General features: G+C 35.5%; 4 protein-coding genes across 4 annotated transcripts; 3 read left to right on the top strand and 1 right to left on the bottom strand.

Moving 5' to 3' along the window:
• Window positions 1-10,550: 10,550 nt before the first annotated feature.
• LOC130462884 (protein FAR1-RELATED SEQUENCE 5-like) lies at window positions 10,551-12,587 on the bottom strand. The gene is made up of 2 exons (XM_056831855.1): window positions 12,584-12,587; window positions 10,551-11,428 (listed from the first exon to the last, which is right to left on the bottom strand). Exons 1-2 carry the CDS (start codon window positions 12,585-12,587, stop codon window positions 10,551-10,553), a joined length of 882 nt encoding a protein of 293 aa, XP_056687833.1.
• A 391-nt stretch (window positions 12,588-12,978) lies between these two features.
• On the top strand, window positions 12,979-14,027 carry LOC110780168 (uncharacterized). Its single transcript, XM_056831854.1, has 2 exons — window positions 12,979-13,552; window positions 13,678-14,027. The coding sequence occupies exons 1-2, from the start codon at window positions 12,979-12,981 to the stop codon at window positions 14,025-14,027; spliced, it is 924 nt and encodes a 307-aa protein (XP_056687832.1).
• Window positions 14,024-15,383, top strand: LOC110780167 (uncharacterized). Its single transcript, XM_056831853.1, has 2 exons — window positions 14,024-14,854; window positions 14,943-15,383. Exons 1-2 carry the CDS (start codon window positions 14,024-14,026, stop codon window positions 15,381-15,383), a joined length of 1,272 nt encoding a protein of 423 aa, XP_056687831.1.
• Window positions 15,384-48,360: 32,977 nt separating this feature from the next.
• LOC110779658 (uncharacterized) lies at window positions 48,361-49,156 on the top strand. Its single transcript, XM_021984144.2, has one exon. It carries the CDS (start codon window positions 48,513-48,515, stop codon window positions 48,927-48,929), a length of 417 nt encoding a protein of 138 aa, XP_021839836.2. The 5' UTR covers window positions 48,361-48,512; the 3' UTR covers window positions 48,930-49,156.
• Window positions 49,157-66,757: the final 17,601 nt, after the last annotated feature.

Here is a 66,757-nt window from a genome sequence, read left to right as displayed (position 1 = left end):
TAAAGAACTTTCAGGAACGGACTAAAACGGAAAGCGTAAAGAACTTTTAGGAACGGAGGTAGTATATGATTCTAATGGTTTCTATATTCTATTATGGTTGCTATATGATTTTATTGGTTACTACTAGTATATGATTGTAATGGTTACTATATAGTAATATTTTGTCTTATAATTGTTTTGTTTCAGTTGCTAAAGACTCTGTGGCTATAAAAAAGAACAAAAAGGCTGACAATCCGAAAACAAAAGATATTGAGCTTGAACCTGAAACAGAACCAATTGAAGAAGAAGAAGAACCTAATCAACAACTAGTTTTACAAAATTCTTCTTTGGTTGACGTTCCACAGCCTGAAACTCATCAACTTCAGTCACAAGTTTTGAAAGAAGTTGGCGCTGATGGCCTGCCAATTGTGTAAGTGTTAATTTAATTTATATATAGTTACTATATGTTTTAAGTAGTTACTATATCTTTGTAATAGGTACAATAGTATCTTTATTTTTAAATAGTTACTATATGTTTTAAATAGTTACTATACTTGTTAAGTAATTACTATATGTGTACAACAGTTATTATATCATGTTTAAACATTTACTATATGTTTTAAATAGTAACTATATTTTCTAAAGGAAAAATTGATATTATCGGTCCCAACTATGGCCGATTTACTTTAAAAGGTCCCAACTTTTGATTATGTCAGGGTGGTCCCAACTATAGAGAGTGTTTTCCAAAAATGGTCCCTTAGTTAAAATTAAGTGCTAAATAACTTAATTAACACTAATATCTCTCGTGCAATAATCATATTTTTTAATTAAATGAAGTAAATGGAACAGTATGATATGCTTAAATCAACTTAATTAATAGTTTAATAAACCAAAGGACCATTCTTGGAAAACACACCTTAAAGTTGAGACCACTCTAGAATAATAAAAAGTTGGGACCTTTAAAAGTTAAACGGCCATAGTTGGAACTGTCAATATCAATTTTTCCTTTTCTAAATAGTTACTATATGTGTACAATAGTTACCATATCATGTTTTTACAGTTACTATATGTTATAAATAGTTACTATATGTGTCCAATAGTTATTATATCTTGTTTAAACAGTTACTATATGTTTTAAATAGTTACTCTATATTAAAATAGTTACTATATGTTTTAAATAGTAACTATATGTTCTAAATATTTACTATAGTTGTACAATGGTTATTATATTATGTTTTAACAGTTACTATATTTTTTAAATAGTTACTATATGTTTTTAGTAGTTACTATATTTGTACAATAGTTATTATATCATTATATTAGTTATTTTTTCATATGTATATGTTAAACACCTGACTTACTTTCATTATTCATTATTTTCAGGTTTAATTTTGATACACAATGTTCAGGAGGATCATTGTGTAAATTAATTAAAGACTTCTCTCCTGAACAAAAGGCAGCTGTGCAAGAGATAGGCTTTGGAGGATTGTTAGGCTTGCAATTAAGTCGAAAAAAAATACTCAAATGATGTACTGGTGCATCAAATGTTTTGATGGTGTGAGTTCTTTGTTCACTATCAGTGATTCCAAGCAGTTTGAAATCACTGATTATGATGTGTACGATATGTTTATGCTCCCCCTTTCTCAGCTGGAGGTTGAAGGGGTTAAACGTGGGCGGAATTCTACTAATCCTGATTTGGATTTGAAGGTCAAGTGGCGAATGGAGTTTGGTTTTGAAGATGTAAATGCTCAAATTCCTGTGAGGTTGCTTGAGGAAAGGATCAAATTGTTGGCAGAGGGTGGTGATCAGTTTAAACAATTGTTTGTTTTTGTTGCCTTTTCTACATTTCTGACTCCTACGGCCAATAGGACTGTAGATTTACGATTGGCTAAGGCTTTGGAAGATCCTAAAATGATTCCCAAATTCAATTGGTGTAAATACGTTCTTGAAGTATTATGTGAGGAAACTGTTAAATTTAAAAAGTGTCTATTGAAAGGCAGAGATCAAAAGACTTTTGGAGGATTAAGTTTAGGGATTCCAGTAGTATTCCTGATCAATTACCTCTTATTCAGCATTGGACATCGAAGATGGTAACCGATCGGATTCATGCTGAAAATGCAAATATGAGTGCATTATATGGTTCTGGAATTTTGGAGAAGGAGAAGTATCCAATTTCCAAAAAGTTAGTTTTTGTTGATGGTCAAATAGATTTGACACAAATAAAATCTATTTCCAAAGAAAATGAAGCTGGCAGCAGTGGGAGAAGAGCTGAAAAGCCCTCTGTTGGCCGTCGATTTCAAAGTCGGCGTCCTAGGATTCTTCAGTTTGAAATCCCTCAATCTCATCCTACTGATGAAGTAATTCTCTGCAAAGCCACTGCTGTAAGTTTACTTTATACTTGATTTATTTGTCAATATATACTATAGTTATTTTTTATATGCTATAGTTATCTTTTATACACTACAGTTATCATTATCTTTGGTTTAGTAAATGTAGGTATATATAGTTATCTTTTATATACTATAGTTATCTTTCATACACTAAGTTACCATTACTTTGTTTTAGTAATTGTATTATACACAATAAATACTATAGTTATTTTTTATGTACTATAGTTATCTTTTGTATACTATAGATATCTTTTATATACTATAGTTACCTTTTATTTACTATAGTTATCTTTTATTTTCTATAGTTATCTTTTATATTCTATAGTTACCTTTCATATAATGTAGTTACCTTTTATATAGTTATCTTTATATACTGTAGATACCTTTTCTTATAATATTTGTTGTACTTTTAATTAAATTTTCATAATATGTTCCATATTTTAATTTATGTATTTTGTTTTTTAGGATTTTCATGGTCAGTGGTTGTTGATGAAGAGAGATTTGGATGTCGTTTCAGCTATCCATGCCGTAGAGCTGTTCAAATTAAAGGCTTCAATGGCTTCGCAGAACCATGGCGATGATATTTTGGAAAATTCCACTTATCAAAAGATGGTTGATGAGTTGGTGGAGATTCATCAATTGGTGAAGAACCTACCAAATGGTTGAGATGATATTTTCGGTACAAGTAACAATCCAGTTGTTACCATTGCCACTCAACCTTCTGTTGTTGTTCCAACTAAGCCTGCAGGTTTGTGTACTGCTGCTACTGTTGATCCAACAACATCTACCCAAGCATATGTTAATCCAGTTGATCCTACCTCTCAAATATATGAAGTTCTTGATTCTTTGAAAACCAAACCTAAAGAAACTACGGAGGATGATGATGATGAAATGCAAGAATATGAGCGCGTGTGGGCTGCATTCCAAAAATGCATCATTAACAACCATGTTGTATCAAAAGTGAATGTCAGTGTCTATGGCATAGAGGAAAACGTGATGTTTATGTCTCCATTTATGATTGCATTTGAAGAGTTAATGAGGCATCTTCCAGCATTTGTTCAAGAAGTTGTGGACTTTGCTGCTTTGACTGATGGAGAGGGTATCTTGAATGAGTAAGTAGAAGTTTTCATTTCATAATTTATTGTTTTTCTGTATATGTGTTATAGTAACTTTGTATTTTATATAGTATCTTTATATTTCTTATAGTAACTTAATATATGTTATAACTTTATATTTGATATAGTTACCTATTATATACTATTGTTTCTTTGTATACTCTATAGTTTTCTTTTTTATATTTTGTAGTTTTTTTGACATTGGGTGAAAATTCGGAACGAAAAGCAGGGAAAAAGAGAAAAAAAAAAACATAACCTAAATAATAAAGTGATATAACGTCTGATCAGGCTCGAGCGGGTGAAGAGTGGGAATAACACCGTTGTCCACTGCAGATTTTGCACGCATATGCGCCTGGTGAACTTGAGATCTGTCGACCTTGTAGATTATGCACCTGCTAAATGATTTACCTTGACGAAGAATTCTGGAAAGAATCCAAGTGTGAGTAATATCCGAGAGACCTCTTTTCTGCAAGTTAGTAACTAGGTTTGTAAAGTCCGTGAAAATAGTAATTGAAGTTATCGATATGGAGAGAGTCCATTCCATCCCGTGGTCCCGTGGAGACATGCAAGAGCCTCAGCATGAGACGCTGACATAGCCATGCCAACTGCAGCATCACCAGATGTACAAACCCCTTGACCCGAAGCAGAAGAGAGAACCCAACCCATACCAGCTCTTTGGCATTTTTTCTTCCAAGCACCATCAATTTGGAAACAGAAATCAGTTTGACCTTCTCCCGTCCTACCGATGTTAACTCTCAGGAAAACAGGTGGGTAACTTGGATTTAGCCCTAGACCATGGGAATCTGTGGAATCCTTATCCAATAAAATAATTTGAAATTCTTGAACTGCAATTTGGATATGAGAAAAGACTGTACTCAAATTACCACTTTGATTACGAAAAACAACATGATTTCTCGTAATCCAAATACTCCATAAGGTGGCTATAAAGTATGGTAAACGCTGACCCTTCTTTCCATCCTGGCTAATAAACAACCGGATATAGTAGAGAATCCACTCTTGGAAAGAGAGATTCTCATTAAAATTTGAGTGGATGCCAAGCAAACCACTCCTCCAAACTTGTTGCGTTAACAGACATAACCGAAATAGATGTTGGCTATCCTCTTCTAACCCACCGCACATAAGCAAGTGTTATCAATAAGAATCCCCCGAGAGCTTAAGTTAGACTTAACAGCAATAGCTCCGACCAAGAGTTTCCAGAGGAAAAGTTTCCACTTAGAGGGAATAACGTTGGCCCATAATGTTTTGTAAATGTCATGCATGTCATGGATCCGACAAGTCATTTGGTCATCCTGATCCATATGTTGAAGGTAAGCATAGCCCGACTTAACAGTGAAGTTACCTGTTTGTTGGTGAGGCCAATAAAGAAAATCTAGTTTTTGTGAGTCAGGAAGATCAGTTGAAAGAATATTCCTAGCGTATTTAGCTTCAAAGCTATTCCAAACCTTTAAAACATCCCAACCAAGCTGACCAGGGCGCATAAAATCACGAGCTTTCCAGGTCATAGCTTCTGAAAGCCTGACATTTGAGGAGAAAATTGGTGTCTCTCCATTTACCCATTAATCTTTACCAGCAACTATATGTGTGTCTGAACCCACTTTCCAAACACAACCATCTACAAGCAAATTTTCAGCTTTCTTAATGCCTCGAAATCCCCAAGAATAATTACCGCGCAACAAAATACGTGTACCTGTTTCCATTGGAGAAGTGTCATTTGCATTGTACACTTTGGCCAGAAGAAGCTGAGGATTGTTGTGAAGCTTCCATGCTTGCCTTAACACCTTGCTTTGCCCAGAAGAAACCCGCGATCATGGAATCAATCTTGTTCGCTATGCTCTGTAGAATCTCCAAACAGTTGAGAATATGAGAAACCATTGAGATAACCACTGAATTAATAAGTATCGATTTCTGTTGTTGGGGAAAAGAGACTGCATTCCAAGAGGTGAGTAACAAAGCTACTTTATCGATAAGAAAATAAAAATGGGTATACTTTATAGTTATCTTTTATGTATAGTATTTATCTTTTATACTATATAGTTACCATTTGAATACTATAGTTACCTCTTTACTTTATAGTAACCTTTCATATAATATAGTTACCTTTTGTATACTATAGTTACTCGATACTTTATAGTTACCTATTATATACTGTAGTATACTTTTATTTACTATAGTTACCTTTTATATTCTATTGTTACTTTTTATTTATTATAGTAACCTTTATAATTCTTCTGACATATTTATTGTTTCTTTTTTATGTTTTTAAGTGATAAAGTTGTAGAATACAATTATTTTATTGCGGTAGCAAGAGATGACATGTGGACACTTCCTTCTACATTTGATATTCTTTTGATTCATATTGAATCATGGGCTTTCTTATTGAATGAAAATGAAAGGAATCCTGATGGTTCTCCTTAGAAGCTGTTTTTAGGTGGCACATATTGTGTAAGTTATATTTTTAATAATATAGAATGTTAATTATTTTAAATTTTTTTGGCCTTTGTTTGATTTTTCTTTTAATATTCATTTGCAGAAATATGTTGCTGAATTGATTGAGAAACCAGACAATGCAAAAGTCTTGTCTGAATTGTGTGTTTGTCTTAGTTATGGTGTGAAAGATGTTAATGGAGTTAAATCGTTGAAAGATTGTAATATGGTATGATTTATATTTTCTTTATATAACCGTATTATTTTCTTTTTTTGTCTCATTTCTTGTAGTTGTAATCTGTTGTTTTTCTTTTTTATATAGATTTTTGCTCCTGTTCTGATTGAATACCCGAAGCATTATTACCTGTTTGTGCTTAGTATGAAAGACAAAAGTGTCTATTTCCTTGATAATATGCTTCTTGATCCAAAAGAGATGGAACAAAGGAAGAAATCTTTTTCTGTCTTGGTAAGTTTTTTTTATAGTTACCTTTTTTTTTGTAGTTACTTTATAAATGTTATAGTTACCCTTATATTTGTCTTTGTTTTTTAGAGGAACTATTTTTTTGACAAGGTTACTATTTGTTTAAAACAGTAACTATGTTTTTAAAATATTACTATCTTTTCTAGAAAGTAATTTAACTTTAAAACAGTAATTATGTCTTATAAATAGTTACTGTGTGATTTAATAGGATAGTACTATAGTTACTATATTATCTGAAAGGTTACTATATGTTGTGCAATAGTTACTGTACTATTTTAGAAATAATTATGTGTACAATAGTTACTATATGATTCCAAAGGTTACTATATGTTGGTAATAGTTACTATATGATTTTAATGGTTACTATATGATTCTAATCGTTAACCTTATATTCCAGTCCTTATTGAACACAAATACTTTGTTTTGTACATTGTTCTTCATTGGAAAAACTATTGAAAGATATGGATAACATTCATCATGAAGATATTAGAAGCTTCACATTTATCCCGGTCGGTGGTAATTGGAAGCGAGGTGCTTATGACAAAGACTGTTGTGTCTATTTGATGATGTTTATGATGGTCTTTCATGGTGTTGAAACGGTACAAGATGGTGTTGGGATTTTTGACTTTGATCCCTTGGCAGATGTAAGTTTTTGTGTTAAAAATAATTAATGTTATTCATATTTTCTTTTCAATCTTTATAGTTATTGTTTTGTTATCATAGTTACTGTTTTTTATTCTAATAGTTACTGTTCAAATATTTGCAGGAAGATTTCAGGAAGTTTCTTAGGGCTTGTATGTGTGGCACCATTGTGTTGTTAGATTTGAATTGTTACAGAGATGATTTTCTGAAACTAATGGTTGCATTCAGGAAAAACAGGAAACAAGATGTTTTGGATGCCCTAATTAAACAAAGGGAAGAGTTGACGCGGAAATACCTGAATGATTCTTCAAAAATTGAAATTGTTGCAAGAAATAGTTCAGCAAGGAAATCCAAAGATGTTGAAACAGAAGATGAAGCTGAGACAAATGTCAATGTTGAAGAGAAAGGACGTGGCAAAGGCGGGAGACGCAACAGAGGAGGCAGACGCGGTAAGGCAGGTGGACGAGGTGCTTCACGTGGTTAATAATTATTATTGGTGAAAAAACAATTTAATTTTTTGTGTTAGTGTGTAGTCAAATTACTGTTTAGAAAGTACAATTAATTCTAGTTTTGATATAGTTACTCTCAGTGATTTTTAATTGTTTGATATATGAGAGTAATTATAACTTTTGCAGTATTTGTGTCATATTGTTCAATTTATTCAGTATAAATATAGTTTCTATTTGAATAAAATAGTTACCTTTCTAAAAATATAGTTTCTCTTATAAATTTGTAAGTCATATGATTGCATAACGAAAGTTACTATATATTCAAAATAGTAACTATATTTTATAAAGAGTTACTATATGTAAAGAAGGGTGACCACTAAATGTGAAGAGTTAGTATATATATATAGTGAATAATTTTGTGTATAAATCCAAATAGTTACTATCTTACAAATACAGTTATCTTTAATAAGATATAGTTACTCTCTTTTTTATGGAATTTTATTATTTGATAAACAGATAGTAACTATAAGTTATTTTGATTGCATAAAAAACGTTACTATATTTTCAGAATAGTAACTATATTGTATTAAGAGTTACTATATTGTCAAAATAGTAACATATTTTATAAAGAGTTACTATATTTTCAGAATAGTAACTATATTTAAGAGTTACTATATTTTCTAAATAGTAACTATATTTTATAAAGAGTTACTATATTGTCAAAATAGTAACTATATTGTATTAAGAGTTACTATATTGTCAAAATAGTAACTATATTTTATAAAGAGTTACTATATTGTCAAAACTATAATATAAACACTCAATAATTTTTTTTTTAAAATTATAAATTACGTATTTACTCAATTACATATATAGTTATATTTTGCAAGATATAGTTAATTTTGTTTTTGTAAATTTTATTTGATAAATAAAAATTGTGTGTTTTACAAAGAGTTACTATACGTTCACTATAGTAACGATGTATTGTAAAGGAGAACTATAGTATAAACACTCAATAAATTTGTTTAAAAATGTTGAAGTAACTGTATATGATAATAAAACAAGAACATCACTAAAATAGTTGTTCTTTAGGTGTAAATAATTGAATATTTGGTGTCTTGGATCCAAATTCTTTGTGTTTCTTTTTTCCTTTCTTTGATGGCTGCTTGTAATTGTCATATTGACCCTTTATTCTCTTCTTACTCTTTCCTTTAGTATTAGCACGATCAGGATCAAGCACAATTGTTATTTCAGAATTAGTTGATTCCCCGTCTTGTGTTTCTCGTTGTGCTTCAGCTTTTGCCTTTTCTTGTTCTGCTATCTTTGCAGCTTCTTCTTTTGCCTTCCTTTCTTCTTCCTTTTTTATGATTTCATCAACTGCTTTATTATCCGTTTTAAACTTCTCCTCGAATAATTTTCTGGCCTTTGCTATCTTATTCCCTTTCAAAATTAAGTTATAGTATATGTGGTATAAAGTTTAAGTGTTAAGTAAAATATCAACTGTAATTGTAACTATATGAAAATGAACTAATGTATATTGAAAAAATTACCTTTTGATCATATGTAATCTCCAACCAGTAAAATTTTTGATTTCACCTTTCTCCCTTTTTATTGTATCAACCCTTTCCTATATCTGTTTCTTTGCATATCTAGTCCATCTTGTTGTTATGTAACGATCTGGAATTGTATTGATTGAATGTAAATGCAATATTCTCAAACAATGGAAGCACAACCATCCAGATTCTTCAAAGTTTTTCCACGTGCAAGTGACGGTTGAATCTTCCATTTTGAACTGAACTTCTTGCCTTGATCCTGTTAGATTATTTACATATAATATAATATTATTCAAAAGAACATCTACTCCAAATATTAAATAAAGATTTATAGTTTTTTTTACCTGTTATTCCTTCTATCCACACCTCAAAAAACACTGTTCTTCCAACATTTCCCTTGAACTTTGCACTACTTGCCACAAAAAGCTTGAACTCTTCTTCAAAATCACGGAAAAGTGTTATCGTGTATACATTTGCTGCCTGTTTTAATATAGCACTCATACTTAGCTCTGAAGTAGGTATTCCCCTTGTACAGTTAAAGTCGTCTTTTTCTTCGGTTTTTCTCCATCAATTTATTGTAGCTTGAAAAATACTATAGAACTCTGTTAATGTTGTACTTTTATTTGCTTTAAATCCAACAGCATGGTTTGTACTTTCACTTCTTTGTGAAGAAAGTATACCGGCAGAAAAAAAAATCTTTACTTAAAGATGTATACCATTTTTCTTTAAGACCATACAATCTGTTGAACCAGTCATCCTTTTCCAGCTTAAAAGTGTTGATCATAGATTTTCAAGTTTCTTCAAAATCATTTGGTGTTATACACCCACTTAAACACTTGTAGAATGCGTTTTTGAAGTTTTTATTAGACTTCAATAAACCAAATCTACTGTTTGCATTTTTACTCAAGTGTCACAAGCATAACCTGTGTCTTGAAGAAGGAAAAACCTGAAAAACAATAATGAATATATATAGTTCCTTTCTTACAGGAAAAAATTACTGTTTCAAAGATATAGTTGCTCTCAAATTAAAATATAGTATTTTCTGAAAGAGTAACTATATTACATTAAGAGTTACTATATGTAAAGAAGGGTAACTATAAACAATAAATAGTAATTTTATGTAAAGTTATAGTTATAGTTATTCTCAATATATATATATATTAATGTTTTACTTATACTCAGTAACTATATTATATAAAGAGTTACTATTTTTAAAAAAGGGAAACTATAAATTATAAAGAGTAATTATATGTAAAAGTTATAGTTATTTCAATATATATTGATACAAACAGTTACTATATGTAATAGACAGTAACTATAATATATGAAGAGGTACCTGTTCTATTCCAGCAGCAATAGCTGCATCTTGATCAGTGAAAATTGATATATGGTGCTTTCCTCCCATAGCCTTCAGCAAAGTTTCAAACACCCAAACGAAAGATTCTGTGGTTTCATCCCCAATGAAAGCACAAGCAAACATTGTGTTTTTCCAATGGTTATTGATACCAACAAATGGAGCACATATGAGATTGTACTTTATTGGTTCTGAATGTAGTATCGAAAACTAGAACATCTCCATATATTTTGTAATCTTCTCTCATCATAGAATCCCTACAAAATAGACACTCAACTTTTCCTTCATCATTGATTCTTACTCTGAAAAAGAACTCAGGATCTATTGATTGTAAGTCATACAGTTTGTTCACTAGTGTTTGTGAATCCTTGCCATCAATTTGCTTCATTTTTAACTTGTAGCAGTAGTTTAGATGATCAATCATCGTATGACCTACACAGTCGTCTCCACCAGTTTCTGTTGACATATATCTATAAGACTCCATTGGTCTTAGACCACATTCTGACATTGCCTCAATAGCTTCTTTTTTAGGATCTGTCATTTGTCGTTCCGATCGGTGGAGATAATTACTTATTTCTCTTGTCAATGGGTGATTATGTACCATTACATGCTTTTCTATTTCGAAATCTCCATTTTCATTCTTCTTTGCAAATATTTGAGCTTCACATTTTGTTCTTGTTATCATAACTCTCTTACTCCTTTCTTTGTTCTTTGCATCTGATTGGTCATCTTCATTTTTGAGTTCTTTGTTTTTAGGAGGGTTTCTTATTCCAGCAGCAGAGCAGTAGAAGTATTTTCCATTAACAATTGTGGTTCCTTCTTTATATCTATTCTTCTCTTTTTGTACACTAAACCCAATAATAGCAGCATGTTTGCAATATAGATCATAAATCTCATCGGTTGTTTTTCTTGCTTCTCCAATTAAACTGCCATCTAATTCTTTATCAATGTTTTGTTCCTGCTCATTATTTGGATTTTCAAAGATGTTGTGGTTTGTATCAATTGGATGTATTATTGAACCTGTACAAATACCAATATTAGCTTAGTAATTCTTTATAAGTTATACTTACTGTACTATAAATATAGTTTCTCGTTTTAAGATGAAATTACTCTACCGTTTAAAAAATTTCTGTTTATATATAATAGTTTTTTATAATTTAATATATTTACTTGTTATATATTATACTTACTTTACTATATATATATATATATATATATATATATATAGTCCTCTTTACATGTTATATATAGTTAATATTGTTTGTGCCTAATGTAATAGTTACTCCTCGTTTTATATAGTTACTCTTTATATGTTATAGTTTCTTTCAAAAATAGTTGTTTCCTTTATGTGATAGTTACTTTTTATATTTTATAGTTACTCTATAGTTAATATAGTTACTCTTTATATGTTACAGTTACTCTACAATTAATAAAGTTCCTCAAGATCTATTGATTGTAAATAAAGTTACTCTACCATTAATAAATTTACTCTTTATATGTTATAGTTACTCTACAATTAATATAGTTACTCAGGATCTATTGATTTTAAATAAAGTTCCGCTTTATATGTCATAGTTACTATAAGTTAAATATAATTTATTTCTTATATAGTTTCTTTCTTTATGTGAAGTTACTCTATAATTAATATAGTTACCTTTTATAATATATAGTTACTTTACTATAAATATAGTTATCATTATATATATGTGAATATGTGATAGTTACTCTACATTTTATATAGTTACTCTTTATATGTTATAGTTACTCTAAATTTAATACATAGTTACTCAGGATCTATTGATTGTAAATAAAGTTCCTCTTTATATGTCATAGTTACTATAAGTTAAATATAGTTTATGTCTTATATAGATTCTTTCTTTATGTGAAGTTACTCTATAATTAATATAGTTACCTTTTATAAATTATAGTTACTTTACTATAAATATAGTTATGGGTTAAAAAAACTTCCTCTCTCTCTCTCTCTCTCTCTCTCTCTCTCTCTCATGGTGTGGTGCACGTTAAGGTTGCTTTGCTAACGTACGCCACCCTTGTTAATGGCGAGGAAGAAGAAAACGCAGAAGCTTGAGATTGCTCAGGTTAATGAGGAAGCTTCTTCTCTTCTTCATCAAGAAGTTTTGAGGCCTAAGAACCAGAACCAACTCAGAAAATAAGTACCCATTCCTGATGAACCTCGGGTTAGTGAAGGTCTGGTGACACCGGTGCCGCCGCCTCATTCTGGCTATGTGCCGCCGTCGATGGAACGTATGGACAACTTTCAAGCATATCAGGACTCGACTGGTGGGTCGCAGTCATTGCGCACTGATGTAAATCGACCGCCATCGCTGGTTGAAGCTTTGGAAGAGTTCTATGAGGATAGCCATCGAATGGTGGTGGGAAAGGATAGGGTGGACTTGCTGATGAGAAGTGTCAATGCTGCTCTTAAGGAGATGCAACATCGGAGTGCGTTGAAGGAGAACCCAGGTGTAGATCCAGCCTAGAAAACAGGGGATGTCCGTACAGAAACTGAGTATGGAGTGAGTGGTGCGCAGCCAGCTCAAAGGCGACTGGATATGGAGCCAAAACCATGGGTGAATCTGTTTAAAGGTAGTACACTCCCTTCTAAAGGTTTTGCGTTGAATTTTATTGCTCCCACAGTTTGTGATGGCACACCCATAGCTGTACTTGATAAGAATGAGATTCAAAAAATGAATGATCTATGGGGAAATGCAACTGTCATGTATGTGGTTGGGGAAAAGCCTTCGATTGGTGCTATATTGAGATTCATTGAAAAAGAATGGCATCAAGTTAGTAAACCTCAGATTTTCCTCCATGATGAGGGTTATTTTGTGATTAGATTTCAGTCAAAGAAGGACAAGGAATCAGTTCTGGTGGCTGGTCCTCATATGTTCTTTGGCAAACCTATGATTGTTAAACCTTGGACAGCAAGTTTTAATTTCCAGGAGGAAATATTGAGGGTTGTTCCAGTGTGGGTTAGATTGTCTAACTTACCATTAAGCTGTTGGGGGGGTGATTCATTGAGCAGAATAGGGAGCTTGCTTGGAGATCCACTATTTGCTAATGAATGTACTTCTAAGAAACAAAGAATATCCTTTGCTCGAATTCTCATTGAGGTGGATGTAACTGGTTAATTGCCTAAATCTGTGCAGATTCAGGATCCTATGGGTAACATTGTTAAACAGGTGGTTGAGTATGAATGGCTGCCACCATATTGCCAGAAATGTAAGATTGTGGGTCATGACTGTAATCAGACAAAGTCAATACTACAAGATTTAGATCAGCTGATGTGCAGAGAAAAAAGGTTGTGAAGGTGTGGAAACCTAAAGCTGTGCAACCAGTTCTTGAACCAAAAGCTACTGATGATTTGAATACTAATAATGCTGTACAAGAGGATGACGGGGAGAATGGAGAGTTATCTGTTAATGATAAACCTTTTACTCCAATTGCTCCAGTTCTTGATGAAGGGTGGAGAGTTGTTTCAAGGAGAAGAAGAGATATCAGAACTCCAGCTCAAACTGTGGGGCTTGCTGAGGTCCATTTGAGTGGGGAGGATTTGGTTGTTGGTAGTGATGGAGTGGACTTCTCAACTGATCCACCATGAACATCAGTACCTGGAATGTGAGGGGATTGAATGATCCCATTAAAGTAGTTGAAATAAAGAAGTTTTTAGTTAGTAATAACATTAGTGTTGTAGCTTTTTTAGAAACAAAAGTTCAGGAGAAGAATAGTAGTAAAATTCAGAAGAAAATAGGGATTGGGTGGCAGTGGATTATGAATTATGAGTACTCTCCTAGGGGAAGGATTTGGATTGGCTGGAAGCATGCTTTGGTTTCAGTTCAGCTTCTTCACAAAACTGAATTCTGTGTTCACTGTAATGTTGCTACAAAGAATGGCCTGTTTAGTACTACCTTTTCAGTTGTGTATGGTTTACACTCTGTTGATACTAGAAGACCTATGTGGAGAGAGATTACTACCTTCAGTAGTACTGTTACTTGTCCTTGGCTAGTCATGGGTGATTTCAATGCAGTTTTATTAGCTGCTGATAGGGTAAATGGCAATGCAGTTACTGAGGGAGAAACTAAAGACTTTGATAGCTGTATGGATGCTGCAGGGTTGGCTGAGCTTAAAAGTTGTGGGAGTTACTACTCTTGGAGCAATAAGGGACAAGGTAATTTGAGAATATGTTCCAGGATAGATAGAGCTATTGCCAATGCACTATGGCATTCTAAGTTTGTTGATGCTGTGGTGGATTACTTGCCTCCAGGAATCTCTGATCACTCCCCTCTAGTTATGTCTTGTAATATTCACCTGGGAGGAGGGAGTAGACCCTTTAAATTTTTTAACTATATGGCAGACCATGCTCAATTTCTTGATGTGGTTAAAAAGGGATGGGATGTGTCCTGTCCAAGGAGTGGTTCCATGTTGAAGGTCTGGACTAAGCTTAAAGCAGTAAAGCAAGGATTGAATGAGCTTCATCACAAAGATTTTTCTAAGCTTGATGAGAGAATTGAATTAGGGGTTAAGGGCTGATTTGGGTCAAATTCAGACTCAGTTAGCAGCTTGCCCTACTGATAGTAATGTGCAACAAAGTGAGAGGGAGTGTAGTGAGACCCTTAAGAAGTTCTTGCATATTCAAGAAAGTGCATATAGACAGAAAGCAAGAATTCAGTGGTTGCAAGTAGGAGATTCTAATTCTAAATTCTTTTTTAGTGCAATGAAGGAGAGGATAGCTAGGAATAGCATTGATATCTTATATGATGATTCTGGAAAGAAGCTAAGCACTACTCAGGAAATTCAGGAGGAAGTTAGCTCCTTCTATAAGCAATTGATTGGTACTCCTAGCTCCTTGATGGGTGTGGATGTTGGGGTGGTTAGGAAAGGGAAACAGCTTTCTGCTGCTGATGCAGAAATGTTGGTGGTTCCTATCTCAGATGCAGAAATTGATGCAGCTATCTAAGGTATTGATATTAATAAAGCTCCTGGGCTTGATGGTTTCAATAGTCTGTTTTTCCTTAAAGCTTGGGGGATTGTGAAAGCAGATGTTTATGAAGCAGTGAGAGAGTTTTTCAGAACTGGAGTGATGTTGAAGCAAGTGAACAACACTTCAGTTACTCTTGTGCCTAAGATACAGAATGCTTCATGTGTGAAGGATTTTAGGCCAATAGCTTGCTGTTCAGTTGTTTACAAAATTATCTCCAAAATACTTACTGCTAGAATGCAAAGTGTTATTGGGACAGTTGTAAGTTGTTCTCAATCTGGCTTCATCCCTGGTAGATCTATTTCTGATAATATTTTGCTAGCTTGTGAGTTGGTGAAGTGCTATTCTAGAAAACATATTTCTCCTAGGTGTATGATTAAGGTGGATCTGAAAAAAGCTTATGATTCCTTGGAGTGGCTTTTCTTGAAAACCATGCTGTCAGAGCTAGGATTCCCTGTGAAGTTTGTGAATTGGGTGATGCAGTGTCTTTATTCTGTTTCTTATTCTATTCTGATAAATGGTTGCCCCACAAAACGAATTCCTGCAAAGAAGGGTTTGAGACAAGGTGATCCTATCTCACCTTACTTGTTTGCTTTGGGTATGGAATATCTGTCAAGGTGTCTTGCTGCACTTGCTGATAATGCTGACTTCTCTTATCACCCTAGATGCAAAAAGCTGGATCTCACCCATATGATGTTTGCTGATGAGAGTGCTGTGAAAGCTCTTTTTGATGCTTTTACCAAGTTTTCCTTGGCTTCTGGATTGGAGGCTAATTTGCATAAAAGTGAAGTTTACTTGGCTGGAGTTTCTGACCATGTTGCTTCCAATATTGTTAGCTCAATTGGGGTTCCTCAGGGGTCTTTTCCATTCAGATACTTGGGTGTACCTCTCACAACTAGGAAGCTTTCTTTTACAGACTGCAAGCCTCTCATTGAAAGAACTGTTGCTATAATCAAGAGCTGGACTTCTAAATTTCTATCATATGCAGGCAGATTGCAACTGGTAAAATCTGTTCTTTTTTGTATCCAACTTTACTGGTGCCAGATTTTTGTTATGCCTAAAAGGGTGATGAAAGAAATTCAGAGAATTTGTAGATGTTTCTTGTGGTCAGGTACTGATGCAGAATCTAGGAAAGCTTCAATCTCTTGGGAGCAATTATGTTTTCCTAAGAGTTGTGGAGGGTGGAATCTTAAAGACCTAACTGTGTTGAATAAAGCAGCAGTTTTGAAGCACTGTTGGGCTTTAGCTTTGAAGCAGGATAGGCTATGGGTGAGGTGGATTCATGCTATTACATTCAGCATAGAGACTTCTGGACTATGCCAATTCCTAATGGCTTAACTTGGTCTTTAAGGAAAATTTGGCATAATAGAGAAGTGTTTATGCAGGCCAATGGAGTTGATCAGTTTGTGCAGGCTGGAAAATTTAGAATTCAGAAAATGTATAAGTTTCTTCATCCAGTTGGAGCTCAGGTGGGATGGAAGAGATTGATTTGTAATAGCCATGCTAGTCTAAAGAGTACTTTCATTATGTGGCTAGCAGTGCAGAACAGGCTAGCTACAAAAGACAGATTGATAATATGGCAGCTGAATATTGATGGTACTTGTGGCCTGTGTCATTTGGAAAGTGAAAACTTGGAGCACTTGTTCTTCTCTTGTTCTTATTCTAAGGAGATTTGAAGACAGGTTCTGCTTTATCTAGGTGTGACTAGAGCTGTGTTGCCTTGGCATGAAGAAGTACATATTGCAGTGAAGAGAAGCAGAAGTAAACAGAAGAAGGCTTGCAAGTATAGTATAGCTTTCATTGAGTCAGTTTACTGTATCTGGTTGCAAAGAAACTCTAAGGTGTTTAGGGATCATGTTGATCCAGTCAAAACTGTTGTTAGCAGCATTATGTTTAATGTTGAGTGTAGATGTCAGTAGTGGCTTCTGTTAGCCTTAGCTAGCTTGTGTTGGTTAGCTTGTTGTTGATGTTGTTTCTGGTGGACAGTTGGTGTTTTCAGAGTTTGTTAATACTCTGATTACTTGGTAAATAAAGCTTATTATTATTTGCCAAAAAAAATATAGTTATCATTATATGTGATAGTTACTCTTCATTTTATATAGTTAGTGTTTATATATTATAGTTAATCACAGTTAATATAACTCCTGTTTATATGTGATAGTTACTCTACAGTATACAGTTCCTCTTTATATGTTATAGTTACTCTGTACTTAATATTGTTTGTGTTTATATGTGATAGTTACTCTTCATTTTATATAGTTAGTGTCTATATTTTATAGTTACTCTACAGTTACTATAAGTCCTGTCTATATGTGATAGTTACTCTACAGTAAACATAGGTTCTCTTTATATGTTATAGTTACTGTACGGTAAATATAGTTTCTCTTTATATGTTAGTTACTCTACTGCAATTATATTATGTTAACTATATCAACATAATAGTTACTATATATTTATTAAGAGATACTATATCATACCTTCTTCAATACAATGATTTGCAACCATAACTTGCTGAGATGTGCCTTCAACTTCATCTTCAACGTCGTATACTTCTCTATGATTCTCTAAATTTTCTAAAATAATAATAATTACTCAATGAGTATTAAAGTTACTATAATTCTTCGTAGTTATTAGGATTCGAATATTACCGTCATAATTATACAATTTTTCTTCTATTGCGCGATTTAAATCGATATTCAAATCGATTAAATCGTCGTCCATTGTTGAAGCTCGAAGAGAGAGAAGCTGTTGGAGGAGAGAGAAGTTGCTGGAGGAGAGAGTGAAGGAAATAATGCCCTTGGTCCAAGTATGCATTCAATGTTAAGTCTAATAAATGCGGTTCAGTATTAATTAACAAGTTAATAATTCAGTGAGATCAAGTGAGCTGAATGCCTAGCTAGAGGCCGCTTCAGTTCAAGTGGAATTAATGATATTAATCCACAGCTTACTCTTGACTGAACCCGTAGGGTCACACAAATAGTACGTAAACGGATCAAGTATTTAATGGCATAAAATACTCCATCTATGGATATTCGGAATCAACGGATCTTGGTTTCAGTGGGAGCTGAGATCGTCAAAGGCAAGAAAAGAATACTCCGGAAATGATGATATTGCCGGAAACGGAAATATGGATCGTATCGGAAATATAAATATTATCCAAGTCGTAGATGTTGCCGGAAACGGAAACATGGTACGTATCGGAAAATATTATCGGAAATAGAAATATTGCCGGAATCGGAAATATTGCCGGAAACGGAAATATTGTTTGAATCGGAAATATTATCGGAATCGGAAAATAATTCCGGAAATGGAAATATTAAATATTTGTTCGAAACGGAAATTAATTCCGGAATCGGAAATGTTAAATATTGTTCGTATCGGAAATGAATTCCGGAATCGGAAAATTAATCGGAAGCGCGTCGTACGAATTAGCATCGGACGAGCTTACTAGACGAAGGCCCAGCACGAAGCCAGGCCCACGTCCAGCAAGGGAAACGCGCGCCACAACACGCCAGCCCAAGGCTGCGCCAGGCCCACCGCAAGGCAGGCCCAGCGCGCGCCCAAGGCTGCGGCAGTCGTGGGCTTCGCGGCAGTCGTAGGCTGCGTTGCTCGGGCTGTGCGCGCGCGCGCATGGCGCCCCTCGTGGGCTGCTGTGCGTGCGTGTGTGTTTGTGTTCACATACGAAACCTAAAACGTACAGGATTCGTTTAATGATTAAATTCCTAATCCTAAAAGATAAATTAATTAAATAAGAGTTCCACTAGGATTCTAATTTAATTAATTCGTATCCTAGTAGGATTCCAATTCTCTTTCCATACCCCTATAAATATGTGGCCTGGGTTCACAATTTATAACGAGTTTTCAAGAATTCAAAGTGAGTTTTTGAGAGAAAAATTCAGTCACATATCTTGCCTAAAAGTGCCGAAAATTATTAGTACCTTAAGGGCGATTCTAGTTGGTCAATCTTAAGGCGGATCCGGACGTGCTGTGGACTATCTACGGAGGGACGACACTTGGAGTCCTAAAGACTTGTTCTTGTTCGGTTCGGGCGCAGCTAGGGAAGGCACGCAACAAAGAGTATGCATCTAAACTATGCTATATGATTATGTGTAAATAATATGTATTCCTGGCTAAATGGTTTTTTCGCATGATTTATGAATTGTCATATGTATCATAACCTAACAGTGGTATCACGAGCCTCTTATTATTTTCATAATCTAAATTGCATAAACATGGTTAAATATTACAAATTTGCAAGAATTAAAAGGGGTGATTAATTTTCGTAATTGTTAATTAATTGCAAATTGCGTTTATTTAATTATACGTACGCAGTTTTTCGGAAGTTTCTTCGTTACTCAACCAAATCGAGTGATTTTTGTGTCAATTCCGCATGTAAAAGGCTTTCTAAAATTTTGACAAAAATAGTAATTTTCGGCCGAACCCAGAATTCTCAAATTCGAAGCCTAACTATGACTTTTCGAAGGTTTTAGTTTTTCGAATGCAAAATTTCGTAAATTTAAGATGTTAAATTAAATATTTGCGATTCTCGTTGATAAATCTTGAATTTTTGATTGACCTACTGTATATGTTTAACAAGTTTGAATGCCTAGCCTTGTTAATTATGCAATCTAATTTGTAATTATGATTAATTTGTTGAAAATTAGAATAATTTAGAATTAATTTGATTTTCATAATTAATTATAATTTAATTAGATACCTATGATTAAAAACCACCATAAAAATTGTAAATTTATGATAAATTTTAAATTTTTATGACTTAGACTTGAATCCATGTTAATCGGAAATCAATTGAATAATAAATTTTCGATTTTTCGCCCTAAAATTATGAAATTAATATTATTTATTAATTTGTCATTAATTTTAAATATAAAATTTTAAATTTTATGCGATTCGTTCGTAAAACTTGCACGCACAAAGCAATGGACGCTACGTGTTACCCTTAAGGGGTGTTGTATAGTGCGGGCATGTGACGACGAGCAAGGGAGCTCGTCGCCCATGCGGCACGAATGCAATGAGCAAGGCCATGGTGCACGAGCACAAGGCAGTAGCCCTGCCTTGCGTCGTGGGCTATGAGCGATGGACGAATGGGCAATGGGCGAAGGCAAGGCACGGCAGTCGCGTGTGGGCAGCAAGCGAGCTGCGCCACAACGCGCACTGCCTCGCGCAAGCGCGCGCAGCGAGCGCAAGCTCGCGTGCCACGAGTGCTGCGCCCAGCGTCGATGCCGCGCGCAGCGAGCGCTGGCTAGCACCAAGCGAGCGCTAGCGAGCGCGCACAGCAAGCGCTGGCGAGCGCGCGCAGCGAGCACAAGCTCGCGTGGAGCCTTGCGAAGGATAGCAGCAGCAGCTATGCGACGCAGCGCATGGGCTGCGCGCACATGGCCAGCGATGGCTGTGTGCGTGTGGCCCATGGGCGTGCGATGCGTGAGGTGTTTGCGTTGCGATTAGATCGTTTTGAAATTTTAATTTGAAATTTTCAGTCTACGTAATTTTAATTAAATTTAAAATTAATAATTTAAATTATTTTCTTGGATTTTAATTTTGAATATTGTAATTATAATAAATTTTATTATTCTAATTATTTTACTAAAATTAAAATCATGAATTAATTTAAATACGACTGAAATTAAATTAAACTTTTTGGATTCAATTATAAATTTATATGAGCTTTAAATTTTAATTAAATTTGTATGTTTCCGGTTAGACTAGAAATACATTTTTATGTTTAAAATTAGTAAAGCATATGAATTTAAAGGTTTAAGTGGGAGCCCTTTTAGTCATAAACTCTTGATTAGGTCTACAAAACCTTAAGGTTAAAACAACTTGATTAGAATTAATAAGGACTGAATAATTGGTAGATTATTGGTGCCCTTGATTAATTGCTGCAAATGTTTACGTGATGCATAATGTGTTTTACTAACCAGCTATGTGGGCCATTCATGATAATGAATGGGTGAATGGTATATATTGTATATGTACTGTTTTGCAGGTTATGAAGTGACTAGTATGGCCCAAATAGGATAGAAAATATGGTCTGCGTACCATTAATTTGAATGTAATTGGTCTAAAGTACCAAAGTTATTTTTCAATTCAAATATGGTCTGCGAACCATCAAATAGTTGTAATTAGTTATAGCTTATCCTCTTTGAAGAAAATGGTGCCTCCCACGGAGATTTTCAAGACGGACTTTGAAGTTAAAGCTTCAAGATGAAGTCGGGCCATACTAGATCATATTTATCTTATGCATGTTTTAAGTTATTTATTGCTTTTAAATATGTCTTAAAATGCATGAGATCAAAAGCTTGATTATGTTGCATGATTAAGGATTTTAGTTCACTTAAAATCTAACCAACATAGTAAGAGCCTTAAGTTCCAAACTTAAAAATTGAGTTAAAAGGTGCCATGCCAAAATATACACTTGCTTGGATATCCTTTACATCAATCTAGTAATAGTTTTCGCTCAGCGAGGTGTTACTTATTGGTCCTAAAGGGGCAAGGTACACAAATAATTGTGAGTACATGTTAGTTTTGGTGAAACTAAACGATATAAGTAAGGAGTCCTTTTATGTCGTGGCAAAATCGATAGGTTTACCTAATAAGTTCTTAGACGTACCTATCAACCAAGAATAGTTTCTAGACTATTAGCAAAAGGATTTTGCTTACCTAAGATGTTTTAGGATTAAGTCGACAAACTGTGCTTAGTTCTTCAATGATTTTAGGATCTTGGAATCATTTTATTCACACCTTCCGGAACACATAACTTGAATAAAATGCTTAATAAACATTGAATTATGCATGTATGCTAGAATTTAAGTTTATTAAGAGAAACTGTGAATGGTTATTTATTTGTTTATTCTTTTTGTTAGGTTATGATTCATATGACAGTTCATAAATCATGCGGAAAAACCATAAAGCCAGGAAACATATTATTTACACATAATCATTTAGCATAGTTTAGATGCATACTCTTTGTTGCGTGCCTTCCCTAGCTGCGCCCGAACCGAACAAGAACAAGTCTTTAGGACTCCAAGTGTCGTCCCTCCGTAGATAGTCCACAGCACGTCCGGATCCGCCTTAAGATTGACCAACTAGAATCGCCCTTAAGGTTCTAATATTTTCTATTAGGTAGGCAAGAATATTGGCTGATTTTTCTGCTTAAAAATCTTAGTTTTGAATACTTAAAACTTGTGTATAAATAATGACCCCTAGGCCTTTATTTATAGAGTTATGGAAAAGGAATCGTAATCCTAGTAGGATACGAATTAATTGAAATTAGAATCCTACATGAATTCTATTTAATTAATTTATCCAATTAGGAATAGGAATTTAATCATACACTAACTCTTGTAGATTTAGGAATCATGCATGAGCACAAACTCACACACACACGGCAGCCACAAGGGCTGCCCATGCGCGTGCGAGCAGCAGCCCACGCAGCGCGGCCCACGCATCCGTGGCCTTGGCGCGCGCTGGGCCTGCCTTGCGGTAGGCCTGGGCGCTGCCTTGGCTGGGCTTGTGGCGCGCGTGCTTGCTGGGCGATGGCCCGGCTTCGTGCTGGGCCTTCGTCCGGCAGGCCTCGTCCGATGCTAATTCGTACGATACGCTTCCGATTAAATTCCCGGTTCCGGAATTCATTTCCGATACGAACAATATTTAATATTTCCGATTCCGGAATCAATTTCCGTTTCGAACAAATATTTAATATTTCCGTTTCCGGAATTATTTTCCGATTCCGGTAATATTTCCGATTCTGACAATATTTCCGTTTCCGGCAATATTTCCGATTCTGGTAATATTTCCATTTCCAATAATATTTTCCGATACGTACCATGTTTCCGTTTCCGGCAACATCTACGACTTGGATAATATTCATATTTCCGATACGATCCATATTTCCGTTTCCGGCAATATCATCGTTTCCGGAGTATTCATTTCTTGCCTGTGACGATCTTAGCTCCCACTGAAACCAAGATCCGTCGGTTCCGAATATTCATAGATGGAGTATTTAATGCCATTAAATACTTGATCCGTTTACGTACTATTTGTGTGACCCTACGGGTTCAGTCAAGAGTAAGCTGTGGATTAATATCATTAATTCCACTTGAACTGAAGCGGCCTCTAGCTAGGCATTCAGCTCACTTGATCTCACTGAATTATTAACTTGTTAATTAATACTGAACCGCATTTATTAGACTTAACATAGAATGCATACTTGGACCAAGGGCATTATTTCCTTCAGTCTCCCACTTGTCCTTAGGGACAAGTGTGCATTTCCTAATTCCTTTGTCGCTCGATGCTTGCTCTTGAACATAAGGTAAGAGTTGTCATCCTTATTATGTCCAGAGGCGTTCCTCGGTTTCAGAGTTCAACTGATCAAATAAACAGATAATCATAGCCTATGATTCATCCGAGCACGGCCATGCATTTCACAGTTTCTAGCTCTCCGAGTGGCCTTGTACAACTTTTAAGCATCTCATCCCGATTTATGGGAGGACAATCCCAATCTTGCGATCTTGAGATTAGACTTCGTTTGATAGGTGATTACCTGAGCGTTGCCTTTATAGCCTCCTTTTACGGTGCGACGGTTGGTCAACGTCAAAGCAACCAGTTCTCAAACAAGTAATCTCAAATCACTCAGGTATTGAGGATTTAGTGTCTAATAATTTAATGAAATTTACTTATGACAGACTTTCATCTCTTACAGTAAAGTTTCATAGGTCTTGTCCGATACTAGTCTTCCCAAAGTAAGTATCTATGCAAATGATTATGACATTGCCATGTCCACATAGTTCAAGAAACAGAACTACTAGTCATCTTGCATTCTAATCGTCTAACGTTTTCTATGCGTCCAATTTTATAGAAAACTCCGATTAGGGACCATTTTCAACCTTTGACATTCAAGTTCACTTGATAGACATTTCTTAGTCACAGGACTGGTCCTGACAGTCTATCTTGAATATATCGTCAAGTTGAAGGGACTCATCATTTAATAAACCACAAATTAAATGGAAAAATGAATTCCTTTCATTTATTGTGAATGATTAACCAATAATGTTTTACAAAGATTTAAACTCTAAAACTTTAAAACATTAAACAGAGACATCAAAGCCATTCTCCAATATGCTTGATTCCCATAGCTGCAGTGTGCGAGTTGTGCTTCGCTTGCGGCAGAGGTTTAGTTAATGGATCTGATATGTTGTCATCAGTTCCAATTTTGCTTATCTCGACTTCTTTTCTTTCAACGAACTCTCGTAGAAGGTGAAATCTACGAAGTACATGCTTGACTCTCTGGTGGTGTCTAGGCTCTTTTGCCTGTGCAATAGCTCCGTTATTATCACAATACAGGGCTATTGGTCCTTTAATGGAGGGGACTACACCAAGTTCACCTATGAACTTCCTTAGCCATATAGCTTCCTTTGCTGCTTCATGTGCAGCAATGTACTCCGCTTCAGTTGTAGAATCCGCAATGGTGCTTTGCTTAGCACTTTTCCAGCTTACTGCTCCTCCGTTGAGGCAGAAGACAAACCCAGACTGTGATCTGAAATCATCTTTGTCGGTTTGGAAACTTGCGTCCGTATAGCCTTTAACAATTAATTCATCATCTCCACCATAGACCAGGAAGTCATCTTTGTGCCTTTTCAGGTACTTCAGAATGTTCTTGGCAGCAGTCCAATGCGCCTCTCCTGGGTCTGACTGGTATCTGCTCGTAGCACTGAGTGCGTACGCAACATCCGGGCGTGTACATATCATAGCATACATTATTGAACCAATCAATGATGCATATGGAATCCCATTCATTCGTCTACGCTCATCAAGTGTTTTTGGGCACTGAGTCTTGCTTAGAGTCATTCCATGAGACATGGGTAGGTAGCCTCGCTTGGAGTCCGCCATCTTGAACCTATCAAGCACCTTATTGATATAAGTGCTTTGACTAAGTCCAATCATCTTTTTAGATCTATCTCTGTAAATCTTGATGCCCAATATGTACTGTGCTTCTCCTAGATCCTTCATCGAAAAACATTTCCCAAGCCAAATCTTGACAGAGTTCAACATAGGAATGTCATTTCCGATAAGCAATATGTCGTCGACATATAATACTAGGAAAGCAATTTTGCTCCCACTGACCTTCTTGTATACACAAGATTCGTCCGCGTTCTTGATGAAACCAAAGTCACTGACTGCTTCATCAAAACGTATATTCCAGCTCCTGGATGCCTGCTTCAATCCGTAGATTGACTTCTTTAGCTTGCATACCTTTTTAGCATTCTTTGGATCCTCAAAACCTTCAGGCTGTGTCATAAACACAGTTTCTGTTAAAACGCCGTTTAAGAAAGCAGTTTTGACATCCATCTGCCATATTTCGTAATCGTAATATGCAGCGATTGCTAACATTATTCGAATAGACTTTAGCATTGCAACTGGTGAAAAGGTTTCATCGTAATCCACACCGTGGACTTGCCTGTAACCTTTTGCAACCAATCTAGCTTTGAAAACTTCAAGTTTCCCATCCTTGTCCTTTTTCAGTTTGAAAACCCATTTGCTTCCAATGGCTTGGTAGCCATCTGGCAAATCGACCAAATCCCATACTTGGTTTTCAGACATGGAGTCTAATTCAGATTGCATGGCTTCTTGCCATTGCTTGGAGCTAGGGCTCGTCATAGCTTGCTTGTAAGTCGCAGGTTCATCACTTTCAAGTAATAGAACGTCATAGCTCTCGTTCGTCAAAATACCCAAGTACCTTTCCGGTTGAGATCTATATCTTTGCGATCTACGCGGGGTAACATTTCTAGATTGACCATGATTCTCACCAGATTCTTCTAAAGATCTCTGAGTTTCATCTTGAATGTCATCTTGAGCATTCTCTAGAGTTTGTTGTTCGACTCGAATTTCTTCGAGGTCTACTTTTCTCCCACTTGTCATTTTGGAAATGTGATCCTTCTCCAAAAAGACACCATCTCGAGCAACAAACACTTTGTTCTCAGATGTATTGTAGAAGTAATACCCCTTTGTTTCCTTTGGATAGCCCACAAGGATACATTTGTCAGATTTTGGATGAAGTTTGTCTGAAATTAATCGTTTGACGTATACTTCACATCCCCAAATCTTAAGAAAAGACACATTTGGAGGCTTTCCAAACCATAATTCGTATGGAGTCTTTTCGACAGCTTTAGACGGAGCTCTATTTATAGTGAGTGCAGCTGTATTTAGTGCATGTCCCCAAAATTCTAATGGAAGTTCGGCCTGACCTATCATTGACCTGACCATGTCTAGCAAGGTTCTGTTCCTCCGTTCTGACACACCGTTCCATTGTGGTGTTCCAGGAGGAGTCAATTCTGATAGAATTCCACATTCTTTCAGATGGTCATCAAATTCATAGCTCAGATATTCACCGCCTCTATCAGACCGCAGTGCCTTAATCTTCTTGCCTAATTGATTCTCTACTTCACTCTGAAATTCCTTGAATTTGTCAAAGGATTCAGACTTATGCTTCATTAGGTAGACATAACCATACCTACTGAAGTCATCAGTGAAAGTGATAAAGTAGCTGAAACCACCTCTAGCATTTGTACTCATTGGTCCACATACATCTGTATGGATTAAACCCAATAGTTCATTTGCTCTTTCTCCAACTTTAGAGAAAGGTTGCTTTGTCATTTTGCCAAGTAAACATGATTCGCATTTACCATAATCCTCTAAGTTAAATGGTTCTAGAATTCCTTCCTTTTGAAGTCTTTCTAAGCGTTTCAAGTTTATATGGCCTAATCGACAATGCCACAGATAGGTGAGATCTGAATCATCCTTTTTGGCCTTTTTGGTATTTATGTTATATACTTGTTTGTCGTGATCTAATAAATAAAGTCCATTGACTAATCTAGCAGATCCATAAAACATCTCTTTAAAATAAAACGAACAACTATTGTCTTTTATTATAAAGGAAAATCCCTTAGCATCTAAGCAAGAAACTGAAATGATGTTTTTAGTAAGACTTGGAACATGGAAACATTCTTCCAGTTCCAAAACTAGCCCGGAGGGCAACGACAAATAGTAAGTTCCTACAGCTAATGCAGCAATCCGTGCTCCATTTCCCACTCGTAGGTCGACTTCACCCTTGCTTAACTTTCTACTTCTTCTTAGTCCCTGTGGATTGGAACATAAGTGTGAGCCACAACCTGTATCTAATACCCAAGAAGTTGAATTAGCAAGTATACAGTCTATAACGAAAATACCTGAAGATGGAACGACTGTTCCGTTCTTCTGATCTTCCTTTAGCTTTGGACATTCTCTTTTGTAATGGCCTATTCCATCACAATAAAGACAGCTTGATGTGGACTTGTCCTGCTTTGATTTAGCATTGCCCTTGGACTTTCCACCTTTCTTGAATGGTCTCTTTCTAGCCTTGAGTAAATCTTTGGCTTCACAGTCCAGTACTATTTCAGCCTTTCTGACAAGGTGAATAAATTCTGCAACTGTTTCTTCTCTTGGTTCACTTAGGTATAGTTGCTTGAAGCGACCAAACCCACTGTGTAGTGAATTGAGCAAGACAGAGACTGCCATCCTTTCGCTTATTGGTGTTCCTAGTAGACTTAGGCGATCAAAATATGAACACATAAGATCCACATGGAACCTCAGTGGGACGCCTACCCTCTGTTTAGTGCGAAGGAGCTGAACATGTGTTTCTTGGACCTCCATCCTATAACACCTGTTGGGAGAACTAACCTTTAGACCAGACATTGATTCAATCAACTCATGGACGTTCAGGTCCCTGTCCTCCGTACTTCCACGACAGATATCCCTTAGATTCTTGATGAGCGTAAAAGGTTCATAGGCTACAAACCTTCTAGCCCAATCATCAGGGATATTGTTCAGCATGAGACTCATAACCTTTTTGAGATCCGCATCCCAGGCGTAAAATCTCTCAGGGGTCATGTCTCTGGCATAGTAGCTTGGCATGGGATGTGACAGTACATACTCAAGTCCATTGAGTTTGACTATTTCAACTAGCTTAGCTTCCCATTCAAGAAAATTTGTCAGGTTCAGCTTGACCATAAGCTCAGAACCCATGATGATGTTTTGATTGTTGTTTGCCATATTAAAAACTACAATTGAAAAGAATAAACAAATAAATAACCATTCACAGTTTCTCTTAATAAACTTAAATTCTAGCATACATGCATAATTCAGTGTTTATTAAGCATTTTATTCATATTATGTGTTCCGGCAGGTGTGAATAAAATGATTCCAAGATCCTAAAATCATTGAAGAACTAAGCACAGTTTGTCGACTTAATCCTAGAACATCTTAGGTAAGCAAAAGCCTTTTGCTAATAGTCTAGAAACTATTCTTGGTTGATAGGTACGTCTAAGAACTTATTAGGTAAACCTATCGAATTTGCCACGACATAAAAGGACTCCTTACTTATATCGTTGAGTTTCACCAAAACTAACATGTACTCACAATTATTTGTGTACCTTGCCCCTTTAGGACCAATAAGTAACACCTCGCTGAGCGAAAACTATTACTAGATTGATGTAAAGGATATCCAAGCAAGTGTATATTTTGGCATGGCACCTTTTAACTCAATTTTTAAGTTTGGAACTTAAGGCTCTTACTATGTTGGTTAGATTTTAAGTGAACTAAAATCCTTAATCATGCAACATAATCAAGCTTTTGATCTCATGCATTTTAAGACATATTTAAAACAATAAATAACTTAAAACATGCATAAGATATTTGTGATCTAGTATGGCCCGACTTCATCTTGAAGCTTTGACTTCAAAGTCCGTCTTGAAAATCTCCGTGGGAGGCACCATTTTCTTCAAATAGGATAAGCTATAACTAATTACAACTATTTGATGGTTCGCAGACCATATTTGAATTGAAAAATAACTTTGGTACTTTAGACCAATTACATTCAAATTAATGGTACGCAGACCATATTTTCTATCCTATTTGGGCCATACTAGTCACTTCATAACCTGCAAAACAGTACATATACAATATATACCATTCACCCATTCATTATCATGAATGGCCCACATAGCTGGTTAGTAAAACACATTATGCATCACGTAAACATTTGCAGCAATTAATCAAGGGCACCAATAATCTACCAATTATTCAGTCCTTATTAATTCTAATCAAGTTGTTTTAACCTTAAGGATTTGTAGACCTAATCAAGAGTTTATGACTAAAAAGCGCTCCCACTTAAACCAATAAATTCATATGCTTTACCAATTTTAAACATAAAAATGTATTTCTAGTCTAACCGGAAACATACAAATTTAATTAAAATTTAAAGCTCATATCAATTTATAATTGAATCCAAAAATTTAATTTAATTTCAGTCGTATTTAAATTAATTCATGATTTTAATTTTAGTAAAATAATTAGAATAAATAACATTTATTATAATTATAATATTCAAAATTAAAATCCAAGAAAATAATTCAAATTATTAATTTTAAAATTAATTAAAATTACGTGAACTGAAATTTTCAAATTAAACATTCAAAACGATCTAATCGTAACGCAAACACCCTACGCGTTGCACGCCCATGGACCGTACGCACACAGCCATTGCTGGCCATGTGCGCGCAGCCTATGTGCTCGTCGCATAGCTGCTGCTTCCCTATCGCAAGCCTCCGCACGCATTGGTGCTCGCTGCGCGCGCCAGCGCTCATCGCATGCGAGCTATCGCTCGCAGTGCGCGCGCGCGACATCGCTCGCTGGGCGCGCGACATCGCTCGCTGGGCGCGCGAGCCATCGCTCGCTGGGCGCGCGACATCGCTCGCTGTGCGCGCGAGCCATCGCTCGCTGGGGCGCGACATCGCTCGCTGGGCGGGCGACATCGCGCGCTGTGCGCGCGAGTAATGCTGGGCGCAGCGCTCGTGGCACGCGAGCTTGCGCTCGCTGCGCGCGAGGCTGCGCGCTCTTGTGCGAGGCAGCGCGCGTTGTGGCGCAGCTCGCTTGCTGCCCACACGCGACTGCCTTGGCTCGCCCTTCGCCCATGCCCATTCGTTCATTGCTCGTGGCACACGACACAAGGCAGGGCTGCTGCCTTGTGCTCGTGCACTACGCCCTTGCTCATTGCATTCGTGCCGCACGGGCGACGAGCTCCCTTGCTCGTCGTCGCATGCCCGCATTATACAACACCCCTTAAGGGTAACACGAAGCGTCCATTGCTTCGTGCGTGCAAGTTTTATGAACGAATCGCATAAAAATTTAAAATTTATATTTAAAATTAATGACAAATTAATAAATAATATTAATTTCATAATTTTAGGGCGAAAAATCGAAAATTTATTATCCAATTGATTTCCGATTGTTATGGATTCAAGTCTAGGTCATAAAAATTTAAAATTTATCGTAAATTTACAATTTTTATGGTGGTTTTTAATCATAGGTTTCTAATTAAATTACAATTAATTATGAAAATCAAATTAATTCTAAATTATTCTAATTTTCAACAAATTAATCATAATTACAAATTAGATTGCATAATTAACAAGACTAGGCATTCAAACTTGTTAAACATATGCAGTAGGTCAATAAAAAATTCAAGATTTATCAACAAGAATCGCAAATATTTAATTTAACATCTTAAATTTACGAAATTTTGCATTCGAAAAACTAAAACCTTCGAAAAGTCATAGTTAGGCTTCGAATTTGAGAATTCTGGGTTCGGCAGAAAATTACTATTTTTGTCAAAATTTTAGAATGCCTTTTACATGCGGAATTGACACAAAAATCACTCGATTTGGATGAGTAACGAAGAAACTGCCGAAAAACTGCGTACGTATAATTAAATAAACGCAATTTGCAATTAATTAACAATTACGAAAATTAATCACCCCTTTTAATTCTTGCAAATTTGTAATATTTAACCATGTTCATGCAATTTAGATTATGAAAATAATAAGGGGCTCGTGATACCACTGTTAGGTTATGATTCATATGACAGTTCATAAATCATGCGGAAAAACCATAAAGCCAGGAAACATATTATTTACACATAATCATTTAGCATAGTTTAGATGCATACTCTTTGTTGCGTGCCTTCCCTAGCTGCGCCCGAACCGAACAAGAACAAGTCTTTAGGACTCCAAGTGTCGTCCCTCCGTAGATAGTCCACAGCACGTCCGGATCCGCCTTAAGATTGACCAACTAGAATCGCCCTTAAGGTTCTAATATTTTCTATTAGGTAGGCAAGAATATTGGCTGATTTTTCTGCTTAAAAATCTTAGTTTTGAATACTTAAAACTTGTGTATAAATAATGACCCCTAGGCCTTTATTTATAGAGTTATGGAAAAGGAATCGTAATCCTAGTAGGATACGAATTAATTGAAATTAGAATCCTACATGAATTCTATTTAATTAATTTATCCAATTAGGAATAGGAATTTAATCATACACTAACTCTTGTAGATTTAGGAATCATGCATGAGCACAAACTCACACACACACGGCAGCCACAAGGGCTGCCCATGCGCGTGCGAGCAGCAGCCCACGCAGCGCGGCCCACGCATCCGTGGCCTTGGCGCGCGCTGGGCCTGCCTTGCGGTAGGCCTGGGCGCTGCCTTGGCTGGGCTTGTGGCGCGCGTGCTTGCTGGGCGATGGCCCGGCTTCGTGCTGGGCCTTCGTCCGGCAGGCCTCGTCCGATGCTAATTCGTACGATACGCTTCCGATTAAATTCCCGGTTCCGGAATTCATTTCCGATACGAACAATATTTAATATTTCCGATTCCGGAATCAATTTCCGTTTCGAACAAATATTTAATATTTCCGTTTCCGGAATTATTTTCCGATTCCGGTAATATTTCCGATTCTGACAATATTTCCGTTTCCGGCAATATTTCCGATTCTGGTAATATTTCCATTTCCAATAATATTTTCCGATACGTACCATGTTTCCGTTTCCGGCAACATCTACGACTTGGATAATATTCATATTTCCGATACGATCCATATTTCCGTTTCCGGCAATATCATCGTTTCCGGAGTATTCATTTCTTGCCTGTGACGATCTTAGCTCCCACTGAAACCAAGATCCGTCGGTTCCGAATATTCATAGATGGAGTATTTAATGCCATTAAATACTTGATCCGTTTACGTACTATTTGTGTGACCCTACGGGTTCAGTCAAGAGTAAGCTGTGGATTAATATCATTAATTCCACTTGAACTGAAGCGGCCTCTAGCTAGGCATTCAGCTCACTTGATCTCACTGAATTATTAACTTGTTAATTAATACTGAACCGCATTTATTAGACTTAACATAGAATGCATACTTGGACCAAGGGCATTATTTCCTTCACTTTTCAATTGTAGTTTTAGATATGGCAAACAACAATTCATTCAACATTCGATCAATTCTCGAAAAGGAGAAGTTGAACGGGAAGAACTTCCTTGACTGGCAAAGGAACTTGCAAATAGTTCTTATGCAGGAAGGAAAGGAGTATGTCCTAGAAGAGGCGATGCCCGAAGCCACAGGCGACGGGGTCACTCAGGCAGCCCTCAATGGTTGGATTGATGCCAACAAGGATGTGAAATGTCTAATGCTCGCCACAATGAGTGCGGATCTGCAGAAAACGTTCATCAACTCAGATGCTTTCACAATCATCAGTGAGTTGAAGAACATGTTCCAAGATCTGGCTCGAGTCGAAAGATTCGAGACTCATAGGCAAATTCTTGAGACCAAGCTTAAGAAAGGCGAGCCCGTAAGTCTACATGTTCTCAAAATGATTGGACTCTTTGAGAATATGAGTCGGCTGGATCAGCAATTTTCTCAGGAAATGGCTATAGACACCATCCTCCATTCTCTTCATAGCGGGTATGATCAGTTCAAACTGAACTACAGTATGAATAGTCTGGACAAAACGCTCACTGAGCTTCACGGTATGCTGAAGACCGCTGAAAAGACGCTCAAAAGTGATAAGCAGGATGTGCTTATGGTGCGTGGGGGCAAGTTCAAGAAATCTGGAAAGAAGAGGAACGCTAAGAAAGGTGGCAACAAGGCCAGCCCAACTAAGCAAACTGGCGCCAAATCTGTAAAGAGGAAGGTCAGTCAACCCACTTCTGAATCCGAATGCTTCTACTGCAAGAAGAAGGGGCATTGGAAGAGAGATTGCTTGAAGCTAAAGGAAGATCAGAAGAACGGAACAGTCGTTCCATCTTCAGGTATTTTCGTTATAGACTGTATACTTGCTAATTCAACTTCTTGGGTATTAGATACAGGTTGTGGCTCACACTTATGTTCCAATCCACAGGGACTAAGAAGAAGTAGAAAGTTAAGCAAGGGTGAAGTCGACCTACGAGTGGGAAATGGAGCACGGATTGCTGCATTAGCTGTAGGAACTTACTATTTGTCGTTGCCCTCCGGGCTAGTTTTGGAACTGGAAGAATGTTTCCATGTTCCAAGTCTTACTAAAAACATCATTTCAGTTTCTTGCTTAGATGCTAAGGGCTTTTCCTTTTTAATAAAAGACAATAGTTGTTCGTTTTATTTTAAAGAGATGTTTTATGGATCTGCTAGATTAGTCAATGGACTTTATTTATTAGATCACGACAAACAAGTATATAACATAAATACCAAAAAGGCCAAAAAGGATGATTCAGATCTCACCTATCTGTGGCATTGTCGATTAGGCCATATAAACTTTAAACGCTTAGAAAGACTTCAAAAGGAAGGAATTCTAGAACCATTTGACTTAGAGGATTATGGTAAATGCGAATCATGTTTACTTGGCAAAATGACAAAGCAACCTTTCTCTAAAGTTGGAGAAAGAGCAAATGAACTATTGGGTTTAATCCATACAGATGTATGTGGACCAATGAGTACAAATGCTAGAGGTGGTTTCAGCTACTTTATCACTTTCACTGATGACTTCAGTAGATATGGTTATGTCTACCTAATGAAGCATAAGTCTGAATCCTTTGACAAATTCAAGGAATTTCAGAGTGAAGTAGAGAATCAATTAGGCAAGAAGATTAAGGCGCTGCGGTCTGATAGAGGCGGTGAATATCTGAGCTATGAATTTGATGACCATCTGAAAGAATGTGGAATTCTATCAGAATTGACTCCTCCGGGAACACCACAATGGAACGGTGTGTCGGAACGGAGGAACAGAACCTTGCTAGACATGGTCAGGTCAATGATGGCTCAGGCCAAACTTCCATTAGAATTTTGGGGACATGCACTAAATACAGCTGCACTCACTATAAATAGAGCTCCGTCTAAAGCTGTCGAAAAGACTCCATACGAATTATGGTTTGGAAAGCCTCCAAATGTGTCTTTTCTGAAGATTTGGGGATGTGAAGTATACGTCAAACGATTAATTTCAGACAAACTTCATCCAAAATCTGACAAATGTATCCTTGTGGGATATCCAAAGGAAACAAAGGGGTATTACTTCTACAATACATCTGAGAACAAGGTGTTTGTTGCTCGAGATGGTGTCTTTTTGGAGAAAGATCACATTTCCAAAATGACAAGTGGGAGAAAAGTAGACCTCGAAGAAATTCGAGTCGAACAACAAACTCTAGAGAATGCTCAAGATGACATTCAGGATGAAACTCAGAGATCTTTAGAAGGATCTGGTGAGAATCATGGTCAATCTAGAAATGTTACCCCGCGTAGATCGCAAAGATATAGATCTCAACCGGAAAGGTACTTAGGTATTTTGACGAACGAGAGCTATGACGTTCTATTACTTGAAAGTGATGAACCTGCGACTTACAAACAAGCTATGACGAGCCCTAGCTCCAAGCAATGGCAAGAAGCCATGCAATCTGAATTAGACTCCATGTCTGAAAACCAAGTATGGGATTTGGTCGATTTGCCAGATGGCTACCAAGCCATTGGAAGCAAATGGGTTTTCAAACTGAAAAAGGACAAGGATGGGAAACTTGAAGTTTTCAAAGCTAGATTGGTTGCAAAAGGTTACAGGCAAGTCCACGGTGTGGATTACGATGAAACCTTTTCACCAGTTGCAATGCTAAAGTCTATTCGGATAATGTTAGCAATCGCTGCATATTACGATTACGAAATATGGCAGATGGATGTCAAAACTGCTTTCTTAAACGGCGTTTTAACAGAAACTGTGTTTATGACACAGCCTGAAGGTTTTGAGGATCCAAAGAATGCTAAAAAGGTATGCAAGCTAAAGAAGTCAATCTACGGATTGAAGCAGGCATCCAGGAGCCGGAATATACGTTTTGATGAAGCAGTCAGTGACTTTGGTTTCATCAAGAACGCAGACGAATCTTGTGTGTACAAGAAGGTCAGTGGGAGCAAAATTGCTTTCCTAGTATTATATGTCGACGACATATTACTTATCGGAAATGACATTCCTATGTTGAACTCTGTCAAGATTTGGCTTGGGAAATGTTTTTCGATGAAAGATCTAGGAGAAGCACAGTACATATTGGGCATCAAGATTTACAGAGATAGATCTAAAAGGATGATTGGACTTAGTCAAAGCACTTATATCAATAAAGTGCTTGATAGGTTCAAGATGGCGGACTCCAAGCGAGGCTACCTACCCATGTCTCATGGAATGACTCTAAGCAAGAATCAGTGCCCAAAAACACTTGATGAGCGTAGACGAATGAATGGGATTCCATATGCATCATTGATTGGTTCAATAATGTATGCTATGATATGTACACGCCCGGATGTTGCGTATGCACTTAGTGCTACGAGCAGATACCAGTCAGACCCAGGAGAGGCGCATTGGACTGCTGCCAAGAATATTCTGAAGTACCTGAAAAGGCACAAAGATGACTTCCTGGTCTATGGTGGAGATGATGAATTAATTGTTAAAGGCTATACAGACGCAAGTTTCCAAACCGACAAAGATGATTTCAGATCACAGTCTGGGTTTGTCTTCTGCCTCAACGGAGGAGCAGTAAGCTGGAAAAGTGCTAAGCAAAGTACCATTGCGGATTCTACAACTGAAGCGGAGTACATTGCTGCACATGAAGCAGCAAAAGAAGCTATATGCCTAAGGAAGTTCATAGGTGAACTTGGTGTAGTCCCCTCCATTAAAGGACCAATAGCCCTGTATTGTGATAATAACGGAGCTATTGCACAGGCAAAGGAGCCTAGACACCACCAGAGAGTCAAGCATGTACTTCGTAGATTTCACCTTCTACGAGAGTTCGTTGAAAGAAAAGAAGTCGAGATAAGCAAAATTGGAACTGATGACAACATATCAGGTCCATTGACTAAACCTCTGCCGCAGGCGAAGCACAACTCGCACACTGCAGCAATGGGAATCAAGCATATTGGAGAATTGCTTTGATGTCTCTGTTTAATGTTTTAAAGTTTTAGAGTTTAAATCTTTGTAAAACATTATTGGTTAATCATTCACAATAAATGAAAAGAATTCATTTTTCCATTTAATTTGTGGTTTATTAAATGATGAGTCCCTTCAATTTGACAATATATTCAAGATAGACTGTCAGGACCAGTCCTGTGACTAAGAAATGTCTATCAAGTGAACTTGAATGTCAAAGGTTGAAAATGGTCCCTAGTCGGAGTTTTCTATAAAGTTGGACGCATAGAAAACGTTAGACGATTAGAATGCAAGATGACTAGTAGTTCTGTTTCTTGAACTATGTGGACATGGCAATGTCATAATCATTTGCATAGATACTTACTTTGTGAAGACTAGTATCGGACAAGACCTATGAAACTTTACTGTAAGAGATGAAAATCTGTCATAAGTAAATTTCATTAAAATTATTAGACACTAAATCCTCAATACCTGAGTGATTTGAGATTACTTGTTTGAGAACTGGTTGCTTTGACGTTGACCAACCGTCGCACCGTAAAAGGAGGCTATAAAGGCAACGCTCAGGTAATCACCTATCAAACGAAGTCTAATCTCAAGATCGCAAGATAGGGATTGTCCTCCCATAAATCGGGATGAGATGCTTAAAAGTTGTACAAGGCCACTCGGAGAGCTAGAAACTGTGAAATGCATGGCCGTGCTCGGATGAATCATAGGCTATGATTATCTGTTTATTTGATCAGTTGAACTCTGAAACCAAGGAACACCTCTGGACATAATAAGGATGACAACTCTTACCTTATGTTCAAGAGCAAGCATCGAGCGACAAAGGAATTAGGAAATGCACACTTGTCCCTAAGGACAAGTGGGAGACTGAAGGAAATAATTCCCTTGGTCCAAGTATACATTCAATGTTAAGTCTAATAAATGCGGTTCAGTATTAATTAACAAGTTAATAATTCAGTGAGATCAAGTGAGCTGAATGCCTAGCTAGAGGCCGCTTCAGTTCAAGTGGAATTAATGATATTAATCCACAGCTTACTCTTGACTGAACCCGTAGGGTCACACAAATAGTACGTAAACGGATCAAGTATTTAATGGAATTAAATACTCCATCTATGGATATTCGGAATCAACGGATCTTGGTTTCAGTGGGAGCTGAGATCGTCAAAGGCAAGAAAAGAATACTCCGGAAATGATGATATTGCCGGAAACGGAAATATGGATCGTATCGGAAATATAAATATTATCCAAGTCGTAGATGTTGCCGGAAACGGAAATATGGTACGTATCGGAAAATATTATCGGAAATAGAAATATTGCCGGAATCGGAAATATTGCCGGAAACGGAAATATTGTCTGAATCGGAAATATTATCGGAATCGGAAAATAATTCCGGAAACGGAAATATTAAATATTTGTTCGAAACGGAAATTAATTCCGGAATCGGAAATGTTAAATATTGTTCGTATCGGAAATGAATTCCGGAATCAGAAAATTAATCGGAAGCGCGTCGTACGAATTAGCATCGGACGAGCTTACTAGACGAAGGCCCGGCACGAAGCCAGGCCCACGTCCAGCAAGGGAAACGCGCGCCACAACACGCCAGCCCAAGGCTGCGCCAGGCCCACCGCAAGGCAGGCCCAGCGCGCGCCCAAGGCTGCGGCAGTCGTGGGCTTCGCGGCAGTCGTGGGCTGCGTTGCTCGGGCTGTGCGCGCGCGCGCATGGCGCCCCTCGTGGGCTGCTGTGCGTGCGTGTGTGTTTGTGTTCACATACGAAACCTAAAACGTACAGGATTCGTTTAATGATTAAATTCCTAATCATAAAAGATAAATTAATTAAATAAGAGTTCCACTAGGATTCTAATTTAATTAATTCGTATCCTAGTAGGATTCCAATTCTCTTTCCATACCCCTATAAATATGTGGCCTGGGTTCACAATTTATAACGAGTTTTCAAGAATTCAAAGTGAGTTTTTGAGAGAAAAATTCAGTCTTATATCTTGCCTAAAAGTGCCGAAAATTATTAGTACCTTAAGGGCGATTCTAGTTGGTCAATCTTAAGGCGGATCCGGACGTGCTGTGGACTATCTACGGAGGGACGACACTTGGAGTCCTAAAGACTTGTTCTTGTTCGGTTCGGGCGCAGTTAGGGAAGGCACGCAACAAAGAGTATGCATCTAAACTATGCTATATGATTATGTGTAAATAATATGTATTCCTGGCTAAATGGTTTTTCCGCATGATTTATGAATTGTCATATGTATCATAACCTAACAGAGAGAAGCTGATGGAGAATAGTGATTTTTGGGTTTAGTTGGGTCGCGCGTTCTGTTTTTTTGGATCACGTGATTTCATAACGGTATATCCTAATCAGCGCTGCAAATTACTTAATTATCCTGGTCCATGGTAACCTTATGGTGGACCGGGTCCATGCAAGCGGAATTGTATACTCAGATGCAATATAGGACGTAATTTAGGATAATTTCCTAGTAATTATAGTTTACCTTATCTTGTGTACGCTATATATAATTTGTCACCAATGAGAATATACACAAATTATTTTCTTCAATAATATTTTACAGATTTCGAGCCAATACAAAACTACATATGAAGAAAACGGTTAGGGTCAATCGGTCAATGTAAAATAAAGGACTTTATTAGACATGGTCATTAATAGACATGACCTTTATTCATCGTGGTCGACATAGAGTCAAAATATTAATTCAACCAGTAATTTAGTAAAAGAAAACAAGCAATATACGTAAAAATAAATATATAAATAGATTAGTACTTCATATTTACATAGACTGTTTAATGGCTCCCTTTTCCAGCCCTTTTCTTGCTGGTTTATTGACTCGCACATTATCAAACCGCTATTTACCTTTGATCCGCATCAAGCCAACTAAATAACTAATACACTACAAGAATTTGTATCTTTAATGACAACCTAATTACGACGGGTCAAAAATCCCGTCGCAAAAGTCTTTTGCGACGGAGCTAACAACCTGTTAGAATAATGCCTTGAATCGGTCAAGCCCCTTACTGCAACGCCCCAGCACGGGTTATCTTCTTTGGGTCTATTTTCTGGGCTTTTCCGCATATGTCTAGAGAGTACTATATAAACTCTGTAGGTCATAACCTAGTTGTATTCTGCAATCTGTACTCCTCAAGATCAATAAAACTTTCCTCCCCTCTGCCTGTGGACGTAGCTAACACATTGTTAGTGAACCACGTTAAATCTCTGCGTTCTTTATTACGTTATTTAATCTTTTTTCGCATCCGTTATAACACAACCAAACAAAGACGGGAACAACCGTCGTCGCAAATGTCTTTTATTACGGGTTAACGACAGGTCATTAACGACGGCCCCCTTTTATTACGGGTTCGCAACAAGAAATCCCGTCATTAATCAATGATTATTGGCCTTTAGCGACGGGATTTCCCGTCGTTAATGGTACAATTTCTTGTAATGATATAAGAAAAATATTAATTCCCCCACCCCCTAATTTTGAATACAATTGAAGAAATTTCACACGGTATTACTTAATTTGTCTATTAATCCCCTCGTAAAACAGCTTAAGATCCGTCAATAATTTGGAAGAGGATGTAACTTAATTAAAACTAGTTAGTCATGTAAGCGACTCGTGTAAATGCTTGCGAGCATGATAATATTTGTCAAATAAGAAACAACTCGAGATTTGAGATCAAATGCATCTGCTGTCTTCGAGGAGGTGACATCTTCATTCTTAAGAAATATTTTGTCAAATATATAATTAAATTAAACTAAATTAAAAGCCATAACTTTTGGGCTACATAGACGGGTAATATGCGACATTTCAGACTTAAAGACTTGACTAAGTGTACTGTATGTCTGTATTAGATCTATTCTAAGTTTCTAATACAAGTCCAGGTGATACTTATTCACCATTTCAAGTTATGTTTATCCAACAATTAAGTCGAGATTAAGTTAAGTGATTATACTGATAAAGTATCTTGACTTACAATGATTTTGAATATGTCACAAAAAAAAAAAAAAAACAACCACTATAAAAAATTGTACCATTAACGATGGGAAATTCCGTCGCTAAATGCCAATAATTGTTGATTAATGACAGGATTTCATTTCGCGAACTCGTCAGGGGGTTGTCGTTAATGGAAAACCCTGTCGTAAAAGACATTTGCGACGGTTGTTCCCGTCTTTGTTTGATTGTTAGCCCCGTCGCAAAAGGTTTTTGCGACGGAATTTTTGACCCGTCGTAATTAGGTTGTCGTTAAATATACAAATTCTTGTGGTGTGTACAATGTTTTTGACTGTTAACGGCTTAACAACTCGTTTGGTAGTCGGTAATTAATCTAAGTGTTTTGACAAGAAATTAAAATAATGGTCTAACGTATACTGTAATGAAAACTTTATCTCAAATTTGGTGTTTTTTTTCATAAATTTGCATTTTTATCCAAATATCACTCACCGGACACCGGATGGCAATGGACGGTAATGAAAAAATAGATAATTTTGAGTGAATTAACATTACCAATTTACCATGGGAATGGATATTGATTTTCCAAATTTATATACAAATTCATTCGCATTGATGTCATTTATGACTTGATATTCAGCGGGCCGTAAAGTAAGAACACAAATTCTTATTCACAAGTGGTGTACAATAAATATTATACACCAGAGTAAAAGTTAACTCGAAATACTTAAGAGTTATACTTATATATGTAAAAGTTATCTATTTTTTACAGAGAAATTTTTTCATTTTAATAAAAAAAAAATTCTTCAAAATCACTAGATATGTTAAAAAATTAATCATTTATCCCCTTAAAATGGTCAATGGCGGAGGGAGGGGGGAAGCAGGGGAGACCCCCAATATTTTAAAAAATTATATACATAAATATATCACTAAATGCTCCGCCACTGAAAATGGTTATCTATCAACTTTTTTTTCATAATATTAAAGTTAATAAAAGCATATTAAAAGTTACAAAAAAAACTAGGTAAAAGTTACAAAAAACTGGGTAAAAATTATCATGATGTACAATAATTTTATTGCACACCTTGTGCGTGCAAACATCTGAGTTAACAGGTTGAATTTGTAACGATTTGTTGTCCTCTATCATCTGAAAGGATGAGTTAGCAGGTTGGTTTTATTGTAAGAGCTAACCTAATTTCTTTTTTTCTTTATAAAAAAATAAAATAAAATGATTGGATAACTTGGTAATTTGACATAAATCACATGTATTTATGAATAAATTAGGGGAAATTTGCCAATTACAACCCAATAAAGTTTAAACTTTGCGAATTACAACCTTAAACTTTCAGTTTTGTAAATTACAACCTCAAACTTAATCCCGTACTTTAAATTACAACCCAATGTCATATTCCGACGAAAACGATCGGATTATGATGTCATTATTATATTTTATACCTAATTAATAATTCTAAAAAAAATAAAAAAATCAGAAAAAAAAAAGAAAAAAAAATCCCAAAATCCATTCACTGTCATTTCGATTACAATTCCCTCCTCCATTAACTTCTGCAGTTCTGCTCGATTCCTCTCACTCCCCAATAACTCATCTTTTCAACTTCAAAACTTCAATAATGCTAAGATTTTCATAAATTTACCCTCTCGATACTCTTTCAGTGTGCTACTGTGCTATATCTCTCTATATATTTTTGTCAACATAAGAGGACACCATAATCCGATCGTTTTCGTCGGAATATGACATTGGGTTGTAGTTTAAAGTACGGGATTAAATTTGAGGTTGTAATTCACAAAACTGAAAGTTTAAGGTTGTAATTCGCATAGTGTAAACTTTATTGGATTGTAATTGGCAAATTTTCCATAAATTAGACAAAATAATTAGAAGAATGGGTGCGGTGCGGGGTTTCGCTCAAGTTGTGCAATCAGTGGCACGAAGCAGCTAAGGTGGTCCAGTGTGGCTCATGGCTCGTGTTCCCACTCCCTCTCCTTTGACTTTTTAAACTTAATTAATTGAACATGCTACTTCTATTGACGGTGTTTTTTAAACATAAAATACCACAACTATATAGTATAGTGATTTATATGTGCATTAATTTGATTCAACGATATTTCTTCGTTATGTTTTTAGGGTGATGATAAAGGTCGCAAGTTACGAAAGCATTTAGTTGTCGTATGAATATTACGTGTCGAAGTTTAATTGGTACATATAGGTGTTACATGGGGTATGCGTCATCATAATATTTTTATTATCAATGCAATATTTTTACTATTAAAATATGTAAATAAGGTAGTCGAGAAGGAAACAAATTAAATTAGAATATTAAAATTTTCCTACCTATTTTTGAAACATTTATAATAGGTTATATGATTTAAATATTTTTGTTTCCAATTTAAATCATGACACATAAGCATGATATGTCATCATTGTAACACGGCTTAAAGGTCGCATGTTGCAACCTTTATCCTTTTCGATGTTTTTAATGTTATTACTCATTGTTTATTTTTTGTTAAAATTAGATCAGATTGGATTACTTAAGAGAGAACCAGATAATGCCATATCAGACCATATCAAGAAGAATTAGATGTGACAAAAAATAAGTAAAATCAGATCATACCAGACAAGACCAAGCAAGAGATAGTTAATATTCTTAATTATTCCATCATCTTTGTGCTACATACTTGATTTACCGTTGTTCTTGCAATCATTTTGTTGTATTGTACTCTGTATCAAGTTAGAGTTGTGACAAATTAGGGCTCAATCTCATATCTTTACATTAATTCTCAACGTATGTATATACTCCGTACATCATAGGAAGACTATTTAGGTAACTTAACATATCTAGAATATTAACAATATATTCATACCATATATATCGTAACAAGTTGGTTTTGTGGTAAGGATTGAGCTAGGTACGTGAGATTCTCGTTATTTTCCCTTGTGTTTAATTAAGAGTCTACGTATATGACATATGAGTTTTCAGAGAAGGACTCGAAATGTTCAAATTTGTTTTTTGTCCAAAAAAGTCTACTCGTACTTCAGGGGCGAAGCCAGGCTCGGTTATCAAGGGGGGCCGAACACTAATTAAGCAAGTAGGCTTAGCCGCTTAGGGGGGCCAGTCCTATAGAAAACTATCTAATGTTAACTCGTTAGTCTTTTATTTAATAGGTGTGGTTGGGCCTTCAGGGGGGGTCATCGCCTACCTAGGCCCTAACTACGCTTCGCCCCTGTCGTACTTCCTCCATCATTTTTACTCGCAACTCACCACATGTACATATAATTTATGAAAGAGATTAGAGATTGTAATTATACTGTCCAAGTTTGTTTTTTGTCCCCAAAAAACTACTCGTACTTCCTCCATTTTTTTAACTCGCAACTCATCACATGGACATATAATTTGGAAATTAGAGAATGTAATTATACTGTCCTTGATTACTAGCTTTCTCTTGAAAAAAGAAAATCAAATTATAACATGAAGAAAATTAATTAATCAACGGTCCATATATGCAATGCATTATGCATTTATGCATGTAGTTCACTACTGTTACAATTGCGACATTCAACTATGTGAGGTTCAAAATGTTTAGACTCAAAAAGTTGCAAATCTCTAAATATCATATTCAATTATTCATGCAATTTGATTTTACTCTAAAGTTAACCACCAACTCCCTAATGTGGTCAATACTACACTCAATTATATGCTTTTCTCATGTTCTTAATACTCCAAATAACGTTGACTAATGAAAATAATTTTGATAGAGCAAAAATTAGTGGTCAACATTGGTGGAAATGTGGAATCTAAGGCTAAGGGAAGCGGCTTGCATTATACTTTCTCTGTTCTCTAATAGTTGCAATACAGGGTATGGGTACGAATACGGAAAGAGATTAAAAAAGGTGGGAATTTTTTTTTTTTTTTTGAAATAAGAAAGGTGGGAATTGAAATAGTAGGTTTTGGATCTTTTAGCCTAGTACGCTAGTAGATTAAGCAAAATTAACATAGAAACAATCAAACAAGGATTGACAAAGTTGTAGTTTTAATAGTGAAAACTTACCAAAAATAGTAACGTTGTAGTTAAAAGGAGATTGTCATTTTAAAAAAAGTGTTACAACGAGATAATCAAGCATTTACCTAATTAAGTGAAAAACTCAAACATATTGGAGTTTCTTGCAATTGCTTTCGCATTAGAAACATTCCTACAAAAAAGTTGGATGAGGAATCGGAGGAATTTATCATTGTAGACATCAATTTGACATGAGTGCAAGGATAAAGAAGCATGTCTATGGCCTATGGAATTTTGATTTGCGATTTCATAGGAACCATGTAAACAACATTCTTTACATAATGCGTAAAAAACTATGAAAGTACAAAGTATCTTGTAATAATAATAATAATAATAATAATAATAATAATAATAATAATAATAATAAGGATTTTTTAAAAAATAGAAGCTTATACAGTCTATTTTTTCAAACTTACCACACTACAAGAAATTGTACTATTAACGACGGAAAATCTCGTCGCGAAAGGCCAATAATCGTTGATTAACGACGGGATTTCCTGTCGCGAACCCGTCATAAAAGGGGGCCGTCGTTAATAGAAAATCCCGTCGTAAATTCGTCGTAAACCCGTCGAAAAAGGCTTTTGCGACGGGATTTTTGACCCGTCGTAATTAGGTTGTCGTTAAAGGTACAAATTCTTGTAGTGCCACCTTATAAAATTTTAATTTTAAATTACCACCTTATAAAAATCACAAACCTTCAAAGTTACCACATGTTAGCGGATTCTTCAATTTTTCCGTTAACATGCGGTAACTTTGAAGATTTATTTATGTTTTTTCTCCAAAATTTTCACTTTTGGGTACAAAAGTACCACCTTATAAAATCACAAACCTTCAAAGTTACCACCTATTATTGACAAAATCCGTTAACGGACGGTAACCTTGAAGATTTGTGATTTTATAAGGTGAAAATTTTAAATTAAAATTTTATAAGGTAGTAAGTTTGAAAATGTGGGCTTTATAAGGTGGTAATTTTAAATTTTTCCTAAAAAAAATATAGCTTGCTTATTTTTTATTTAAAAATAAATAAATATATAAGCGCATTACAAATTACATACGAAGGGAGGAGGATTCGAAATTGTAAATTGTCATTTGGAAGCTTACAAGGGACTAACAGCCACTATTAGTGCACGAAGATATACATGCATGGCAATCAAAATTGGCCCTCTATTTTAATCTTGACATGATATTGGCCATCTCATCTTCTTGAAAGACATCCTATAAAAGTAACAATAATCTAAAATAATGGACCAATGGCCATAATTGGAATTTGATCCAACATTTTCCATCATGTCTAATTGAACAATTCTTGTAAAAAGAATTAGTCCTTTTCTATTAAGAAAATTAAATTATATTCTAAAAAGTTTTCTAGGAAGTATGAACTAGGAGTCAAAGATCTACAAAGTGTGAACATTTTAAGACTTTACCACCTCATTCTTGAATTTGAAAAACTCATGGATTGCTTTCTCATTGTTTTTTTTAATAAATAAGTCAAACTAAAATATCAATTACAAATTCTTGCAAATGACCACTTGACATGCAGTAACTATAAAAGACGTAGCTTGTCATTGCCACATTAAAATTTTAAGTTACTATATTTTTTAGTTACAAGGCGCTCCGATGCCTTTTAACTATAATGTACTTGGACAAATAAAATTCAAAATCTTTTCTTCAATCAAGCTTGTAGCTTGTTTGGGCTACAACGTAAAGCTTGCAAGCTACTCAAATTGTTTTGTCTCTAATGGTAACTTATAGCTATACAATTTATTATTATTGCAAGCATGTCCTTAAATATATCATTGGAATTAGGGGTGTTCATCGGTCCAAATCCGGACCTGATCGAAGACCGATATTTTAATAATTCAAGACCTGAAGATCAGATCGATTATGCCTGAACCGAACCGAAAAATCGGTCCAAACCCGGATCGGACCGGTTTAGACCAGTTGTAGATCGACCTAGTTCTATATCATTTTTATTTTTTCTAAAAATTATGGGAAAAAAGAAAAAATATATATAAAAAACCAATTGTTTAAGTTCTTTTTTAAAAGCTAAAATTAAATATATTACAATAGTAATATTTACAACATATTGAAGTAGAAAATTATATTCTTAAATAGTTTATATTATATTTTTATTAAGGAAAAATCAGTCCGGTTAAAAATCGGGTTTTGGACCGCACCGCACCGGACCAAAGACCGAAAATTGATATTTCTCTACTCGGAGACCAGACCATTGTCTTCGGTCCAGTCTGGGTCGATCCGGTCCGGTCCATATTTTCGGTCCGGACCAATTTTTGCACATCCCTAATTGGAATTGCTCATAGTAAGCCGACATACCACATATCACGTCATCCACCTCTTACCCAGTTAGTAAATTGTTAATAGGAAAAATATCCGATTGTTAATACATAATAGAGTATTAGGAAGTACTCCATGTTAGTGATATCACACCGCCAAGAAGGAAATCAAAACAGAAATATATGCTTCTCGATCTATCATTAATTCTGTTACAATAAATTCTGCAATATCTCACAATAGCTTATCTCTATCCTTTATCAATCAACTTGTTTTTGTTTGCCATAATTTAGGGCAGAAGATCTGTATATTGGCTGGATCTCCATCCTGCTTGACATCAGTTTTAGGACATAATTAAGGCACATAACACTGCACCACAACATTTAAGCCATGTTCTGGTTGATCACTTTATTTTCACTTATTTGAAGAAAAAAAAATAAGTTCAGTTAAGTTCTATAAGATAAGTTCGAGAAAAATAAGGGTTATCCATATAAATTTTATAACTCAAATAACGGTGTGTTCTATTCACCTTATTTTATTTGAACTTATGTTAGTTATAAATGTGACTTGATCAATCCTTATTTTTTCCTAAACTTATCTTTTGTGAGATTTATAAATTGTTGGAAATATATGGAAATCAATTAGTTATATTTTGCCTGTTTTATTTTCCACACATCCCCTAACAAATGATGGTAAAACTATGGAAAACTGTTGAAAACAAAATTTAACAAGTGAAAATGTATAATATTACATTTTCCATACTTTTCGCCAAACAAATTAAAATTTAGAGACTTTCACATATTTCTCCAAATTTACTTTTCTATAATTTTTCACGGTTTTACTTTTCCTCAAATTTTCACATTAACTTGATTTTCAAATACAATGTTACTGAACTTATCTGTACTTTATTTTCTTGAAATAAGTAAAAATAATTAGGTAAACACAACAGAGTCTAAATTCTGATAAATTCATATACATTCCGTAAAATAAATAAAAAACGGGTGAATATAACGCATCCTTACTTAAAAATATATACTCATACCCGATTCATAACACAGAGTACTTGATGTACTACATATATTTTAATTTTTAACTTAAATATTTATCTAAGAGGCAACTCTACTGAAATTTCATTTGATTTTCCACTCTGTCACATAATTTAGTGCTTAAACATAAAGTGATGCACATTGCACATGGTATGCTTTTCCATCCCTTAATTTAATTTTATTAATTAATTAACTCTTTGACTTCACCTCACTTCTTCCTACTTATATATAAATACCACCAAAATCACTCCCAACTCTCATTTCACAACTCCTCTCTTTTTCTCTCCTTTCTTCTTTCCTCCAAACCAATCAAATCTTCCCCTTTCTCCAACATTTTTGGCACATTTTTTCCCCTACAAAAAATAAAAAAGACCATATTATAAAATTTATATAATTATAAAATTATAATATGGCACTTTTATTTAAGAGAAATAACAGCAATAGTTATGGTTACACTATAATGGAGAAAGAAGATCCACAAGATAGGAAACAAAGAGAGGCACAATTTTTGATATACAAGACATTGAAGCAAGCCGATCAAATTATAGTGAAAAGACAATCAAGACCTTCTTGGTTGAAGTTGAGAATATGTAAATTGAAGGTTAGAATTGGTAAGAGGTTTTTGAGGCTAAGGAAGAGTATGTTGTCTAACATGGTTAAGACTAAGACGGGTGTTTACAAACATGTTATGCTTCAACTTAAGAACTTCAAGCAATTGTTTCGAGTTGGCGGTTGCGGTGGTGGTGGTGGTGGTGGTGGTGGTGTCTTCGTCCATGAGGGTGGCGCCGGTAATATCGGCCGCCTTCCTCAGCCTTTGTTCACTTGATCATTCAAGAATGATTTGATAAAACCATTTTTATTAATTTGGTTGATCTTTCTTCTCCATCTTTTTGTTCAAACACTTGTGGTAAAATGTCAAGTGAATGCCATTAAGCTTTTCCAATATATATAATGTTTTAATTTTCTTTTTTCTTTTCTTCATTGATGAGAAAAGTTATATGGGTAATCCAAGTGAGATATATATGCTAGAGATCAAAATGATTTACTTGCTCATATATATTCTTTTGTTACACAATTTTAAATTATGTTTTTCTTATATATGTGGAGAAAGCCTTAAATAACACATGATGTAGACATGATTCGATTACTGGTCAACCCCAATATTTTAATCAGCAAATCTAGTTGACTCAAAAGGTAAAACTCTCGCCCCTGTAGTCTCACCGCCCGACCACTCGAGTATCATGAAAGAGGTAAGTCGCAACATGTGCCTCAACTGACCAGTATATAAGGAATTATGTTTTTCACTGGATTTGAACCTAAACACGCCATACATTTTCACTCTTTGATCAAGCATCTTTGGTGGGAAATATGGTTAGATTCCTTAGAGGCAGCGTGAATTGGGGTGCCTTTTCCGTATGTCTAAGGACTCATATATACATACATGATACATCATTAATTTAATTGAATTTGATGATGTAATGCACAAGATTAGCAATTTTAGTTGTCTAAATTCCACGAATGATGCAAAACTTTGAATTTAATACTCAAATGTGTAATTGAGGTTTGATGTCTTGTGGACTACGTACTTAATTAAGTCAAACTATGTCTAAGAATTCGGTGGCAACTATGATGGGTTTTTCTACTAGCTAGGTAGATATTTGTTTGAAATTATTGAATGTTACTTGATGTTTTAATCAAGGCATCACTCAAACTCATACTTAACGTGCACTAAATAATGTCAAAATTATCAAACATGTTAGTTTTCTGTTTTAAAAAAATCTATCAGTTTTACGTGTTGTGGTACGAACATTGTACATATCCTAATCTATTAAGGATCACTATTCATTATATATGTACGAATCGGTTGTGTGGTAAAATATTATTCGTTATCTTTTCTTGCCCCAATGTATATACTATATAGCCCAAGTGGGTCTCTCCCGTCAACAGTTATGGTTCTTAGTCGCAATTGCACTAATGTATCAGTAGCGTGTTGTTATGCCCATGATTTTATGGATATTTGATTGCTTACATTTTGGGTTAATATTTCGGTTAAGAATGTTTAGATGTATCCGAATATATATAGTCCAAGTGGGCCCCGTCTAGAGGGATGGTTTTTAGTCGCAACTGCATTTAATAAACCAGTAGCGCGCGTGTTATTATATATGCCCATGATCTTACGGATACTTAATTGCTTAGATTTTGAATTATATAACTTGACAGGAACCTAATTTTAAAAGTTTTGAACGATTTGTTTGCTACTTCCACGTATTCTACATTGGCAATTAAGTAACGATAAGACTTCATTTTCACACAAAACAAAATGAAATATAAGACACAAACTCAAGTCAAGCTAGTACTCTACCTTTGACACATATTATAGATCTTTGTTGCTTACATTCTATGTATGAGCATTAAAGTCCAACAAGGAGGGCAACATATCATGTAGCCTTATCAATGCATGTTAATTCATGGCTTATACATGTGGTCCTACTTATAATATCAACTTAATGACTTATCATTTATCAAGTTATCAACCAAACTTTGGATTCTCCCTAAAATTAAGCATTTTATCTGTTCCATAAATATTGTATCATGATTGACTTTTACTTCTCTAATGTCTTATTTTGACTCTTAATATCTCAAAATATGTATAAGTGAAAATCATAAAAAAAAAAAAAATGTTTAGAAAATATATGTCGATAAGAATCTAACATTATCCCACATGACGATAATTTTCTTACGTTAAATAATAAAAATTGGTCAAAGTCGTAGTGTGTAAAGTGTAAAAAAAAATGGTGTGACACTACAAGAATTTATATCTTTAACGACAACCTAATAACGACGGGTTAAAGATCTCGGCGTAAAAGTCTTTTGAGACGGGGATAACAACCAAACAAGACGGGAACAATCACCATAAATATCTTTTACGACGGGTTAACGACTGGATATTTCATTTATGACGGCCCCCTTTTATGATGGGTTCGCGACAGAAAATCCCGTCGTTAATCAACGATTATTGGTCTTTAATGGCGGAATTTCCCGTCATTAATGGTACAATTTCTTGTAGTGCGGTATTTTTACTACATTTATGGTCGGTCCATCGATCTCCATCCTACCACTATATGAAATATTGTGGAGTACTTTTGGTATGAAATTATGAATGATATGATTGGGTATTAATGTGAGTTACGTTCTTCACCGCGTCTGTCGGGTACCACCACACTACTCTTCCGTATGATTGACCGTATTACTTACTTTGGTTATTAGCCAACAACATTAGAATATACCTTACCTTAATTAATCATCAATCATGTTAATGTTAATTAATGCTCTGATAGATCCATACATGAAGTAGTACATTATTATTATTGATGTGTATTGAAGCAATGAAGCACCTCTCTACATAGATCCAACTTGACTAAGTAGAGCTTTCGTCGATTATACAGGATGAGGAAAACTGATTTTGGCGCATCTTATGCTGACTTTGGCGCACATATCACTTTGTGAGTAGAGTATGGAAAACTGTGTCTCACAATGGGTGTGCCAAAGAAGTAAAAGGCGCTCTGGTGGGATCCTCACGTATCATTCCTCATGGGATTTGCAGGGATTGCATTAAAATTAGGGTGCGCGTTATTCCCCTACAAGAAATTGTACCATTAATGACGGAATATCCCGTCGCTCAATGCCAATCGTTGATTAATGACGGAATTTCCGATCGCGAACCCGTCATAAAAGGGGGCCGTCGTTAATGGAAAATCACGTCGTTAACCCGTTGTAAAAGACATTTGCGACGGTTGTTCACGTCTTTGTTTGGTTGTTAGCCCCGTCGCTAAAGGCTTTTGCGACGGGATTTTTGACCCGTCGTAATTAGGTTGTCATTAAAGATACATATTCTTGTAGTGTTCTTACCTGAACTTAATTATCCAAACTTATTTTTGTTGTAAATTTATATTTGGGTAAACCTTATTTATTCTGAACTTATCTTATATGATTTTGTCTGATCTTATCTGAACTTATTTTGCATCGAAATTAACATGAGTGGTACTAGTATATCTTTCTGAAATCTAACTCATTTGAAGAAGTAGAACCTTCTTAAAAGAGAGAAGAGGTAGTTTATACTACGATCTCATAGTAAAAGTAGGTGGAGAAGAAGATGAAGAAAAAGAAGCTTATTATGTAGTGCAAGCTAAGATAATTAACATGGAGACATTAGCATATATATTATCACACCCTTTACATGATTCACAAGTCACAACCCCCCTCCCTAAAAAAAGGGAGGAAAAATATCATGAGATTAATAATTAATCACTATATTTAGTATCTTGGAGAATGTTTAGATTCAATTGTACATATGAACATATCCATTACTTCATTAACATGTTTGTACTAATGAACTAGTTTAGGGCCCGTGCAACGCACGGTTACTACTAAAACAATTTATTATTTTAATAGTAACTAAAAGACTTGTGATATTAGGAAAATATGAAAGTAAAAAGGATATATGAAAAAGTATAAATTCAAAGTTGGGTTAAAAAAATATTCAGATGAACTAAATTTGCATATTACTATACAAAGTTAAAAATTATAGTCGTTTACTTGTATGCAGAACGATCTAATAACGTTAACCAAACCCGAATGACTCAAGACTAATTTTCGAAAAGACCTGAGCATAACCGAGTTAGTCAAATACAACATATTTTGAATTGAGTAAAATCTTGATAAATAAACTTATATGTTAGTCTACTTACCATGTATTATTATTTTAATTAACATTCTTACTTACCAGTTACCATGTATTATATTATTAATAGTAGACTAACATTAGAAATTCATTTATCAATATTTTTTATATTTCTTATCAGATTAAAAACTTATAATATTACATAAATAAAATTATATCATAAAGGAAAAAATAATATTGATTTCGCTTTCCTCCAATAATATATTATGCAGTACACATCTATGGTAATTAAAATATATTTTTATCTTAGTTTCCTAAAAAACGTAATGTAATTTATTTATTTTAAAGTAAAAAAATAAAAGAAAAACATTTTGGCGGGAAAAAATCGCACCAGGAAATGACACGTGTCATTCCTGGTGTCTCTTTTAGTATATAGTAATAGATTCCAATTCAATAATGCAATATATGCACTACCCCTGTTTCAAAAATATCTTTACACTTACTATTATACGGACTCTGGTGTAATGTTTGACCGTTAATATATCCAATTTTGTATGGCAAAAAATTATAAAAAATTGATATTTATAAAATAGATTTTGAGACGAATCTAACCAGATATCTCATGAAAACATTTGATAGATATAATACGTGAGAATTTATGTTCAAAGTTTTGATTGTTGGACACATTTTTCAAAGCGTAAAGAACTTTATGAAACAGAGGTAGTACATAATAAGAAGTACTACATATATGATGATTATAAGAAAAATGATACTTATAAGAAAAATGATTTTATATAAAGTCCTTAGGGCGTCATATAAGGAGTTAACAATGAAAATTTGTTGTTATATCAAATATTAATTATGTAGTTCGACGCTTGATTTCATGCATTCTTAAATTAATTCCAATTTATAAAATATGTGAAATGCTTATTTACATCTCTAAGGGTTGCATACATCGTTATCTAATTATAATAAGACCATATATGATGTATATAATAAAAATATTACGTACTTATTATTTAATCAATAATTAACAACTCATGGAGGGCAAATCTAGCTAGTTTAGGTATCTTAATCACTGAGATTCAAATGATTGATTGATTCCAAATTCATGAAGAAATGCACTTAATTATGTTGCTTATATTCCTTTTGGATGAGAGTTTTTTTGGGTATGAAGAAAAAAAAAAGCAGGTAAAATAAATGGGTTGATATAATTGGGTGCACGTTACTACCTTAAATTTTAATGTCCCAAAAATTATGATCAAACTATTAGCAGACAACAGCTAACTAGCTTAATGCCAACCTTGCAACGCGACATTACAAATAAATATCACTATATGGATAATTGTAAAGGGTGGATAGTATTTTTGGGAGTGTCATTTTGTGAAGGTTCCATCTTTATGTCATGGTATGGCATTGTGGATGAGAGTTTGAAAACTTGATCATGCATGATGTGGGTAATAAAGAATATTAAGGGTATACTCGTATTTGTATTACTGTATTATATTATTATATGTTTGAGTCTTAGACACTCATATTAGGCTAAGATGGATAGCTCAGTTGGTTAGAGCTTCATCCCGATTCCAGGTGATCGTGGGATCGATTCTCATCCCCGCCCTTGTGGCTCATTTGCACCAAAAAAAATATTAGGCTATGTTGTATCATCATATTCACGTGTTATCAAGAACATATATAGGTTTTCCTTTAGATCCAAAAGTCCAATATACTCGTAATTATGCTACTGTACAATATTATTATATATATGAGTCTCAGACACCCGTATAAGGGTAAGTCGTATCATTATATTCACAGTGGAAAAGATGCTCAATTAAGAGACTTATCGTAAAGGACTATCGTAAAGGACATACCGACAAATGCTATAGACAAGATTCGATTTCAGGTTTTGAAAATAACCCCGTGAACAGGATCTGAAACTAAACTCAATTGCCTGCCGAAAATTTTACCAACTAGGTTAGTTGACATCTATACTTAGAGACCATCTATAGTCATGCAATATGTAGTCTATATCATGCACTCGTGGACACGTTCCAAGCAAAACATGGGGGTGTTTGGGTAATTCTGTTTCAATCCTTTCCATTGTTTTATTTTTTTGGGCAAAAAGTTTGTCTTTGTTACTCAACTAGGATATTTTTCCGGGGTCAGTCAAGACAATATATGTAGAACATTTCAATTTTAGGTCAACCGGGGAGTAATTATTTGATGTGGAATACATAGTTACAAATATTTATTTAATTAAAACACAATCACGGTCTGTTTGATAGCCGGTAATAAATGATGGTAATGAGAATGAATTTTAAGTGTAATTTTAAGAAAAGTAGTAGGAGTAACATGATAATGTCCGTGGTAGTGCAATTCATCCCCAAACTTAAGTATTTCTTCATAATTTTTCATTTCCGCCCAATACCATTATACCTCTTCTCAGTCGTCTATGTTGTTTTGGTACACTTCCTGTAACAATGCATTTTCTTTTATCATTCAAAAGGATGAGCTATATTTTTCCTTTGTTAGGGATTAGCCTATTTTTCTTCAGGTATCAAAAGAAAATGTTATAGGATGGTAATAAATATTTTATTAAAAAAAAAATGAGATTCATTAGGTAAATTAGCATTTCCATGGATCTTAATTAGTTTCCTTACATTTTTACACTACAAATTCATTCTTATTAGTTAACCGTTTAATACCGCTTACTAAACGAGCCGTCAGAATAATGCATGTTCTTCATTTGGCTTAAATAAAAACCAGTCAATATTCTTTTAAGAGTCCAAGACCATCAAAGAAAAAGTACATGGAGTCGTGGACATTTTGTTAAATAGGGTTGTCAAAACTAACCCGATCCAAGGGATTTCTGAAGAAAAAAAATGAAATGCACTGGGAAAAAAAATCACACATTCAATCCGCATAAGCACAATGACCTCGTAAAACTACATTATCCGATTATATCCGACCCGTAAACGACCGATAACCTAGTTTGGCACCCCTAATTTTGTAGGCAAACTCTTTCTTGGTTAATGGGTTTAATTAGTCAATGAGGCCCAACCCAAACATGTTCTGAAAATGGTTAATGCGCTTTTATTGGGCTTGACAAGATTCGGTTCCGTGTGCGTTATCTAAACCTCGTATAGTCTCTGAATTTATTTATTTTTCGTTTTTTGAAGCCCAAGCAAAAACACTGTAATGTACGGAGCAGTTGAGTACTAATGTGTACCTAAAAAAGAGTATTAACTAATGTGTAAACTACTAACTAGTTTTTGATCCGTCCAAAGCATGGACGGTATAATGGTTGTTTAGTCGTCTTTTGAAAATCTAATATTTGAGAACTTGTGATTTTGGTGGAAGTTAAAAGTCGGAAAAATAGTAAATTAATATTTAATGTTAAATGTTAAAAGAAAATGAAGTAGAACAAGTTGAATGAATATATGAATTAAATGGTGAATTGATGTTGAATGAAGAAAATGAAGTAGATGAGGCGTTGGAGCTGTAAAATATAGTTGTAGCAAACAACAAAATGAAAAATTAAATAATAATAATAATAATAATAATAATAATGGCGGTCTAGATGTGTGTGTTGACTTGACTGGGTCTTCCCCTATGACGCAATCTGGGTTGTCAGACTTCGTTCCGGGTCGGGTTGTGGCGGTTGCAGCGCAGCGGAAGCAGGATAAGTATGCGGCACGTTGTAGGGCTTTGGGTTACAGTTTCTTTCCTTTTTCCTTCTCTTCTTTTGGTGAATTAGAGAAAGGGGTTGTTTCGTTGCTGAAGCGGGTCCAGGCGTACTCCAGGGCTCAAGACATTGGGGCACGGGCAGCTGCCCACATTTTCAGCAGGATCGGGTTCGCCATAGCTAGAGGAGTGGGGGCCCAGATTGTATCTCGGCTCCCCTCCAACTTCTTGTAGTTCACTTGATCTTTGTAGCTTGTTAAGCTTGTAACGTTTTGGTGTTAGGTTATGATTCATATGACATTACATAGATCATGCGGAAACAACCATTAACCCAGGACAACATATTATTTACACATAATCATTTAGCATAGTTTAGATGCATACTCTTTGTTGCGTGCCTTCCCTAGCTGCGCCCGAACCGAACAAGAACAAGTCTTTAGGACTCCAAATGTCGTCCCTCCGTAGATAGTCCACAGCACGTCCGGATCCGCCTTAAGATTGACCAACTAGGATCGCCCTTAAGGTTCTAATATTTTCGGTTAGGTAGGCAAGAATATTGGCTGATTTTCTGCTTAAAAATCTTAGTTTTGAATACTTAAAACTTGTATATAAATAATGACCCCTAGGCCTTTATTTATAGAGTTATGGAAAAGGAATCGTAATCCTAGTAGGATACGAATTAATTGAAATTAGAATCCTACATGAATTCTATTTAATTAATTTATCTAATTAGGAATAGGAATTTAATCACACACTAACTCTTTGTAGATTTAGGAATCATGTATGAGCACAAACTCACACACACACACGGCAGCCACAAGGGCTGCCCATGCGCATGCGAGCAGCAGCCCACGCAGCGCGGCCCACGCATCCGTGGCCTTGGTGCGCGCTGGGCTTGTGGCGTGCGTGCTTGCTGGGCGATGGCCCGGCTTCGTGCTGGGCCTTCGTCCGGCAGGCCTCGTCCGATGCTAATTCGTACGATACGCTTCCGATTAAATTTCCATTTCCGGAATCTATTTCCGATACGAACAATATTTAATATTTCCGATTCCGGAATTAATTTCCGTTTCGAACAAATATTTAATATTTCCGTTTCCGGAATTATTTTCCGATTCCGGTAATATTTCCGATTCTGACAATATTTCCGTTTCCGGCAATATTTCCGATTCTGGTAATATTTCCATTTCCAATAATATTTTCCGATACGTACCATGTTTCCGTTTCCGGCAACATCTACGACTTGGATAATATTCATATTTCCGATACGATCCATATTTCCGTTTCCGGCAATATCATCGTTTCCGGAGTATTCATTTCTTGCCTGTGACGATCTTAGCTCCCACTGAAACCAAGATCCGTCGGTTCCGAATATTCATAGATGGAGTATTTAATGCCATTAAATACTTGATCCGTTTACGTACTATTTGTGTGACCCTACGGGTTCAGTCAAGAGTAAGCTGTGGATTAATATCATTAATTCCACTTGAACTGAAGCGGCCTCTAGCTAGGCATTCAGCTCACTTGATCTCACTGAATTATTAACTTGTTAATTAATACTGAACCGCATTTATTAGACTTAACATAGAATGCATACTTGGACCAAGGGCATTATTTCCTTCAGTCTCCCACTTGTCCTTAGGGACAAGTGTGCATTTCCTAATTCCTTTGTCGCTCGATGCTTGCTCTTGAACATAAGGTAAGAGTTGTCATCCTTATTATGTCCAGAGGTGTTCCTCGGTTTCAGAGTTCAACTGATCAAATAAACAGATAATCATAGCCTATGATTCATCCGAGCACGGCCATGCATTTCACAGTTTCTAGCTCTCCGAGTGGCCTTGTACAACTTTTAAGCATCTCATCCCGATTTATGGGAGGACAATCCCAATCTTGCGATCTTGAGATTAGACTTCGTTTGATAGGTGATTACCTGAGCGTTGCCTTTATAGCCTCCTTTTACGGTGCGACGGTTGGTCAACGTCAAAGCAACCAGTTCTCAAACAAGTAATCTCAAATCACTCAGGTATTGAGGATTTAGTGTCTAATAATTTAATGAAATTTACTTATGACAGACTTTCATCTCTTACAGTAAAGTTTCATAGGTCTTGTCCGATACTAGTCTTCCCAAAGTAAGTATCTATGCAAATGATTATGACATTGCCATGTCCACATAGTTCAAGAAACAGAACTACTAGTCATCTTGCATTCTAATCGTCTAACGTTTTCTATGCGTCCAATTTTATAGAAAACTCCGATTAGGGACCATTTTCAACCTTTGACATTCAAGTTCACTTGATAGACATTTCTTAGTCACAGGACTGGTCCTGACAGTCTATCTTGAATATATCGTCAAATTTGAAGGGACTCATCATTTAATACTAAACCAAGATTAAATGGAATATGAAAATACATTTCATATATGATAAATGTTCAACCCCAATGTTTTATAACCATGGGCCTCAAACCCATCTTCTAAAACAATTCATGGAATTCAAAGCTATGCTTGATTTCCAGTGCTACAACGTGAGTGTTGCTTCTCACTTGTTGCATAGGTTTAGTTATTATGCTTTGCCAATCTTAATATCCTTTTCATCGAATGTTCTTCGAGATATGATGATAAGATTTTTTCGAGTTTGTTTATTATGTGATCTAGTCTTTCTTACTTCGATGGTGGTTTTACTCATTTTGCAATGAAGAACCATCAAGTTAGCAGACGTTTTTCTTGCTTCAAGAGTGGTTCTACGCATTTTCCAATGAAGAACCATCAAGCCAGCAGATAGGTGATCTACCCAAGTTCAGTGAAGAACTTTCAACAACCCTGTTTTATTGCTTCTTAGGCAATAATTACTTTTACTTCAACTGTTTAGGTTGCTAGTGATGTTTTGTTTGGATTTGCTTATCCAAGCAGTTCACAGATATGTGGAAGACTTTCCAGCTATATCTTAGAACATATTTAATTTCCCACGCAACAACTCATGGTCTTCAATCCATGTTGCCATTTCAAAACACGATGCTCTTTAGCTCGTCCTTGCCAATGGTTAACTCCAAAGGGTCTTGCTTGATCCTTTGCCAGTGTTTATGCGTGTAGCATCAATATTTAGCATATCTTTATTTCCTTGAATCAAGAAGTAATCCTATGTACCTTTTCAGGTACCATAAGTTTTTCTTGATCTCAATCTAATTGGTCTTCACTTAGATCAATAGAGATTGGTATATGTTCGTCATGCCTAAAGTCATACGATACGTTTTTGGCGATCCTCATATTATATCATACATGATAAATTCTTTTGTAGAATAATTCCCAATTGAATTCTATTCATGTAACTTTAGCTCATTCAATTTCAGTAGATACTGAATCCAGCTAAATTCTTTGACATATAATATAGGTGAAGAATCTCATTAGATTCTTTGATGTTAACTTAGTAAATGCTTATACATAGTTCAAACATCCTTTACTTAGATTTATTCATATGGGTCGAATATCTCCAATGGAGTCATTCGTGTTTGATTTAGTAAATGCCATTACTTAATCTAAAACATTAATATAAGATCTTTGTAAATAGATCTTAATACCCAGTATGCACTAAGTTTCGCCTTGGTCCAACATTGATGAATAATTTGAAACCTAAGTTATTAGCATTTGAATGTTATTTCACAATAGAGATATATGTGTGTGATACACATAGGACCAAATAAGTTTTTATGTACTCCCACTAAACTTCTTATACATCTATAAGAATCATGTATATTTTATGAAACTAAAATACTTATTAGTTTCACTAAAATACATTTCTAATTCCCAATTGCTTGCTTAAATCTGTACTTAGATTTTATAAACTAGATTTTCTTTTCAAGCATTTATTTGGATCCACAAATCCTATGACATACCATGTACATAGTTTATTCCAACATTTGATTGAGGAATACGTTTTGTCATCCAATTGCTATATGTACCAATATGCAATCATTGCTTGAATTATAGACTTGAGCATTACGATTATGCATGAGGTTTCAACACAATCCATGCCATGAATTTGCTTGTAACCTTTTAGCAACTAATCTAGCTTTGTGCGTGAACACAATTCCATGTTTGATGGTTTTTATCCTTAAAACAAACTTGCAACCAATAGGTGTGAAACTATTCTTGCAAATCAACAAAATTTCAATTTTGTCATCAAAACATTGAGTATGTTTTATGGCCTCTAACCATTTAAACATATAGTCTATATATGGCCTCTAACCATTTTAGGGAATCTATATTTCGTCATAGCTTTCTTACAAGTCACAAACTCATTAATCTATATGATAATAGTTTGACTGCAAGTTGTAGGTTTCTTCACTATCTAATAGAAGAATTGCATAGTTTCAGTGACCTGAATTCCATGTTTCTTCACTATCTAATAGAAGAATCTCATAGTTTCAGTGACTTGAACTCTATGCCTACTTGGGTATAGAACATCAAACAAATAGAATATCAATAGCCACTTGAAAGTCCTTTGAATATTCTGTTCTCTTTGAAGCATTTGTAAAGTCTTCTAAGAAATGTCTATTCTTTAAAACCACTTCTAAAGTCCTTAAAGAATAAGTTCGGATTTTCTGAAGCACTTCGAAAAGCCTCCGGAATGTCCGTTTATGTTTGTTGTTCGCCTCGAAAACTTTCGAGGTCTATTTTCTCCCACTTGTCATTTTGGAAACGAATCTCCAAAAGGACATCATTTCGAGCAAACAAACATTATGTTCTCAAAAATTCGTGGTAGAAACAATACCCTTGTGTCTCATTTGAATAAATCACAATGAAACATATATCTATACTTGGACCTTAGTTTGTTGAATAACAAACACTAAGCTCCCACTGAGTTTAGCAACTCTCTAGATATATATTATCGAAAAGATATCCTGAAATTACTTTTCAATAGCTTTGACGAATTTGGTTTAGTTTGGTGGTAGTTGAGCATTTTGTTTTAGAAATTATAGGAAAAGTCTTTATGATTCATCATTGATCGAATCAAGTACTAATTGACTTCGATTATTCCAACTACGATATGCCATATCTTATGGACCTAGATTGTGAAATTACAACACACAATCATTGATGATCATATTTGGTCTCAAGTAATCATCAACATGATCTAACCTAGATCTTTATGATTTCTTGCCAAGTGGATTTTATACTTCCGAATCTTTGAACTAGTCAAACAGATTCAAACTTATATCACTTTGAGTAAATAAACCTATATTCACTCAAATCCATGTGAAATAATAAAGTCATAAAATCTTTCTTTAGCTTTGAACTCTATTGTCTAGGCGTTCTAACAATAGTTCATATTCTTTGTCACTTTCAACAAGTAAGACTAGTCGTCTTAAATTGATCTAGAAATCAATGAATTTTCGAAAGTCTATCAAAATAGAGCTTTTGAATGTTAACTTGTTGATATGGTCTAAGCAACAATGCCAAAGATTTAGTGGAACTTAAATCAAGGGGTTGATTTGAACCTAGTAAAGTTCTTTAAAGAGTTGTTTGTTTTAATCAAGCATATTGACTCAACCTGTAATTGACCATTTCATTCAAATAAACAAACAAACATTGTTTTTGTTTTTCTTGAATGTGAGTCTTTCTGTGTTTGAAAACAGAAATTTAGGTATGTTGATTATGGAACAAAATAGCCATTAAGTTCCAGCCTTTTAAAGGACTTAAAACAAACTAGATGACCCTACAACTAATGTAGCATTGCCATGCTTCATTTCCCACTTGTAGGTCATTAGTGTATCCTAGCTTCCATTGTTTGAGTTATTATCGAAGTAAGAACCTCAAGCGGTATATGATACCAAGGAAGTTTGATTGCTAGGTTACTTCTCTTTAAACATAAATTTATAGGTAGAAACGGAATCGTAAATTCCTTTCATTTGTTCCTTGTTTTCCTATTTCTTGTACCCTTTCTTATAGTCTTAAGAATTGAATTCTTTAGTGTTGACTTTTATACTTTGTTAGACATGTCCAATGTCACCAACAAGGTTCTTTACCATTTTAATTTATGTTGAATATTTTGTTTCAACTAGATGATCTTACCAGAAGCTTCTAAAGTTCTCTAAGCATCGATCTATTCGAATGTCTAGGGACTAGACTCATTCGAGAATTAAATGGACAAAGATATTAGGTTGTTAACCATTGGTAAAGCTGAGCGTATTAACCTCAATGCTTTATGATCTCAAAACTACATTGTATTTTGAATTCACAATCACCAATCGGTTTGCCATTCGATTTTGATTCTCGAAAACAACCATAAAAGTCGCTATAAGAAACGTACATTTTAAATTGCTCACTTTCTCTCTTTTCCGTGAATCGTTCTTGGATTCACTACCAATCGAGGAAATTTACTGTTACCTTTCTAAAAGGTTTTACTGCAGTGCAAGATATTTAATTATAAACAATAATTAAAACATACATTGAAGCATGCAAAGTCTAAACATTTATCATGAGTAATAACTTGAAATTAAAGCAACCATGCAATTCAAACAAGTTATTAGCATTTTATTCGATTTTATTGTTCCGGCAGGTGTGAATAAAATGATTCCAAGATCCTAAAATCATTGAAGAATTAAGCACAGTTTGTCGACTCAATTCTAAAACATCTTAGGTAAGCAAAAGCCTTTTGCTAATAGTCTAGAAACTATTCTTGGTTGATAGGTACGTCTAAGAACTTATTAGGTAAACCTATCGATTTTGCCACGACATAAAAGGACTCCTTACTTATATCGTTGAGTTTCACCAAAACTAACATGTACTCACAATTATTTGTGTACCTTGCCCCTTTAGGACCAATAAGTAACACCTCGCTGAGCGAAAACTATTACTAGATTGATGTAAAGGATATCCAAGCAAGTGTATATTTTGGCATGGCACCTTTTAACTCAATTTTTAAGTTTGGAACTTAAGGCTCTTACTATGTTGGTTAGATTTTAAGTGAACTAAAATCCTTAATCATGCAACATAATCAAGCTTTTGATCTCATGCATTTTAAGACATATTTAAAACAATAAATAACTTAAAACATGCATAAGATATTTGTGATCTAGTATGGCCCGACTTCATCTTGAAGCTTTGACTTCAAAGTCCGTCTTGAAAATCTCCGTGGGAGGCACCATTTTCTTCAAATAGGATAAGCTATAACTAATTACAACTATTTGATGGTACGCAGACCATATTTGAATTGAAAAACAACTTTGGTACTTTAGACCAATTACATTCAAATTAATGGTACGCAGACCATATTTTCTATCCTATTTGGGCCATACTAGTCACTTCATAACCTGCAAAACAGTACATATACAATATATACCATTCACCCATTCATTATCATGAATGGCCCACATAGCTGGTTAGTAAAACACATTATGCATCACGTAAACATTTGCAGCAATTAATCAAGGGCACCAATAATCTACCAATTATTCAGTCCTTATTAATTCTAATCGAGTTGTTTTAATCTTAAGGATTTGTAGACCTAATCAAGAGTTTATGACTAAAAGGCGCTCCCACTCAAACCAATAAATTCATATGCTTTACTAATTTTAAACATAAAATTGTATTTCTAGTCTAACCGGAAACATACAAATTTAATTAAAATTTAAAGCTCATATAAATTTATAATTGAATCCAAAAAAATTTAATTTAATTTCAGTCGCATTTAAATTAATTCATGATTTTAATTTTAGTAAAATAATTAGAATAAATACCATTTATTATAATTATAATATTCAAAATTAAAATCCAAGAAATTAATTCAAATTATTAATTTTAAAATTAATTAAAATTACGTGAACTGAAATTTTCAAATTAAACATTCAAAACGATCTAATCGTAACGCAAACACCCTACGCGTTGCACGCCCATGGGCCGCACGCACACAGCCATTGCTGGCCATGTGCGCGCAGCCCATGCGCTCGTCGCATAGCTGCTGCTGTCCTATCGCAAGCCTCCGCACAGCGCCCATCGCACGCGAGCTATCGCTCGCAGTGCGCGCGCGCGACATCGCTCGCTGGGCGCGCGACATCGCTCGCTGGGCGCGCGAGCTCGCTCGCTGTGCGCGCGAGCCATCGCTCGCTGGGGCGCGACATCGCTCGCTGGGCGGGCGACATCGCGCGCTGTGCGCGCGAGTAATGCTGGGCGCAGCGCTCGTGGCACGCGAGCTTGCGCTCGCTGCGCGCGAGGCTGCGCGCTCTTGTGCGAGGCAGCGCGCGTTGTGGCGCAGCTCGCTTGCTGCCCACACGCGACTGCCTTGGCTCGCCCTTCGCCCATGCCCATTCGTTCATTGCTCGTGGCACACGACACAAGGCAGGGCTGCTGCCTTGTGCTCGTGCACTACGCCCTTGCTCATTGCATTCGTGCCGCACGGGCGACGAGCTCCCTTGCTCGTCGTCGCATGCCCGCATTATACAACACCCCTTAAGGGTAACACGAAGCGTCCATTGCTTCGTGCGTGCAAGTTATATGAACGAATCGCATAAAAAATTTAAAATTTATATTTAAAATTAATGACAAATTAATAAATATTATTAATTTCATAATTTTAGGGCGAAAAATCGAAAATTTATTATCCAATTGATTTCCGTTTGTTATGGATTCAAGTCTAGGTCATAAAAATTTAAAATTTATCGTAAATTTACAATTTTTATGGTGGTTTTTAATCATAGGTTTCTAATTAAATTACAATTAATTATGAAAATCAAATTAATTCTAAATTATTCTAATTTTCAACAAATTAATCATAATTACAAATTAGATCGCATAATTAACAAGACTAGGCATTCAAACTTGTTAAACATATGCAGTAGGTCAATCAAAAATTCAAGATTTATCAACAAGAATCGCAAATATTTAATTTAACATCTTAAATTTACGAAATTTTGCATTCGAAAAACTAAAACCTTTGAAAAGTCATAGTTAGGCTTCGAATTTGAGAATTCTGGGTTCGGCAGAAAAATACTATTTTTGTCAAAATTTTAGAATGCCTTTTACATGCGGAATTGACACAAAAATCACTCAATTCGGATGAGTAACGAAGAAACTGCCGAAAAACTGCGTACGTATAATTAAATAAACGCAATTTGCAATTAATTAACAATTACGAAAATTAATCACCCCTTTTAATTCTTGCAAATTTGTAATATTTAACCATGTTAATGCAATTTAGATTATGAAAATAATAAGGGGCTCGTGATACCACTGTTAGGTTATGATTCATATGACATTACATAGATCATGCGGAAACAACCATTAACCCAGGACAACATATTATTTACACATAATCATTTAGCATAGTTTAGATGCATACTCTTTGTTGCGTGCCTTCCCTAGCTGCGCCCGAACCGAACAAGAACAAGTCTTTAGGACTCCAAATGTCGTCCCTCCGTAGATAGTCCACAGCACGTCCGGATCCGCCTTAAGATTGACCAACTAGGATCGCCCTTAAGGTTCTAATATTTTCGGTTAGGTAGGCAAGAATATTGGCTGATTTTCTGCTTAAAAATCTTAGTTTTGAATACTTAAAACTTGTATATAAATAATGACCCCTAGGCCTTTATTTATAGAGTTATGGAAAAGGAATCGTAATCCTAGTAGGATACGAATTAATTGAAATTAGAATCCTACATGAATTCTATTTAATTAATTTATCTAATTAGGAATAGGAATTTAATCACACACTAACTCTTTGTAGATTTAGGAATCATGTATGAGCACAAACTCACACACACACACGGCAGCCACAAGGGCTGCCCATGCGCATGCGAGCAGCAGCCCACGCAGCGCGGCCCACGCATCCGTGGCCTTGGTGCGCGCTGGGCTTGTGGCGTGCGTGCTTGCTGGGCGATGGCCCGGCTTCGTGCTGGGCCTTCGTCCGGCAGGCCTCGTCCGATGCTAATTCGTACGATACGCTTCCGATTAAATTTCCATTTCCGGAATCTATTTCCGATACGAACAATATTTAATATTTCCGATTCCGGAATTAATTTCCGTTTCGAACAAATATTTAATATTTCCGTTTCCGGAATTATTTTCCGATTCCGGTAATATTTCCGATTCTGACAATATTTCCGTTTCCGGCAATATTTCCGATTCTGGTAATATTTCCATTTCCAATAATATTTTCCGATACGTACCATGTTTCCGTTTCCGGCAACATCTACGACTTGGATAATATTCATATTTCCGATACGATCCATATTTCCGTTTCCGGCAATATCATCGTTTCCGGAGTATTCATTTCTTGCCTGTGACGATCTTAGCTCCCACTGAA

The sequence above is a fragment of the Spinacia oleracea genome, chromosome 6, assembly GCF_020520425.1.
Source record: "Spinacia oleracea cultivar Varoflay chromosome 6, BTI_SOV_V1, whole genome shotgun sequence".
NCBI lineage: Eukaryota > Viridiplantae > Streptophyta > Magnoliopsida > Caryophyllales > Amaranthaceae > Spinacia > Spinacia oleracea.
This window is presented reverse-complemented; position numbering and strand designations above follow the sequence as displayed.

What these genes read in the sequence shown, in the direction of transcription:
- LOC110780168 (XM_056831854.1), top strand. Translation starts at nt 12,979, where the DNA reads ATGGAGCCAAAACCATGGGTGAATCTGTTTAAAGGTAGTACACTCCCT. An exon ending in CATTGAGGTGGATGTAACTG is followed by an intron (nt 13,553 to 13,677) that starts GTTAATTGCCTA and finishes GACTGTAATCAG; the next exon opens with ACAAAGTCAATACTACAAGA.
- LOC110779658 (XM_021984144.2), top strand. Translation starts at nt 48,513, where the DNA reads ATGGCACTTTTATTTAAGAGAAATAACAGCAATAGTTATGGTTACACT.
- LOC110780167 (XM_056831853.1), top strand. Translation starts at nt 14,024, where the DNA reads ATGAACATCAGTACCTGGAATGTGAGGGGATTGAATGATCCCATTAAA. An exon ending in GGAGTGGTTCCATGTTGAAG is followed by an intron (nt 14,855 to 14,942) that starts GTCTGGACTAAG and finishes GAATTGAATTAG; the next exon opens with GGGTTAAGGGCTGATTTGGG.